Source organism: Heptranchias perlo, chromosome 18 (assembly GCF_035084215.1).
Source record: "Heptranchias perlo isolate sHepPer1 chromosome 18, sHepPer1.hap1, whole genome shotgun sequence".
NCBI lineage: Eukaryota > Metazoa > Chordata > Chondrichthyes > Hexanchiformes > Hexanchidae > Heptranchias > Heptranchias perlo.
The window spans coordinates 8,098,221-8,160,404 of record NC_090342.1 but is presented as its reverse complement, the minus strand read 5'-3'; the positions used below and the strand labels follow the sequence as shown (position 1 = coordinate 8,160,404).

Genomic DNA, 62,184 nt, shown 5'->3' with positions numbered 1-62,184 from the left:
ACTGGTTCACTAATATCTTTTAGGGAAGGAAACCTGCCCTCCTTACCCAGTCCGGCCTATATGTGACTCCTGCCCCACACCAATGTGGTTGATTCTTAACTGTCCTCTGAAGTGGCCCAGTAAGCCACGCAGTTGCATCAAATGGGCAACTAGGGATGGGCAAAAAATTCCAGCCTTGCCAGCGATGCCCACATCCCGAGATTAAGTAGTAATAACAAGATTTGAAAATGAAATTTTTGTTAATAGGCAAATGGACTGAGCTGAAGCCTAAAAAATGGGTAAGCTTTGGGGCCTGAGGAGAGGGAGAGGTCCCTACCACTGGGCCCTCTCCTCCAAAAGGGGCGTCAGCAAGGCTTTCCGCTGCTGGCCCAGGGACTACCATTGCCCATTTCCTGGCAGTCCCTGGTGTGGGCAGGATCAGCGCTGGAGGGAAATGGAGTGGCTTGCCAGGCCATAATCCCTCCTCCACTGCCATTTACGTGTGGCAGGGCAATGAATGGGTAGCCGAGGGCCTGCCGGAGCAGTGGGAACAATATCTCTTTTGGCACAGGAATGCAGTTGCAGGCCTCCCCTCCTGACTTTCCTTGGTTTTCCTCCACTATACTGCCCGATTTCAGGTGCTATGGTGGAGGAAATTTCAACCTCAGATGTCACGCTTTAAATGTCACGCTTTAGTGAATCCTCTGACTCATTGTGAGTAACATCATGGGAGGCCTGCTGCTGCCTATAAACGAAACTAAACCTGTCTATGAAAAAAATTTATATCAAAGTGCGCACCTCATCATCGGTCTTAGAGTTGCTAATAGTTCTTCCATTTGGAGACAGTTCCTGAGAAGGTCATTTTGAGAGAAACATTATCAAACAGGCTGTCCTTCTTTAGAGGTTGTCCATCTTTGAGGGTGGGTATGCATGGTGGCTTCTTGCCAGCAAGCTCGTCCATTTCTCTTCAAGAGAGCTAAGTTTAGGACTTGTATATATGATTGAAAGCGGCTAGTTACATTTAACTAGAGCCTACCTTCCTAGGTGGTTCTTCATGTCTCAGCCAGCTGTATGTCAATTTGTTAAGCTAAAGGAGCCGTTGTGCAAAATAAAACTAGAAACCACGCTGGCAAAGCTGTATATTTTTTAATTCACGGGCTAACAGTTCCTGTCTTCTCTCTATTCTCCCCCCTCCTTAGGCTGCCAACTGTGGTCAAGCGACTGGGTGGCAAATTGTCCTGGGCCTCCGCCCAATGCCACTTTATTCCAATCATGAAGAGGCATGCAAGTCGTCCAGTGATGCCTCTCCTATTGATATTTTTCTCCTTCCTTGTGGCCTCTGCTCAACACTTCCTCACAGAGGCATGAATCAACACTATGGGGGTGGGGGTGGGGGTGGAGAATTTTAACCCACCCCCACCTGGTGGGAATGGGGTGGACGTGCAGTTAAAATAGCTGTGCAAAGGCTTACCGCCCCCTTCCCATCCCGTTCGATTCCTGCTCGCCGGCATCTGAACTGGGCCCTTTTTATAGGCAGCTGAGGCGTTCGCCTGACTCGGGCGGGGGGCCTCGTTGATGGGTGCAAATCGGGGCCCTGTGACGACGTTAGGACTCCAATGACATTTTAACGGCCTACTGTGCACTCCACTCAGTGAGACCTGGTGGGAAGAAAGAGGAGACCCTCTGAGGTAAGTCAAAAAGTTTCCTTGGTGGGGCCAGGAGAAGCGGGAGGTGCTCTTCTGTGCCCCACAAGGAAAATCCAGGCCTCTGCAGCCCCGGGCTTCCCCCCCCCCACCCACCCACGAAATGGCTCCAATTCCCCTCCCGTTACTTACCTTGGTGCCGGCGGGCGGCCTCCCCGATTTTGACCCATCCGAAGCCGGCCAGCTGCCCCCTTTGTGCCCGTTTCAGGCCGGCGGGATGTACACGAGGCTCAGGAGTTAAAATAGCCTGGGCCTCAAACCAATGACCTAAGACGGGATTGATGCTCACCCTGTCCACCCAAAACCCGCTCCCAGTTTAAAAATCCCCGCCCCACACACCCCCACAATGCGTTGTGCTGTAGCTCATTGCAAAAGGATTTCACTTAGTGAATTTTCTTAGTTCATAAGCTTTGCATTTTGTTTTGGAATACCAAAAGTTTAGCAATGCTGCAATAAAGAGAGAACAGTTCCTTTTTTAATTGAGGAATGTAGATGAAGAATATTGCAGGACATCACCAAAGCTGACAAGTAGGTGAGTTAATTAGCAGATGCCAAAACTTGTGTTTTTTTTAAAAGCCTGTAGATTGTAGATGAAAGGAAAATTTTGAAGAAGGCAAGGAATTTGACACTTCTGTGAGACCGGACAAGATGGAGTTGGAGAAGGAGATTGCAATCAGTCTTCATCTCAGCAAGGCGCCTTTTAAAATTCTCATCCTTGTTTTCAAATCCCTCCATGGCCTCGCCACTCGCCCCTCACCAGCCCTAAAACCCTCCGCGCTCCTCCAATTCCGGCCTCTTGTGCATCCCTGATTTTAATCGCTCCACCATTGGCAGCCGTGCCTTCAGCCGTCAAGGCCCTAAGCTCTGGAATTCACTTCCTAAACCTCTCCACCTCTCTCCCCTTTTTTAAGATGCTCCTTAAAACCTACCTCACCCGTCCTAATATCTCCTTATGTGGCTCAGTGTCAAATTTTGTCTGATAACGCTCCAGTGAAGCGCCTTGGGACATTTTACTGTGTTAAAGGCGCTATATAAATGCGAGTTGTTGTTGTTGTTGTTGTTGCAGGATTGAGGAAAGTGTGACGGACACTATTTGCAGCTAAGGAGCAACTAGAGAGGAAAACTCAGGTGCACGGACTATACATCTAGTTACAGATAGATAAGAAAGCTTGAGTAAAGAGGTGGGAAGTGAAATCATAGGGGTCCATTTTCCAACTTTGTGTCCTCCATTATCTTAAACAGAAAATCATGCAGAATGCGCGCCCAAGTTTTCGATGTGCGTTCCCGGAGGGCGAGGCTCCTCATTTCGAGCATGAAGTCAGAAAATTACCTTTATGACGAAAGGACTGTGTAACATTAAAATCTCACTATTGTTCAGAATTGGTGTATTGCAAAAAGAAAAGCTCCTGGGGGCTGGATTTTCTTCTGCGATCCTGCACGGTGATAGTGGAAAGCGGGCCAGAATCGGGCAGCCATGCCTACTGCTGCCTCCCCGCCCTGGGGTCCATTTCATTCTCCCCCACCCCTGCCAGGATCGATGCTGGGCACACCTTCCTCGCCCGCTGCAAGTAAATGCTGGTGGAAGGGCGCTGCGCATGGCTTACCACTCAATTTTTACTACGTTAAAGGCACTATATAAATGCAAGTCGTTATTGCTGCACTGTCGGAGGTGCCGTCTTTCGGATGAGACATTAAACCAAGGCTCCGTCTGCCCTCTCCGGTGTCCTGGCCAATATTAATCTCTCAACCAACATCAGTGGGGGAAAAAAATACATCTGGGGCCGAATTTTGCCCTGAGAGTCGAACTTGCCTATAGACTTTTCATGGGCTTTTGCACGGCAAGTTCCTTCCCGGGCCCTCCATCCAGCGCGGCGCCCTCTCCCGGGCCCTCCATCCAGCGCGGCGCCCTCTCCCGGGCATCTGGGACCTGTGTGAACAGGGCAAGCTGCTGTGTATTCCCTAAACCAATCAGATTAAAGAATGTTAATAAGCTACGCAGGTACAGAAACAGGAATTGTAAGTTAGAATAGTAAATTCACTGGAAAATCAGTTACAGAAAGCGAAATAAAGCTTAAGAAATATTGAACTAAAAGGCAGAGATAGAAGAGACCAGAAAGAAAAGGCAAAAGAAGTAAAATTTTTAAATGTCCAACAACAATTAAAATCGGAATGAATGAGACTCCACACTTGTAAAAGTTAATTTTCAGTGGCAGAGAGGTTGTTTGGCAGTCATTAAGACTTACCACACCGTTAAAATTTTGGTTACACTTAAATAAAACTTGACGTCCCTTCTTTTGGTGAGATTACTCCATTTCCATCAGGGCAGAATCATAGAAAGGTTACAGCATGAAGGAGGCCATTTGGCCCATCGAGTCTGCGCCGGCTCTATGCAAGAGCAATCCAGCTAGTCCCATTTCCCCACCCTATCCCTGTAGCCCTGCAATTTTTTTCCTTTCAAGTACTTCTCCAGTTCCCTTTTGAAAGCCATGATTGAATCTGCCTCCACCACCCACTCTGGCAGTGCATTCCAGATCCTAACCACTCGTTAAGTTTAAAAAAAAGATTTTCCTCACATCACCTTTAGTTCGTTTGCCAATCACCTTAAATCTATGTCTTCTGGTTCTACACCCTTCTGCCAATGGGAACAGTTTCTCTCTATCTACTCTGTCTAGATCCTTCATGATTTTGAATACTTCTATCAAATCTCCTCTCAATCTTCTCTGTTCCAAGGAGAACAACCCCAGCTTCTCCAGTCAATCCACGGAACTAAAGTCCCTCATCCCTGGAATCATTCTAGTAAATCTCTTCTGCACTCTCTTTAAGGCCTTCACATCTTTCCTAAAGTGCAATGCCCAGAACTGGACACAATATTCTAGTTGTGGCCGCACCAGTGTTTTATGAAGATTCATCTCGACTTCCTTGTTTTTGTACTCTAGGATCCTGTATGCTTTTTTAACCACTTTCTCAACCTGCCCTGCCACCTTCAACGCTTTGTGTACGTATACCCGCAGATCTCTCTGTTCCTGTACCCCTTTTAGAATTGTGGCCTCTAGTTTATATTGCCTCTCCTCATTCTTCCTACCGAAATGTATCACCTCGCATTTTTCTGCATTAAATTTCATCTGCTATGTGTCTGCCAATGCCACCAGCCTGTCTATGTCCTCTTGAAGTACATCACTATCCTCCTCACTGTTCACTACACTTCCAAGTTTTGTCTCATCTGCAAATTTGGAAATTGTGCCCTGTACACCCAAGTCCAAGTCATTAATATATATCAAGAAAAGCAGTGATCCCAGCACCGACCCCTGGGGAACACCACTGTACACCTCCCTCCAGTCCGAAAAACAACCGTTCACCACTAGTCTCTGTTTCCTGTTACTTAGCCAATTCTGTATCCATGCTGCCACTGCCCCTTTTATTCCATGGACTTCAATCTTGATGACAAGCCTATTATGTAGCACTTTATCAAATGCCTTTTGAAAGTCCATATACACCACATCAACTGCATTGCCCTCATCTACCCTCTCTGTTACCTCATTAAAAGAAGAGGAACTTCACGCTGTTGCAGTCATTTCAATGGTGAGTCAGCGGGTGAGATCTCCTTCTCGCGAAGCTTCTGAAGGAGCAGGGCATCTGGTAGAGGAACATCTGGATTTCCGCAATTAACTGCCCATTTGCACTGAAGTAATGGTGAGCACAGTTAGGCTCGCTGTTATTTTTTTAGAGCAAAATCCGGCCCATCATCTGGTCATTATCACATTGCTGTTTGTGGGATCTTGCTGTGTGCAAATTGGCTGCTGCATTTCCTACATTACAACAGTGACTACACTTCAAAAGTACTTCATTGGCTGTAAAGCGCTTTGGGATGTTCTGAGGTCGTGAAAGGCGCTGTATAAATGCAAGATCTTTTCTTCTTTCTCTTGATGACAGTATTCCCACCAGGAGCCCACCCTAAATGGCAAATGACCCCTGACCAGGAATATAGTTGAGGGTGGAATCGGAGGGGCCAAGCAGAAGTCCCACCCCAATGCTACTCTGCCCCAAAGATGAGAATCCCACCCCTTGATTACAGGCAAAGAGGTTCAGCCGAATAATCAAAAATGAGTGCAAAATCTGAACCTTCTGCCATCTTTACATTAGCAACATTTTCAAAGTTGCAAATTTATCACAAGTTCTGACTTTTAAAATGTTTCAGAAATATTATACTAGTTGCAGCAGATTTGTAGTCCTTTTTGACTGTGTTCACATTACTATGGTAAATGGCTCAGGCTGGTCTACACTGCTACTGTAGTTATCTCTTTTGCCCCAAATTGTCAACAAATGGTACACAGGAACTTTAATTCCATCAAAATACTAACTAATAATCATGGAAAATGAATGAACATATAAATTGAAATATGATAAAATGTTACCTGTTGTAATAATTTCATACCTGATTTGTTCCATTAAGAATTGGAAACCAATAGTTACCGGTGGTGACTCTGCCATCCCATGCTCTGATAGGGAAGCTGTTCTCACAGACAATGCAGGTTTGGAGGTGGGGCTAAACCATTGTAGCTCCGATTCTCTTAACCCACGTTCCCTCTGTGTGTGCCAGTTAACCACTGGGCCATGTGATTGCAGAATCACCGCCCACTGCCCATTGTGAAGTTGGGTAATTCGGTAACTACAAATTTTACAATCTGTTGCAGTCGTTTAGATTAATGATAAGAGTGAATCATAATTCTATGTAATGTGCTGCTTTACCATTCTAAATTCGACACACATTTATTGCATTGAGAGAGTGTCATCTGAAGTTTCACTATGGGATACCAGTGTGCAACCTCGGGTAAAATTCCTCTCCCCACTGTCTAACCAGCAGCGTCAAGCCATCAGTTAAATTCTTTGACAAAACAGCACAGAGAAGAATTTCAGACAAATGCATAATTTCACATGCCAACCTGCCACTTAGTGGTCATAAACCCATCCACAGGTCTCCCTCCTTGCACAAGATGTAATAAGTTAGGCAGATTTCTCTTTTTTTGGCATATTATCATACTTGCAATAATATAAAATCACTCCAGTAGCATATTTATCTGAAATGGAAATAAATTAAACTTCTCCATAAATGTTTATTATATGATAATGTAGCAATGCTGTAATAACATGCATATTACATGGCACTATTCCATTATTATAAGCTTCTTAATTCTAAATTATTATATAATAAAGCACATTTTATGCATAAGGATCTGGTTAAACATAGATATGCCTTCTATCATGCTGTATAGGTTTTTCTATTGTACCTAGGAATATAAAATAATTGCATTTCAGAACACATTTTTTGTGGCGATTTATTAGATACGAGAATAATCAGATGAAAATATGTTGATGTGTCTCATCAGTTCCCTCGTGAGTGTCCAGTTAATTCAGCAAACACATCGGGGGTCATTTTTCAAGTTGGCATTCCTGGTAGGCAGTCTTGCCCACCATTCCCGTGTATCGGGAGTCGGTTGTGCGCATTGTGTGATTGAATTTATAACATGAGCTGCCGATGGGCGAGGCTCCCAGGCAGTGGTGTGAACTCTGAACTTTGCCCCCTATATATATATATAGTACAATCCGAGTGTACGCTAATGCCCTATTAATCCTTCACTGGGATAATTTGCATGGTACTACACGAACATTTACTTGCAAATCGAGAAACTGTTTCCAATGGCAGGAGGATCGATAACTAGAGGACATGCATTTAAGATAATTGACAAAGGAACCAGGGGGGGGGAGATGAGGAGGAAATTCTTTTACGCAGCGAGTTGTTACGATCTGGAAAGCACTGCCTGAAAGGGTGGTGGAAGCAGACGCAATAGTAACTTTCAAAGAGAATTGGATATATAATTGAAAAGGACAAATTTGCAAGGGCTATGGGGAAAGAGTAGGGTAGCGGGGCTAATTGGATAGCTCTTTCAAAGAATTGGCACACGCACAATGTGCCAACTGGCCTCCTCCTGTTCTCTACACAGATGCTGACTGACCTGCTGTGTGCTTCCAGCATTTTATTGTTTGGTTTTAAACATGTTTCAGAATTGAATTGTAATGATTCAATCTATAAACTTATTGGTCGACTGAAAATTTTAAAAATCAGCTTCTGACTTTTATTTCTTCTCGCTTTTGTTTTTCTATTCATTTTCTATCATCATTTATTTTAAAAATCACAATTTATATTATTATAGCATACCATTGAATCCTGAGCCACTCCTCAGCACATTGACTGGCTACCCAGTCATGGTGAAGCTGAAGTGGGGGATGTAATCCAAAGACTTACTTGGTGCAGCTGGTTAGTGCACGGGAATATACTGACAGAAAAATGCTGCATCTGGAGAGAGAAAAGGCAAGTTGACCATTTGGGCAAAACAAGTCCTTCCCAAAACATCAATCTCTCTTTTCTCTCTACAGAAAGGAACATTAGGAACAGGAGTGGGCCATTCAGCCCCTTGAGCCTACTCCGCCATTCAGTTAGATCATGGTTGATCTGCACCTCAACTCTATTTACCCATCTTTATTCCATATTCCTTACCTAACAAAAATCTATCTATCTCGGTCTTGAAAGCTCCAATTGTTTCCCAACATCCACAGCCTTTTGGGGAAGAGAGTTCCAGATTTCTGACTGACTTGCATTTCCAACATTTTCTGCTTGTGTTCCAGATTGCCAACATTTTCAGTTTTACTTTTTATTTGGGATATATGCTGACAGCGCTGTAGCAGATCATTTTAGTGAAGTCCTAATGAGGAGTAACAACCTTCTGTGCATCAGAGTTGAAGAGGAAGAAGAAGATAGAGTAACAAGCAAGTAACTTTGCCTTTTTTTTTAAAAGAAGTGTGCGCAATGCGGCTTAAAATTCCAAATTTGATTTTTACCATAACTAGGAAGATGACACAACCTCAACCTAAAAGGTGTCTGAAATGCAAGCTCTGTGAACCTTCTCTCAAACAATAAGTGGTTAATTCAACAGAAGTAGAATCAAAGTGAAATGTCATCGTCACATAGATTCTGCCACCTTGGAGTAATAGCAAATAACACTTCAGTCTGGTCAAGATATGTGAAATACTGAAGGTAACAAACTGGACTGAAGAGGGTCAATTTTCCGATCCACACTTGCAGAAGACCATGTACCTAACTGCAAGTGAGGCCTTGGGAAATCTACCCCAACAATTATACTGGGAGACTGCTGTCCTTTTACTCACCAGAGTTTTTATTTTCAAAGTAGTACCTATCAGTATTATTCAAAACTTGTGGGGGAGTCCAAAACTAGGGGCCATAAATATAAGATTGTGACTAATAAATCCAATAGGGAATTCAAGAGATACATCTTTACCCAGAGAGTGGTGAGAATGTGGAACTTGCTACCACATGGAGTAGTTGAGGCGAAATAGCATAGATGCCTTTAAGGGCAAGCTAGATAAGTACATGAGGGAGAAAGGAATAGAAGGTTATGCTGGTAGGGTGGGAAGAGGCTTGTGTGGAGCATAAACACTGGCATGGACCAGCTGGGCCGAATGGCCTGTTTCTGTGCTGTAAATTCTATGCGTGTAATTCGATGTATTAAAATTGCCCGCATTTTCTGCATTACTATATTATTTTTCGTCGCCTATTTTCCAGTTTAGAAGGTGTACAACTAGGAATCATCTCAAAATATAAGTTCTAGGCCTGCAAGACTTGCATTTTTTTTCTCCCTCTCTCTCTGAACTGATTTGGAGAGAAGGTTTTATTTCTTTAAATCACAAGTCCAGAAAGGAGCCTAAAACACATCATGAGCTCAACTGGAATGGGCGGTTTGATTCCATTGCCATCGAGGCGGAGATAACGGAGACGAGGCTGACGATCCGTTGAGGGCGTCTGGTCAATTGTGCTGATTGGTATGGGGCAGATTTGAGCTCCATTAATGTCTGTAGATAAAAACAAAATCACAACTGCGTATTAATTTGGTGTTCAGGATAAATCGAATTTACTTTCATTGTTGTCGTTTATTTTCTCCGACACTCAGAGGCTTAGAAATTCGAGCGTGCCAATAAATGGGGGGGGGCAACCCGCTCGCCTGAATGGATAGGCCCGAGACGCAGATGATATTGGGCCTCGGGCCTCATTATCATCGAGTCAGCGAGCTGCAGACACGTAATAGGCGCCCCCCACCCAGGCACCAATATGGTGGGTGAAGCACTTCCTGTGTTTCCTGCCTACCATGTTGGCGGCTTAGAAGGCTGTTTAATTCCCGAAAAACGGGCTGCGTGGTCGAATTTCTAGGTCTGATTCTCTGGGGATGAGGAAGCACATGGTGAGGTGGGACATTGGTGAGTGCTGTATGATGAAAGGCCAACAGTTATAGGGTGGAGGGCAGCATGTTGAGTGCCTCTAATGAGTTGTTTGTGGATACAAATCTGAGTGATTCTGCCTTCAAATGGCGGCACATTGAGGATCCACTGGCTTACATACAATTGATATTGGAGGGGGGGTCTAGACAGTTAGGAGGAGTTTAGCACTCAGATAAACATTGCTGTCTCCTTCAAGGAATGTTATAATGTTATGGATCACTGGTTACCTGCACTGCATTCCGTCTTTGAGCATGTGCAGTGGAGATTTCAGTCACACAGGCCTTTGGACCATTTCTCATGAATACTCCCTCCATTGGCGTAAAAGCTTTGGAGGTCAAAACCCTAAGAGACTGCGATGACTGGCTTCAACTCACTTGGAGGCAGCCATGACAGGTATTCTAAAAGCAGGTAAATGCTCATGCAAATCAATAGTCACTGCGAGGAGATGCCTTCCAACAGTGGCACACATTGAGGGCAATGATGTGGTCCCGGAACAGCAACACCAGGACCTCGGGCATACTTTTAAAACAATTTTTTTAATTCATTCTTGGAATATGGGCATCGCTAGCAAGGCCAGCAACCCCTGGTTGCCCTTGAGAAGGTGGTGGTGAGCCGCCGCCTTGAACCGTTGCAGTCCGTGTGGTGAAGGCGCTCCCACAGTACTGTTAGGTAGAGTGTTCCAGGATTTTGACCCAGCGATGATGAAGGAACGGCGGGTAATGTGTCTAAGTCAAGATGATGTGTGACTTGGAGGGGAACTTAGAGGTGATGCACCACACACCTGCTGCCCTTGACCTTCTAGGTGATGGTGGTCGCGGGTTTGGGAGGTGCTGTCGAGGAAATGCTGACCTCACACTGTAACACTTTTAAGCTCTCCCAGCACTTAGCGCTTGATGCGCAGAGTGCCTTGGTGGTCGGGGACCAGATTATCAAGCACCTGCAACTATTGAGAAGCTGCTGGCTGCCCTTAAAGCTGTGCCTGGCTTTTGGGGACAACAATGGCTTGGGGCATAACCACCCCATCGATGGATCGGCCTTCAAAGGCCACAGGGCAGGAAGGCCAGGGACAAAGGGTACCCTTATGTGGAGGAGAGGATCACACAGGAGGAAGAGGTACCTTTTATTTATTGCCTCCTTTGAACAGGGTTCCCAACTCTGGTTGGACATATTCCTGAAGGTTTCGTCTCCTACAGCCCACCTCCTACAGCCCCGCCCAGTTAGACACCCTTTCTCCCCCCATCTCCATTGCTTTTATAATTAATAAATGAAAGTGTTCAAAGAAATTTGAAAAAAAACCTCAATATTTTTTATTCCCCCTATGCATTTTCTCCCAGGTTGTTTGCAGCATTGTCCAGGAGATTAATTTTCAATTCCTGGAGCCTCTAGAGCAATCCTGGAGCGTTGGCAACCCTACCCTTGAAGCAGTGTGAATAGAATGCTTTTCAAGTGCTGCAGCTACATTACGGAGCTTTGCTGTAATTTGAAGAAATTTGGTAAACCTCGCTTGCAGTCGATGTGCAGGCTCAGCACACTGAACACTGTTGTGGCCCGCAATGTCCTGTGCTGCGCACGTCAGGGCCTAAGTAGGCTTCAGGGCCCGATAAGACCCTGGGCTGTCCGCCATAACTGGAGACCCCTGGCACTGATGCAAGTCTTTCAGGCATAGTGGCTCACAACGGCTGACAGCATTTCTGTATTCTTCACCAATGCTGTCTCTTTAATTAGGGGATGATTTAAGCCCCAATTTTAACCCTGCCTGACCGGCAGGTGCAAGATAGGCCTGGGGGGGATTAGCTCAGCTTTGGGAACTTCCCGCACCATTCACGCCGCACGTAATTTTAACTGCCGATTATCTGGCTTCAGGACAACCGTCCGCACCAGATTTGGGGGGGGGGCGGATGGGGGAAGACCTCTAATTATAGAGGCAAAGTCGCGATCTGATGGCGTCATTGCAATGGCACACAATTTTAACAAAGGTCGACTTAGGCCTACATAGGCTCGGACACTCCAGCGAAAGCCAACGGACCGTGGAAGTTTTTTTTTTAAAAAGGATCTTTGTGGGCTGCCTGCTTTGCCCCCCCCCCCCCGCTTCCCGTTTTAGGTTAAAATCAGGGCTGTGGTGACCGGGCACACACAAGGTGGCAAACATGGCAACAAAACGGACAAATTTTGCCTACCACCAGCACTGCACAACTGCACACATTAAACCCACTGTTATCACACCTTACAATCCGTCATTCTTTAATTGCGCAGAAAATAACTTGTTCAAAAGCTGAACAAACAAAACAGAAACAGCAACAGCAGAAAGCAAACCGGGATGGCAAACACCCGTTACGTGATATTTAAACACATCCGAAAGAAAATAACACTCCCCGCCGATGGAGAAGAACTGGGCAGTGAGACCCCCAGGCATCTGTCTCCCCTACCTGACTTGGCGGGTATGGTGCTGGTTCTTGCTGAAGTGTATGCAGCAGAGCGCAGGCAATATAACGCTTCAGTTACTTCCTAATGGAGTGACACGTGACTGACTCCTGATGTCCCGTTTACTCTCTGGGAGGTCCTGATAGCTTAAAAATTGGAAGTAGTGGTCACCTCCACCGCAGAGGGCGACCTATCCCCTCCAGGTCTTTATGGACCAGGTAGCCCACTTCTGCTACCTCACTGCTGCGATGGGCCTTTTGAAGTAAGTGTCTCTGTTGCGCTGGACCTATTCAGTGGGGTAGTACCTGCCACGGCTCCAGAGCGTCCCGCGCCCCCTCCTCCTCCACCACCCGGCAATAGTTGCTACGTGCGACATGCAGTACCATTTCTTACCCTCACCAGGCTTCTTGATAACCACAACTATAATATGCTTACATAATCCTCACTTGTGGCAGCTCCAAACCTCCGTAAAAATAATCACTTTTTACTCGTTAGTGATCTTTAACAAGTTCATTTGGCCTTTTGAACTGCTCTTGACAGGCATTTCTAACCAGGATGTTGGAGGGGCAGGAACAATAGGAGGGTGGATAATGTGTCTGTTGCTAGGTTCTCCAGTTAAACACGCTGCGCATGTTTATTTTTCTATAAAGCGTGATGAAATAGAAGAATGCTGGCCCATAGCAACTGGACAGATGAGTTAAATAATAATTACATTGAGAAATGTAAAGTAATGCATATAAATATAAATGCAAAATATAGGAGTACATTGCCCTCTCTGGGCACCCAGTATGTTCCTGATAGGTACAGTGGACCTGAAGGGTGCTGTGCCTGAGAGGATCCAACTGCACATGATTTTTCATCCCCAGGCCCCATGATCTGGGGGGAACTCCCCTTCCACCTCACTGCAATACCAATGCTGGGGCCGTGCCTACTGCAAACACAGGTCCAGTTGTCCCCCGTCCCCTGCCCCCTGGTCCGGTGAAGCAGCCTCAGGAAATCTCAGAAGCACACGATGGGGTGGAGACCTGATGTAACATGTTTGTGCTGAATGGAGTGACTCAGTTGAAGCATCCAATAGGCAATTGTATCATTTATTGATTCAGCATTTTTCTAACTCTGTGCTTTTGGTGGGTAGTAAACATTGGAAATTCGAGCACGCAATTTCTGTCCTTTATTGTAAATGGTTGGAAAACCATAAAAACAGCCAACGGAATTTCCCACATACGCTAATGGCAACAAAGTTTCCCGTCGGCAACACAAAGTTGGACAATTGTTCTTACACAGTATCAGCATCAAACACCACCAGGTCAGGTAGAGCAGAGTAAAGTTCCCTCTACTCTACCCCGACAAAATGCCTCAGTCCCAGCTGCGTCGGTGTGACATTTTTTTCCCTTTTGTTTTATTCGTTCATGGGATGTGGACGTCGCTGGCGAGGCCAGCGTTTATTGCCCATCCCTAATTGCGCTTGTGAAGGTGGTGGTGAGCCGCCTTCTTGAACTGGCCGTGTGGTGAAGGTTCTCCCACAGTGCTGTTAGGAAGGGAGTTCCAGGATTTTGTCCCAGCAATGATGAAGGAACGGCGCGATATTTCCAAGTCGGGATGGTGTGTGACTTGGAGGGGAACGTGCAGGTGGTGTTGTTCCCATGCGCCTGCTGCTCTTGTCCTTCTAGATGGTAGCGGTCGCGTGTTTGGGAGGTGCTGTCGAAGAAGCCTTGGCGAGTTGCTGCAGTGCATCCTGTGGATGGTACACACTGGAGCCACTGTGCGCCGGTGGTGAAGGGAGTGAATGGGGTGCCAATCAAGCGGGCTGCTTTGCTCTGGATGGTGTTGAGCTTCTTGAGTGTTGTTGGAGCTGCACTCATCCAGGCAAGTGGAGAGTATTCCATCACACTCCTGACTTGTGCCTTGTAGATAGTGGAAAGGCTTTGGGGAGTCAGGAGGTGAGTCACTCACCACAGAATACCCAGCCTCTGACCTGCTCTTGTAGCCACAGTATTTATTTGGCTGGTCCAGTTAAGTTTCTGGTCAATGGTGACCCTCAGGATGTTGATGGTGGGGGATTCGGTGATGGTAATGATGTTGAATGTCAAGGGGAGGTGGTTAGACTCTGTCTTGTTGGAGATGGTCATTACCTGGTACTTGTCTGGCGCGAATATTACTTGCCACTTATCAGCCCAAGTCTGAATGTTGTCCAGGTCTTGCTGCATGCGGGCACGGACTGCTTCATTATCTGAGGGGTTGCGAATGGAACTGAACGCTGTGCGAACATCCCCATTTCTGACCTTATGATGGAGGAAAGGTCGTTGATGAAGCAGCTGAAGATGGTTGGGCCAAGGACACTGCCCTGAGGAATTCCTGCAGCAATGTCCTGGGCGTGAGATGATTGGCCTCCAACAACCACTACCATCTTCCTTTGTGCTAGGTATGACTCCAGCCACTGGAGAGTTTTCCCCCTGATTCCCATTGACTTCAATTTTACTAGGGCTCCTTGGTGCCACACTCGGTCAAATGCTGACTTGATGTCAAGGGCAGTCACTCTCACCTCACCTCTGGAATTCAGCTCTTTTGTTTGTGTTTGGACAAAGGCTGTAATGAGGTCTGGAGCCGAGTGGTCCTGGCGGAACCCAAACTGAGCATCGGTGAGCAGGTTATTGGTGAGTAAGTGCCGCTTGATAGCACTGTCGACGACACCTTCCATCACTTTGCTGATGATTGAGAGTAGACTGATGGGGCGGTAATTGGCCAGATTGGATTTGTCCTGCTTTTTGTGGACAGGACATACCTGGACAATTGTCCACATTGTCGGGTAGATGCCAGTGTTGTAGCTGTACTGGAACTAGTTAGGAACAGTTTTGTTCTGGGGTCCGATGCCCACCAAGCATTAGACGGAGAAGGCCCAAAGCTCACTTCACACAGGACCCTTACAACCAACAGTAACCTTCATCCTGCCAGTTTGGGCTGGGTTTGAATCCATGGCCGGCAGATGAAAGGCCAATGTTTATCCCACCGTGCCATCCAGTTCCCAAGTTTATTTTTTGAATATGTATTTGTGGGGGATGAGTAATACTAAGGAGGATACCAGGCTTTCAAGAAATAGTACCTGCAAGTGAATATTGTAGGAAGGAAGGTGAAAAAAAGAGTGGAGAAATAGTAAAGCAGAGAAAGAAAAGCTAAGTATTTTTATACTAATGTTGGAGTAAACAGAATAGGTTTGCAGAATCGGAAACACAAGTATTGAAGGAACAGTGGGATGTAATAGGAATAACAGTCCTAGTCAAATCAGGACATCAACTGGGAGATTAAAATAACAGCACATAGAACCACAATAAATGAGGTGGAGGAGTGGTGCATTAAGCACTAGAGGGAAACGTTTACAAATGAATGCTGCCAGTGTGGAGCCTTGCCCCTGGGGAGCACACGTTGCCAAATCATGGGTGCACTCTGCGTGGCTTTCCGTGAAAGGGGCCTAAATTCAGCTCTGGCAAGAAGTCTGAATGGACACCTCCCGTGCTAAAAATGCTATACTTCTGTTTCTGAACTATGGGTAAGAGAGGACAATGTATCTATACAAAAAAAAACTTATGAATAATATAATGTGAATGCAGCTGAGAGAGTATGGATTGAAGTTAAGAAAAGAAAGCAGGCAATTTATTGCTTATCTTTTATAGACCTCCCTGGAAGAAAGACTGGAAAATGTCTTTACAGATAAGGGAGGCCTGCAAAAAGGCCAGAACATTAATCACAGGGAATTTGAATTGCCCAGATATTGATACTGGAAAACTGCATAAGACAATCCAAAGAGGAGGGCTTGTTTGTAGAAGCACAACTCTAAAAGGGGTACAGGAACAGAGAGATCTAGGGGTATATGTGCACAAATCGTTGAAGGTGGCAGGGCAGGTTGAGAAAGCAGACAAAAAAGCATACGGGATTCTGGGCTTTATAAACAGAGGCATAGGGCTCTATTTTAGCACCCGCTATCGGGTGTGTTCCTGGCGGGGGGGGGGGCTCCGAAAATCGGGGAATCCTGGAGCGGGTCGGGAGCCCGGCTCCAACCTGCCCACTTCCGGGTTCCCCACAGAAGCGCGGACGTGCGCGCGCAGCCCCAGCATGTGGGACTCCCGCAGGAAATTAAAGCCAGCGGGATGCCACTTGAGAGTATTTATTCAGGTATTTCAGGTCATTAACAGACCTGATTAAGGGAATATGTCAGGAGGGGTGGGATTTTAGAAACAACTGGGACTGTTTCCCGTACTGGGGGAAACAGTCCCAGTTGAAATGGACGTGTTGCAGCTGTCAGCCTGTGGCAGCTGCAAAGGTCCATTTGACAGGTGGTGGGGGGAGACCCTCACTCATTGCAGGAGGCCACTCTGTCACTTTGGACAAAGTTTGGCCTCCACCACCCTCCTCCTGACAATCAAATTCACCAACTTGCACACTTACCCCGGGGTCCAGAGACATGTACCGACCTTGCGGACCCCCTCAGATGTACATCTTCCGGATGGGGCTGCCGTAGCTGCAGTCAAGACCTCCTCGGAGGGCGAACAGCATCACCAGCCTCGCCGGCCACGCCGGCCACACCGTCCACCTCTGACACGTGGAGCTCCACAACACAGTGCTGTGACACATCCACCTGCACAGCAGGAGGGAGGGCAACCGCAGAGAGAGATGCGTCGCAGAGGGCACTACCCTCGCCACAGGGTCCACAGACCGAGGCTCAGCTTCCTGGACCTCTCTGAGCAGCAGTGCACACGGAGGCTCAGAGTCACTCGACATGTAGTCGTGGACATCTGCAGCCTCCTTCATGCTGAGCTGCTCCCGGCTGGCCCGAGCACCATCTTCTTACCCGTCGCTGTCAACGTCACCACTGCCCTCAACAACTTCTCCTCCGCATCCTTCCAGGGTGTCACCGGGGACATCGCCAACGTCTCTCAGTCGTCTGCACAAAAGAGCCCTGCAAATACACCTACACCCACTCTGCAGTGACACAATGGGTGGCATCAGGTGTGGGTCTTCATTGTGATCCTCAGGAACGGGCATTATTGCACAAACCAGACAAGATTTGCTAAGACGTGGCAGTAGTGGTGCCAATATAATATGTGATGTGAGTTGGTCAGAAATTAAATAGAAGTAAAAACCATGACAAACCCTCAAACACCCTTGTGCATCCCCTTCATGCTCACAACACGTTTGCCTTACGCTTCCTACTGCACATATGTGATGCATGCCCTGTGGCTGCAGCACAGGTAGTGGCAGGTTGAGTGAGGCTGACCGTGAAAGAGATGCACGAGAGGGTGAGTATGAGATAGAGCCATGAGATTGTATGAGGATTGGGTTGAGTGGTAGTGGCGGGATGAGTACTGGCGAGGTGAGTAAGTGCAGGTAAGATGAGGATGAGGTTTGAGTGGGTGTGAGGGGTGATGTGACAGAGTAGTGTTGGCAGTGCAGAAGGAGATGTGGGGTGGGGGCCGGTGATGTGGCAGACGGAGTGTAGGGGAATGAGTAAGTGTACTCACTTTGGCTGACCTACTTAGGTCATTGCAGCGCCTCCTGCACTGTGGGTGCAGGTGGGCGATATGTTGGTGGTGCAGGTGACCTCCTCTGCCACCTCGAGCCAGGCCTTCCTGGTGGCAGAGGCAGGCTGCTTCCTCCCGCCCGCTGGGGGGAAGATCTCTGTCCTCCCCCTCCTCCTCACCCCATCTAATGATACCTGGAATGAAGCATCATTAGACTGGGAGCAGCCTTCCCCCTGGGCTGCTCCATGCTGTAATTTTTTCTATTTGTTGCAGCATCTGTCAGTGGAGGACTGCCCCTTTAAATAGAGCTCCTCCAGCTGACAGACCTTACTGCGCATGCGCAGTCCGCCCGACGCGCAGCTCAGCAGCGGGGAACCCGGAAGACCAGGTGAGTGGATCCAATTAGGCTGTGATCGCGCACGGGGCAGACTGATTTCACCGGGCGCGTTACCCACGCGCCCAATCGCCCCCCCCGCCGCGAACCCGCCCCCTGGTAATATCGAGCCCATAGAGTACAAAAGCATGGAAGTCATAAAATACTGATTCGGCCACAACTGGAGTATTGTGTCCAGTTCTGTGCACCGCACTTTAGGAAAGATGTGAAGGCCTTGGAGAGGGTGCAGAAGAGATTTACTAGAATGATTCCAAGGATGAGGGTATTTAGTTACATGGTTAGACTGGAGAAGCTGGGGTTGTTCTCCTCTGAACAGAGATGGTTACAAGGAGATTTGGTAGAGGTATTCAAAATCATGAAGGGTCTAGACAGAGTGGATAGACAGAAACTGTTCCCTTTGGCGGAAGGGTGAAAAACCAGAGGGCATAGATTTAAGGTAATTGGCAAAAGAACCAAAGGTGACATGAGGAAAGACTTTTTTACACAGCGAGTGGTTAGGATCGGGAATGCACTGCCTGAGGGGGTGGTGGAGGCAGATTCAATCATGGCCTTCAAAAGGGAACTGGATAAGTAGTTGAAAGGAAAAATTTGCAGGGCGAGGAGGAGTGGGACTAGTTGGATTGCTCTTGCGTAGAGCTGGCGTGGACTAGATGGGCCGAATGGCCTCCTTTCGTGCTGTAACCTTTCTGTGATTCTAGGCGGGGCCCGATTGCTGCCTTAATTAACGACTGGATAATCAAGAGCTCCTCGAATCGAGTGCACCAACCTCTGTGCCCAACTCCCTGATGCGTGCTCTCTTCGAGCAGTGCTCCGCCCTGGGAGCTTTGCCTCGCTGAATTTATCACGTAGAAAGCAACATTAGAGATAAGAGGAAGGCTTTCAAAATGCACGAGGATGTCAGTAGGTTAGGAGGAGCAGGTGAATTCGAACAAACATTTGAAGAAAGTAACAAGATTGCAAGAGAAATGTTTATTGAACGTAAGGTGGCTGGGACCATCTCGAGCGACAGGAAATGGTTTTCCAAAGTACATCTGCAAGAAATAAAGGATGAAAGGAAGTTGCAATGCATGGACAAAGAATGTAACAGAGTTATTACTTTGTAGGGTCAATTTTCCAAGCGCGGGTGATCATCTGGGAATGTTGCCTGTGGCTCTGCACTTCAAAATATTGCAGGCACGTTGTCTGTGGTCTTCAATGCATTTAACAATGGATGCCAGATTGAGAGCAATTTCCCACTTTGTGCAACCGGAGGGCAAGGATCATACTCAGGAAATTGTCCCTTATATCTTTTTTTTAACCCAGCAAAGGAGGGAAATTTGCCTAAGTTCAGACATCAGATTTTCAGGAATGGCAGAGCAGCAGCTGGGTAGTATGTAAATAATGAAGGATATTGTTATAAAGAGGTTACATCTACATTGTGTTAAAAATCTTGTGCACTTGCTCACTTCCTGTCCCAAAAATACGACTTCCTGATGTTCCAATTTTCGATTAACACTTTTACGTCAACATTTCAAATCAACATTTGTAATGGGAACTCCCCATCTACCTCTGTCAACAATGGATGGTTATGATTCAAGCCTTCATCCAGTAGTGACATTGTGGCAGCTCCCTCCAGCTTAGATTGTAGTGGCAACACCTGTGAATACTTCCTGAAGCCTCTCCATTTGAAGTTCCTGCAACCTCCCAATTTTGGGAACCAATTTTGAACTTTTTGTGCCTTTTTTTAAAATTCTAACTGAACATTCTTTTGTCCTTCAGCTTTTTCCCCTTCATTTTTACCTGGAACTCAGTTCTTCACCCAGGCCCTGCTCTTCAAGGACCATGGGCATGGAGATTTATTTGTGCTGTTAAAACAGATAAGGCACCAGGCCCAGACAGTTCGACCAAGAAATCTTGGTGAAGATTTACCTGACATTATTATACATTGGCTGATTTCAGTGAAGAGTTTCCTGAGGATTGGAAAATGGATGCTATAATCTGATTATTTTAGAAATACCTGGAAACTTTGGCTCAGTAAAATTAGCGAATGTCTTTGAAACAATTTTGAGAGATCCAATGGATGATTATTCGATAAAGCTTAACTTGTTAAAGAACAGTCAGCATGGATGACAGAAAGGAAAGTCCTGCTTGACCAAGATACCAAAGTATTTCAAGGACATCATTGATATGGTGGACAAGGCAAATTAAATTAGATTATATGCTTGGAACTCTAGTCAGCTTCTGATGCAGTTTCATATCAGTGATTTAAGGTAAGAGGGCAAGGAATAATGTATGGCGCTGGATTGAAAATTGGCTAGAAAAAGGAATCCGAGAATAGTTAGAAACTGGAACTTAGGGGTAAGAAGGGAAGCTGGCGAAACTCACTTACCTAAAGGATAATAGACTTGTAGGATGAGCTACTAGCAAAGGTTATTGGAGTGGCTCGTTTTAGTGTCATTTTATGATTATAATGACTGGAAAATCCTACAGTGCCCACTAACCTCCATGCCTATATTCCTGATGTCCACTCCTGGTAGGCAAAGGTCTGCCCCAGGAGCGCAAAATGTGCTCCACAATCTCATTCAAAAGAGAGTAAACTGGTATGTGACCTATTCTTACATGTACCATAAAGCTACCGAGAATATAAGAAATAGGAGCAGGAGCAGGAGTAGGCCATTTGGCCCCTTGATCCTGCTCCGACATTCAATAAGATCATGGCTGATCTTCGACCTCAACCCCACTTTCCCGCCTGACCCCCCCCCCCCCCATATCCCTTGATTCCTTTAGAGTCCAAAAATCTTTCGATCTCAGTCTTGATTATACTCGATGACTGAGCATCCACAGCCCTCTGGGGCAGAGAATTCCAAAGATTCACAGCCCTCTGATTGAAGAAATTTTTCCTCATCTCGGTCCTAAATGGCTGACCCCTTATCTTGAGACTATGACCTCTAGTTCTAGACTCTCCAGCCAGGGAAAACAGCTTTTCAGCATCTACCCTTTGAAACCCTCTTAGAATCTTACATGTTTCAACGATATCACCTCTCATTTTTCTAAACTCCAGAGAGTATAAGCCCATTCTATTCAATCTCTCCTCATAGGACAACCCGCTCATCCCAGGAATCAATCTAGTGAATCTTCGTCGCCTCTAAGGCAAGTATATCCTTCCATAGGTAAGGAGATCAAAACTGTACACAGTACTCCAGGTGAGGTCTCACCAGAGCCCTGTACAATTGCAGCAAGACTTCATTACTCTTGTACTCCAACCCCTTTGCTATAAAAGCCAGCATACCATTTGCCTTCCTAATTGCTTGCTGTACCTGCAAGTTAACTTTCTGTGTTTCGTGCACAAGGACACCCAAATCCCTGAATACCAACATTTAATAGATTCTCACCATTTAAAAAATATTCTGTTTTTCTGTTCTTCCTACCAAAGTGAATAAGCTCACATTTTCCCACATTATACTCCGTCTGCCACCTTCTTGCCCAGTCTATATAGACTTAACCTGTCTATATCCCTCTGCAGACTCTGTGTCCCCCTCACAGCTTACTTTACCACATAGCTTTGTATCGTCAGCAAACTTGGATACATTACACTCGGTCCCTTCATCTAAGTCATTAATATAGATTGTAAATAGCTGAGGCCCAAGCACCGATCCTTACGGCACTCCACTAGTTATAGCCTGCCAGCTTGAGAATGACCCATTTACTCCTACTCTGTTTTCTGTCCGTTAACCAATCCTCTATCCATGCTAATACATTACCCCCAACCCCATGAGCCCTTATCTTGTGTAACAACCTTTTATGTGGCACCTTATCGAATGCCTTTGAAAATCCAAATATACTACATGCACTGGTTCCCCTTTATCTACCCTGCTAGTTACATCCTCAAAAAACTCTAATAAATTTGTCAAACACAATTTCCCTTTCCTAAAACCATGTTGACTCTGCCTAATCATGTTATGATTTCCTAAGTGCCCCATTACCACATCCTTAATAGATTCCAGCATTTTCCCGACTACTGTTGTCAGGCTAACTGGCCTGTAGTTCCCTGTTTTCTCTCTCCTTCCTTTCTTGAATAGCGGGGTTACATTTGCTACCTTCCAATCCACTGGGACTGTTCTAGCATCGAGGGAATTTTGGAAGATCACAACTAATGCATCCACTATCTCTGCAGCCTCTTTTAGAACCCTAGGATGTAGGCCATCAGGTGCAGGGGATTTGTCGACTTTTAGCTTCATTAATTTCTCCAGTACTTTTTCTTTACTAATATTAACTACTTTCATTAGACCATTGGTTTCCCACCATTTCTGGTATGTTTTGTGTCATCTACTGTGAAAACAGATACAAAATACCTGTGTAACGTCTCTGCCATTTCCTTATTCCCCATTATAATTTCTCCTGTCTCAGCCTCTAAGGGACCAATGTTTACTTTCGCGACTCTCTTCCTTTTTACACACTTGTAGAAGCTCTTACAATCTGTTTTTATATTTATTGCTAGTTTACTCTCATATTCTCTTTTCTCCCTCTTCATCAATTTTTTGGTCATCCTTTGCTGGTTTTTAAAACTCTCCCAATCCTCAGGCCTACTACTCTTCTTGCTAACACTTACCACTCTTCTTAGAGTACACTAAGTAACAGGGGCACCAGTGGTGAATAGCCTGCATGTGTCAGAATCTCATTTCTGTGGCTTGCCCAGCTTGTTAATTATGCTTCGAAAGTATGACTGTAGTTCTCAAACAATAAGGTTTCATAGTAACCTCTTACTTACTTTTGATTTGGTTGTGGTCAAGATACAAATGTTCAAGACTGAAGTGGATGGGTGGAACCGCAGTAAGATGATTATGCGACAACTGCAAGTCTATTATGGACGACACATTAAATACAGTCTCAGGAATTCCAGTATCTGAAATCTTATTATGATTTAGCCTGATGAAAGACAGCTTGGGCAGGCTGCTGAAGTAGTTGTGTGGTATCGCTTCAATGGAGTTACTGTCCAAGAAGAGTTGCAGAGTTGAAGCGGGGATCTGCGGGGGCATTTCCTTGAGGCCATTTTTGGCCAAGTTGAGCTGCAGTAGAGCCGTCAGCCCTTGAAAAGTGTTTGCCGGAATGACAAAGTCGCTCAGCTTGTTCCCCTGCAGGTCCAGCATAGTCAGCCTCCCTAGGTTTGTGAAAGCACCCTCGGGTATGCTGGAGATCTTGTTTCTACCCAGACGCAGCTGCACTAGGCTGCTTGGCAAGGGTGCGGGCACTTCCTCAAGATTGTTATCTTCAAAGTACAAGTAGAGCAGATTTTCCATCTTCTGAAAAAGACCTTTAGCAATGTTGCTGCTTGTGATCTTATTTTTATTTAAGTTCACCCACCTCAGTTGAGTTTCGTTTTTGAAGGACTTCTCTGAGAGAGCTTCAATGAGATTGTTCTGAAGATATGCGTACAAGACCCTTGATGGTACCGAGGGCATCTCTTTGAGGTTGAGGTTGTCACAGTACAGGGCATTAGAATAGTTAGGAGGACATCGGCACTCTTTAGGGCATTCATAAAAGTATTGGAGGCGCTGGAAATAGTCTGGTGTGTTCTGACACCAAATGCCACTGCTTAGGAATAAAGCAACTAGAGCAGGCTGGACCATAACCTTCATGGTTGCAGTTACCCTGGAAAAAAAATTAAGTGAAAAAAAATCAATTGCTTTTTGGCACTTTTGTTCAACATAAAATCAAATATATGTCAATTGAGGAATTTTACGAACATACAAAATTGATGGGCAGGAAAAGACCAGCTGGTCCATCAAGCCTGCCCCACACCTCATGGTGGCTGAAGCATTGTGACTAGACCCTTCCCACCCCCACCCCTGCAGCCATGTAATCTCCTGGGAGATGCAAAACACCAGGGAAAAAACCCAGGGCCAATAAGGGGAAATAGGTGTAGAGGGGGGAGGACAGTGAACAGAGAGGAAGAGCTCTGAGAGCAGCGAAGGCGGGAGCGGGGACCGGAGCGGCAGAGGCAAGTAAATAAAAGTGGTGGATCGAAGGCCTAAACTCACTTGGAGCAGCGGAGGCGGTAAATCTTCAGGATCAATTCGGTGGGATCGAAATAAAATTAAGGAGTGCTGTCACAGGACAGCAGGTAGGTGACTGGCTGGCAGAAGGCCCGAGAGTAGAGCGGGAGGCAATAAAGCGGCGGCAGCAGGCGGCTTACACAGTGAGTCAACTCACCAGGGGCAGAAGTTGGAAGAGTGACGTCACAGGACAGCAGTTAAGTGATGTATTGGTAAGTATTACTGTTTTCTTTTCTCTCTAATTTAGGGCAGGGGTTTAACTAAGGGCTTAAATTAATTAGTTAATTAATTGTTTTGCAAGATAAGGGCTCATGGGGTCGGGGGTAATATATTAGCATGGATAGAGGATTGGTTAACGGACAGAAAACAGAAAGTAGGAATAAACGGGTCATTTTTAGGTTGGCAGGCTGTAACTAGTTGGGTACCGCAAGGATCGGTGCTTGGGCCTCAGCTATTTACAATCTATATTAATGACGTAAATGAAAGGACTGAGTGTAATGTATTCAAGTTTCCTGACGATACAAAGCTAGGTAGGAAAGTAGGCTGTGAGGAGGACACAAAGAGCGTGGAAAGGGATATAGACAGGTTAAGTGAGTGGGCAAGAAGGTGGAAGATGGAGTATAATGTGGGGAAATGTGAGGTTATTCACTTTGGTAGGAAGAATAGAAAAACAGAATATTTTTTAAATGGTGAGAAACTATTAAATGTTGGTGTCGAAAGAGACTTGGATGTCCTGGTGTAAGAAACACAAAAAGTTAGCATGCAGGTACAGCAGACAATTTGGAAAGCAAATGGAATGTTGGCCTTTATTACAAGGGGGTTGGAGTACAAGAGTAAAGAAGTCTTACTACAATTGTACAGGGCTTTGGTGAGACCTCACCTGGAATACTCTGTACAGTTTTGATCTCCTTATCTAAGAGGTGGTGCAATGAAGGTTCACTAGATTAATTCCTGGGATGAGAGGGTTGTGCTATGAGGAGAGGTTGAGTAGAATGGGCCTATACTCTTTGGAGTTTAGAAGAATGAGAGGTGATCTCATTGAAACATGTAAGATTCTGAGGGGGCTTGACAGGGCAGATGCTGAGTGGTTGTTTCCCCTGGCTGGAGAGTCTAGAACTCGAGGGCGTAGTCGCAGGATAAGGGGTCGGCCATTTAAGACTGAGATGAGGAGGAATTTCTTCACTCAGAAGGTTGTGAGTCTTTGGAATTCTCTACCCCAGAGGGCTGTGGATGCTGAGTCGTTGAGTATATTCAAGGCTGAGATGGATAGATTTCTGGACTCTAGGGGAATCAAGGGATATGTGGATTGAGCAGGAAAGTGGATTTGAGGTCTAAGATCAGCCATGATCTTATTGAATAGAGGAGCAGGCTCGAGGGGCTGTATGGCCTACTCCTGCTCCTATTTCTTATGTTCTTATGTACTCTGGGAAATTCCTCTCCGACCCCCTCAGGCGTTCAGAACAGAGATCACATGGACCAAGTGTTATCCATGAAAGACACTTGCCTTCTATATGATGTGATTTCTGCCCCAGTCAAGAACCGGTCCAGCTCCCAGTTGAAAGCGGCAGAGAATCAACACCCACTGCACCAGCCGGGTGACTAATTGAGGCCAAATCTGTTTATAATTTCACTACAAACAGTACACCAAGGAGATTTTTTTCTCACATATATCTAGCTCCTTGTATTGGAATTAGGTTCCACATATCCACCTCTTTGAAGCATGCTCCCTAGGGCCAATTTTGTCCTGCCAGTGGGTGCCCACTGGTCCAGTATATCTGGCCTGGCCACGATTTCTCTATGCACATCTGGCAGCCCACGATTTTTCAATATGCATATCTGGGCAGCCATGATTTCTCTATGCACATCTGGGCAGCCCACGATTTCTCGATATGCACATCTGGTGGGTGACCCTCCCAGCCAACAGTGCTAATGCAAAAAATCATCCCTCTCATGTCTAGTTTTGCTTAAGGTTGTATACTTGTTCCTTTTAGTTTTGCTCTTACTATCCAAGTCTACAATTAGATAAAATGTGCCTCTTGGGATCATGTCGCCACTTAATTACCTTTTCTCCAGTGAACACTTTCAGTAAGTGGTCAGTAATCAGACCCAAATCTTTCTCTTTTTCATTTTACTAATATACATACACCTCTCCATCATGTACCCGTGTTTCACGTTTCTTTTCCTGATGTGTATTATTTGAATTAAAATTAATTTGCCAGGCCTTAGCCTTTTTGATTAATTGGTCTGGATCCTTTTGAACACATTGAATTGAATGGGTATGGTAGTGTAGTGGTTCTTGTCCTGGACTAACACGCCACAGGTCCTGAGTTCAAAACCGACTGTGGCAAACTGTAATTGAACTCAATACATCTGGTAATTTGTGGGCTGGCACCAGAAGAAAGGACCTCGAAAGCTACTGGATTGTTATACAAACCCAACTGATTCATTAATATTCTTCAGGGAAGATAACTTGCCATCATCTATCGGACCTACCCTTGACTCCAGTCATACACTACATGGTTCACCTCCGAAGTGACCTAGCAAACCATTCAGTTGTAACAGAATTACTTCAAGAAGACGGCCCACTATCTTCTCGAGGCAATTAGGAAATGAGCAATGAATGCAGGGTTGCTCACATCCCAAGAACAAATTTAAAAAAAACTACCCCCCTTTCATTTGTCACCAAGCTATACATTACTGTAGTACTCAATATTGCAGTAGTACCAAAAATAAAAGTGTTAACTTTGGCTCAGTGATAGCACTCTAGCCTTGGAACCAGAAGGTCATGGGTTCAAGCCACGCTCCAGGAGGGTTTAGCATATAATCTAGGCTGACACTTCAGTACAGTACTGAAGGAGCCCCATCTGCTTGCTTGAATGGACATAAAAGATCACATGGCACTATTTGAATTAGAGCAGGGGAGGTTGTCCCCGGTGTCCTAGCCTCTATTTCTCTCTCAACGGGAGATTTGGGGTGACCTTGGTCTAAGCCAGTAGCACAAAACGGGCTCCTAGTGAATCGGCAGCCCGTTTGACACTGAGACCGATACTCTTTTCCATTGAAGTCACTCTGGTGTGATGTAAAATGGGCTGTCGATTCGCTATGAGCCCTTTTCGTGCTACTCCTGTAGACCAATTCCAGCCCCATTAACTGGTCATCTATCACGTTGCTGTTTGTGGGACCTTGCTGTGTGCAAATCGGCTGATGCGTTTGCCTACATAACAAAAGCGCCTGCACTTCGAAAGTATTTCAATGTCGGCGAAGCACCTGGGAACGTCCTGAGGACATGAAAGGAACTAAAGGACTTCATTGGCTGTAAAACGCTTTGGGATGTCCTGTGGTCATGAAAGGCACTATATAAATTCAAGTCTTTATTCTTCTTCCTTTCTGTATTATTGTTTAATAGTGAGAAGAGCAGGAAAGCTAGATCGGCACACTGTGGGACTTTAGCAAACACTACCTCCCAGACACACCATTTGCCATTTGTCATCGCTGCCTGCTTTCTATTGCTAAGGCAGTTTTCAATCCAGTTAGCTAATTTGGCACTGATTCAATGAGCCTTGACCTTTAAAAGCCTCACATATAGAACGTGGGGAAATATCACAAACAGCTGAGAGCAACACTGCAGCCATTAATGAGAAACACCAGGAGCCCAGGCACAGTAGAAACTGAAAACAAAAAGAAACCATAGCAAATTACAAGAATATAGAACCAGTTATTATTAAAAAATAAAGGAAAATGTTGTGAGAGAAAAAGTGCCTCAAAAACAAATCACTACTACACAGGGAGACGCATCACAATTCCTTTAACAAAAAGCAAGCCATCAACAGAAATACCAACACCTGGTCTACCGTACACTGGATGGAAACATTCAGATGAGTCACAGGAACCAGTCACAAGCTGGGAAACATAAAAGTTCCCCTGCAACCCTGGTTGTTTGAAAATTGATACAGCTGGTGAGGATTTCAGTCAGTGGATCATAACATACTGAAGAAATTAATGTTCAACAACAACTTAATGAGCACAAGTGTCAGTTGTGGCTCAGTGGGTAGCACTGTCATCTCTGAGGCAGAAGATTGTGGGTTCAAGTCCCACTCCAGAGACTTAAGCACATAATCTAGGCTGATACTTCGGTGCAGTACTGAGGGAGTGCTGCACTGTCGGAGGTGCTATCTTACGACTGAGACCTTAAATTGAGGCCCTTCAGGTGGACGTAAAAAATCCCAGGACACTATTTCGAAGAAGAGCAGAAGCGTTCTCCCCAGTGTCCTAGCCAACATTTATCCATCAATCAACATCATTAAAACAGATTATCTGGTCATTATCTCATTGCTGTTTGTGGGACCTTGCCGTGCACCAATCGGCTGCCATGTTCCCTACATTACAACAGTGACTACACTTCAAAAGTACTTCATTCGCTGTAAAGTGCTTTGGGATGTCCTGAGCTCGTGTAAGGTGTTCTATAAATGCAAGTTCTTTCCCGGGGCAGGGAAGGCTGTAAGTTTCCTTGTGGGGCCCAAAGGAGCCTCCTGGCAGAAAGAGATGGGGTAAGTCCCCCCACTTCATTTTGACCGTGGAAAAGGAGGGGTATTTTAACTTTCCCTGCCCAGGCGTGGGGAAGTTAAAATTCCCCCTCCTTTTTGGCCAAAGCATAAGAACAGGAGCAGCTGTGGAATGAGAAAAGATAATCTGTCACATCAAGACCATTTACAGTCTGCAGTACAGGTCACAGTCTAACTGATCAAAGACTCTTCCCCACCACTTAATATCCTGAGGGAAATTTCTGCCCAAGTACTCCCTGATCCTAAAAGGTATTCAAGTGAAAATACAGACAGTCTAGACATTTGGTATCTCCACTGTTCAACCCTGGTCAGCTGTCTTCACTGATGATGTGAGAAGCCGTATAACGCAGAATATAGTGGAAAATATCAAATTGTCCACTCCCCTGTCTCAGAATATTTTTTAAAGTGTTGTGTCTTTGACGGTCTTTGTTAATATACTGAATGAAACATATTCATGTTTAACAAAATTGTGTTAATTGTGAAAAGTCAGAAGATTGAAATTCAGCATCCACTGTACTTTTTCACTGATAGCAGGATACATTAGGTTCAATATGTTGATGCACATGCTTATGTTTCTATACACTTAATCACCTTGAAAAATAAAGTCATCTGGATTACATTTTCTAGAGAGTAATATTCCCCCATTGCTAACCCAGCATCAAAGTGAAATATAATAGCTGGCTGCCAATATTAGATGGCTCAAAAAGGCACGGAGTCCTGGTGGGTAATTTTTCAATGATTATTGATCCAGCAACAGACAGCTGGTTTCTTGGGAGCTCAAATAACAATCCGACCTTACGACTAAATAAATGTAGGTTCAACGGAAATAACTTGTTGTTGAGAGCGCTGCTCTCCCTGTTTGTTTTAGCCTTTATTTTTACTGATCGACTATTAAATTGATTAAGAGGTAAAACATTTAAATTAATCATCATTCCAGTTCAATAGACAAGGGCTCCGTGCAGTTCACACAACATACGCTGTAACCATTGCTCTAATCAGTGGACTACATTAGAAAAAAAGTTTATAGAGCGAATAAATGACAGGAAGTAGTAATCTCACAAAAAACGAATGAGGTTGTCAGTTTTATGACACGCCATGAAGCCTACTAGCTAGCACTACTGTCTTGTTCTGTGATTTATACCGTATGTTTTTTGTGGTTACCCAACTAAAATCAAAAGGAGCAATGCATTAAATGTCTGTTCCCTTTGTTTTAAATGTGATGGTGCGAATACAGGTATAAATGTAAACTGGGACAGGGGGTGATGTGGGATAACGTGGCTGTGCAATGCAGCGCTCACCGTCAGACATCATGCTTTTTGACCTCACCGAGGTTTGATGCGGAGAGGGCAGGAGGGAGGAAACGGTGGTGGATATCGAGATACAGGGCAAGAGAGGGTAAACCGAGTGGAATCGGAGCAGGGTGGCACTTGGGGAGATTGCAGGGAGCCTGCAAGGTGATGACAGCTCACTGGCTGTCCTGCTGTGCGAGGCTTTCATTGAGACAGTGAGAGTAACGATGACAGAGACATATCCCATCACAAACGAGCCACTGCTTCTCAGACCACACGTGTTGCATTCAGTTGCAGAGCCACATATTACGAGCTTAGCGTTCCAACTACCCGAGCTGATTTGTAGATAAGCAGACTTTGTTTGACAAGGATAGATATATGTTAAACATTTCAACTCCTTTAAGAACTCATGCCAGCACCTAGAACATAATCCACCAAAAAAAAACACAACAGACAAATGTAAACACTTTTGTTTTGTCTTTAGGTATTTTTGATGAATTTAAACTTCCTCAATCAGAATCTGTGTTCATAATCAAAATTGAGCCAAAGTTTTCTAGAAAGCGAGTGGAGAATTCAGTCCAGAAATGTTTTAAGCTCCTAATTACAGTAGGTTTGTGGATTTAGGAGATGGTTTGAGTTTAGAGTGTAGGCTAAAAGACATTTTACATCATCTTGGTTATTAAATCTGTTTTCACCTGTATAAATCAGAGCCCAAGATTGTTCATTTTCTCATATTTTCCAGCGTAGAAAGAATCAAGTAAAAAAATTACATGATAATAAAGTATAGACATCAAACAAGAAAAAATTAAACAAAAGGGATATTTGAAAATCTATAATTATTTTGTTTGTTTTCATTGATACTATCTAAACCAAATTAATATATTTACAATTATTATTATTACATTATTATTATCTTAAACAGGCTTTTCAAGACCTATAGCTCTTTCACAGAGATAGTCAAATCCTTATCAAAGCACTAAATCTTACCTAATTTTTCAGACACTAAAGTGCATGGTACCAGGGTACATGCCCTTCACATTGAGAATCCCAGGCTAAGTCATAAATATCCTGAAACATCTGATTTATGCTTTCAAAAAGTGCAAAACAGTTTACCTTGGATTCTAGGAGTTCAGCTCTACCTCTTATGGATAGCTTTTGCTTTGTGAGAGATTGCCCTGCTATAGGGAACGCTGGATTGCTTCAGATAGCTTTCATCCAACCTTGTGTTCTTGAAACAAAGCAGCAGCTAAAAGCTCTCCAGGGTCTAACTTTAACCTCTTGCTCTTACATGTATAGCAGACCTTAATCTGTAAACATACTTTCCACTTTTCTGCAGTCTCTCTTATACCATTGTTAGCCTGTAACAGAATGGCTGAGCCTGCATGCTGAGTTTTATTAAGGCAGCCTAATATATGTCCACTGCTAAAAAGTTTTTTTTAACCCTAAAATAACAGACACCTTCACATTTGAAGCTCTGGGGTGGGGGGGGGGGCAAGAATTTGTAAAATACATCCAGAAACCTGAAACAGCTGCTTGCAATGCATTTAATCTTTCAATATGGGGTATAGAATAAATAATCTTACCTAATGTGACAGGACAAACAATGCAAAAATGTCACTACTTGAAAAGGATGGAAATTAAAATAGAACCACATGGTATGATGGTGGAAAAATCTTCAGATCAGCTAATTTTATTCAGTAATAATATTTCACATTGCAGAACAACAGGGAAAGCAATCCCAGCTGTTTTGCGAATGTTGTTTCTTGGACTCGGGATATAAACCAGATGCAAGAATATTTAAGTGATACATGTAGCATATCTGATTCATTCATGCATCCTGTCAAGTGACTGAAATCAGACTTGCTGTGGTAACTATATGCATTGAATATATACACTGTAGATCATTAAAATTAATTCAGATCACACACGTGCTTCAGCCACATGTGGTAGTTGGCCTCCGCCCGGAACTAGAGAATAACCAGCTGTCTCCGGAGGCCCTTCCTTGGAGGACCATTCATTGCAAGTTCCATCCACCCTCTGCTCACTGACTCACCCGTAGCCAGGGAAGGAGAACAAAGCCAACCAGTACTAGTAAGCAGGACCACTCTCCTCAGGTCCCATCCCCTACCCCAAAATGAACCCCAGAAACCAAGAACAAATTGCCTCAACCCTTCAACCTCTAACGCTGCTAGCACAAGCCAAGAAACCTTACTATGCCACTTATACTCCTCCTGTAATCACTGTTTCCTGGATGAGATCACTAGATGAAACGTTAAACTTGAGGTCCCGTCTGCCCTCTGAGGTGGACGTAAAAGATCCCACGGTCACTAGTTTGAAGAAGAGAAGGGTTCTCCCCAATGTCCTGGTCAATATTTATCCCTCAACCAACACCAATAAAAAACAGATGATCTGGTCATTATTAGGTTGCTCTTTGTGGGACCTTGCTGTGTGCAAATTGGCTGCTGCATTTCCCTATGTTTCCCTATATTACATTTCAAAAGTACTTCTTTGGGTGTAAAGTGCTGTGGGACATCCTGAGGTTGTGAAAGGCGCTTTATAAATTCAAGTCTTTTTCTTCTTTAATGAAAATGTATTGTAGCTTAATAAAATATTAAGCTACAATACATTTATATAATGCAAATGTAATGTAAATGTATTGTAGCTTAATATTTTATTAAGCTACAATACATTTTCATTACATTTGCATTATATACAATAATGTAAGGATACATTCACAGATGCCACGCTCCCAGCAGGGAGCAACACTCAAAGGGAGCACAAAACGGAAATGAGGTACAACACTGGAGTGTTTCTTGCTCCTTTTAAATGCAGCTCTCCACCGGGAGGCAGGGTCGATGAATTTACCCTGACCACTTTTGAGAATTTGATTAAAAATAGTAAAAAAAAAAGTAACCGACAAGACCAAATCCTGGTGAAAATGTGAAATTGCTTTCTGCATGTGAAAACAACACATGGCGGAGGTTAGTTCCTACTTACATCAGCATTTTGCTCCATGTTTGTGTAAGACCCATTTTTGTGGAGTAGGGGCTTCCAGCAAGATTGCTGAAAATACGTGAACTGCACATTAACGAAATAAGCCTTGGTTATCACGTTAAAAAGCGAAATACTGGAAATCTGAAAGAAGCACATAAAAAGCTGGAAGCGCACAGGAAAGTCAGTCAGCGTCTGTGGAGAGAGCAGACGGTTGATGTTTCAGGCACATACCTTTTGACCAAGGCTTCGAGCTTGAAACGCCAAACCTGTCTATTCGCTATTTGTTTTGGTTATTACTCTGTCAATGTTTAGGCTAATGGAGATGCCTGTGTGGAGTTGCCAACTCTATGGTTGGACGTATTCCTGGAGGTTTCATCACATGATCTCACGCCTCCAACTGCCCCGCCCGGTCAAACAGCCCTTCCCCCCCCCCCCCCCCGCCATCTCCAATATTTTTATAACTAATAAATGAAAATGTTCAAAGAAAACTAAAAAAAACCCATCGTTTTTGTTTAATGCCCCTATGATTTTCTCTTAGGTTGCACGCAGCAGTGTCCAGGAGATTTCTGGAGACTTAATTCCTGGAGACTCCAGAACAATCCTGGAGGGTTGGCAACCCCTATGTCTGTAGTGTAAGACTTGACTTCCTAAAAATTGATTGCATAAGTACAATCCCCCCTGCACTGTGACAAAGATTGTTGCATGTGAAATTGCTACTTCTCTCGATTTGCGTTGTGGGTTTTTTTTGTTGCAGCTGTGTGACTTTTCAACACATTTCTATCTCCCATGGCACAAAGGAGACACGGGCAAATATTTAAACATTTGCTCTTGAAACAGAGTTTCTTTTGTTTAAAGAAAAATAATCTTGCAACGTGCCAGTGGACCACCAGTGGAGCAGTAATTGGATAGTTCATTTGGTGCCCAACTGTTTCTTATTTTTGTGCATCATACTAATGCACGCTTTCAGAAAGCACGAGAAAATGACACAAAAATAAGTCTAATGCCCTGCAATTTATTCTGCCTCTGAGCTACTCAAAAAATAGCTGTTGGACTATAACCTGGTGTTGTAAGATTCCTTACATTTGTCCACCCCAGTCCATCACCGGCATCTTCACATCACTCAAAAATAGCGAAGCCCTATTATGAAACTGGAAATGGAATATTAAAATTTGGTGACATTATATGAACATTTTAAACCCCTTGATCCCTCTGGGCACCTATTACCATCCAATCCAATGTCAATACGATTTTGATTCAGAACAAATGGGTGTAATATCCTATAGCAGCCACTAGATGTCTGTAGTGCACTTTGAAAATGCTGTATGTTTCATAGATGCTGTCATTATATTTAGAGCTCTGGTTTGAATAAGTCACATTAAATAACACTGGCCAGATTGCAATGCTTTTAAACAGTGTTTTGCCCTAAATGTTAAAGTACCAGGCACTGTGCACATGTACACGCAGACGATCATAGTTTATCAACTAATATGAATAATCCTGATCAATGGAATATTAAATTCGAATAGAATCATAGAATCATACAGCACGGAAGGCCATTCAGCCCATCGAGTCCGTGCCGGTTCTATGCAAGAGCAATCCAGCTAGTCCCACTCCCCCGTCCTATCCCCGTAGCCCTGCACATTTTTTTCTTTCGAGTACTTATCCAGTTCCCTTTTGAAGGTCATGATTGAATCTGCCTCCACCACCCCCTCGGGCAGTGGGTTCCAGATCCTAACCACTTGCTGTGTAAAAAAGTTTTTCCTCATGTCACCTTTGGTTCTTTTGCCAATCACCTTAAATCTATGTCCTCTGGTTCTTGACGCTTCCACCAATGGGAACAGTTTCTCTCTATCTACTCTGTCTAGACCCTTCATAATTTTGAATATCAAATCTCCTCTCAACCTTCTCCGTTCCAAGGAGAACAACCCCAGCTTCTCCAGTCTATCCACGTAACTAAAGTCCCTCATCCCTGGAACCATTCTAGTAAATCTCTTCTGCACCCTCTACAAGGCCTTCACATCCTTCCTAAAGTGCGGTGCCCAGAACTGGACACAATACTCCAGTTGTGGCCGAACCAGTGTTTTATAAAGGTTCATCATGACTTCCATACTTTTGTACTCTATGCCTCTATTTATAAAGCCCAGGATCCCGTATGCTTTTTTATCCGCTTTCTCAACCTGTCCTGCCACTTTCAGTGATTTGTGCTAATATACCCCCAGATCCCTCTGTTCCTGTACCCCTTTTAGAGTTGTGCCCTCTAGTTTATATTTTACCTCCCCTCATTCTTCCTACCAAAATGCATCACCTTGCATTTTTCCACGTTAAACTTCCACCCATGCCACCAGCCTGTCTATATCCTCTTGAAGTCTATCACTATCCTCCTCACTGTTCACTACCCTTCCAAGTTTTGGGACATCTGCAAATTTTGAAATTGTGCCCTGTACACCCAAGTCCAAGTCATTAATATATATCAAGAAAAGCAGTGGTCCCAGCACCGACCCCTGGGGAACACCACTGTACACCTCCCTCCAGTCTGAAAAACAACCGTTCACCACTACTCTCTGTTTCCCGTCAATTAGCCAATTCTGTATCCATGTTACTACTGCCCTCTTTATTCCATGGGCCGCAATCTTAATAGCAAGCCTTCCATGTGGCACTTTATCAAACGCTTTTTGAAAATCCATATACACCACATCAACTGCATTGCCCTCATCGACCCTCTGTTACCTCATCAAAAAACTCTATCAAGTTGGTTAAACACGATTTGCCTTTGTGTAATTCCCCCTTAAACAGTTGTGTAACTCTCCCTTAAACAGTCATGTAATACCCCTTTAAACAGTCGTGTAATACCCCTTTAAACAGTCGTGTAATGCCCCTTTAAACAGTCGTGTAATACCCCTTGAATACATAACCTTCAGTTCTGCTTTGATTGTAGTCAATGTGTTGCAGTTTGCTGGTAGCAGATTTGGTCTTATTTTGGTCTTTCCCAAGGGTTTCCAAGATTTTTTTGTCTTCATTGACCACATAAGTGGAGTCTTGGGCCCACATATCAAGTTTCACTCCATTTTTGCATTAATTTGCTTACATCTCAAGTTGCTGATGCAGAAGAATCCAGTTCTAACTCGGATTTATCCAGCAATGAAGTTAGAGCACTAAGAACAGCCTCTTTCCAAACTTATAGCTCCACAAAATCCAAACAGAACAAGCCAGCAAATAAGAAATATAAGTACAACAACTTGCATTTATATAGCACCTTTTAATATAGTAAAACATCCCAAGGCACTTCACAGGAATGTAATCAGACAAAATTTAACACCAAGCCACATAAGGAGATATATTAGGACAGGTGGCCCTAAAAGCTTGGTCAAAGAGGTAGGTTTTAAAGAGCATCTTAAAGGAGGAAAGATAGAGGCGGCGAGGTTTGGGGAGGGAATTCCAGAGCTTAGGGCCCAGCTGAAGGCATGGCTGTCAATGGTGGAGCGATTAAAATAGGACTGTGCAAAGAGGATAGAGTTGCCTGAGCGCAAGGGATGGGTCACCAGGACTCAGTGGCTGCGACTAGTCCAAGGGCTACAGTGTAAACATTCCCGATCTATCTGATGGACAAGTGGACAAGTTTGGCCCGTACTTTTTTTTTTTAGCTGGCCTCCCATGAGGTGTTTGCAGGATATTTCAGAACCCTGCCTTGAGCATTTTGCACTGGATATCTCTACATGTGGTTCAAGTTTAGAAAGAATATGTATAAATTCATAACTATAATGCTCGCCGTAATTCCTGTCAGATGGCATAGCAGATGGCATAGCAATCAATGGTTTCATTGTACCGCATTCAGTGTTTTGTTGCCTCAGTCTCAACTAAATAAAAAAAAGAAAAGAAAAGTAGGGAATAAAACAGGGTGGAAGATGGTGAGATGAATGTGTCCTATTTTCAAGGGAGAGGCTTAATTCCCAGGTTGGTACAGATTCCTGCTGTTCCTAATCTTGCATTTATTTCTGGGGCAAAACCAAGCTATTATTTTGGCCATAGTTTATTTTTAGTAGAATTACTGTAATGTATCGGTCTAAATATATGTTTATACTCTATTACGCAGGCCAAAATGAGCCTCTTCAGCATTGAACACCCTGTTTGTCTTTGAGAAATAAGCTGTCCATCACTTTTTCTGAACTTTTTTTTTCAAAACTAAAGTATTATGGAAGACGTTAAACTGAAACATACATGAGATACTAAGTGGAATAAAAAAAGGTTAATGTTGAGCACTGTTTCACGTTAAATTAGAACTGCAGGACGGGGGGGAAGAGGAAAGAAAGAAAGATCTTGCATTTATATAGCACCCTTCATGACCTCAGGTCGTCCCAAAGTGCTTTACAGCCAATGAAGTACTTTTTGAAGTGAAGTTACTGTTGTAAAGTGGGAAATGTGGCAGCCAATTTGCGCACAGCAAGATCCCACAAATAGCAATGAGATAAATGACCAGTTAATCTCTTTTAGTGATGTTGGTTGAGGGATAAATATTGGCCAGGCTGCTAGGGAGAACTCCTCTGCTTTTCTTCAAATAATGATATGGGATCTTTTACATCCACCTGAGAGGGCAAATGGGGCCTCAGTTTAATGTCTCATCCGAAAGACGGCACCTCCGACAGTGCAGCACTTGCTCAGTACTGCACTGGGGGTGTCAGCCTAGATATAAGTACAAGCTGGCAAAAGTCAAGTTCAGGAAGCAACTTCTTCACACAAAGCTTAATATTTGTAATGGTCCCCTGGGAATGGGAGTGGGGGCAAAAACTGGATTCATTCAAAAGGCAGTTGGATGACGTGACAACAGCAATTAAATCAGCTATAGAAAATCCCGAGGAAGTTATCCTTCATATCTGAATGTGCATCAGATCTTTCAATCACCACACAATGACAAGGCATGGATTATTGTGTTGATTCAACATTTTGCACCTGGCACAGTTTATTCTGGGCTAATCCTCGAAAGGAAATTGAATGAAAAAGCAGCAAATTAACATAGGATATTGTCAGGAAAGATATATCAATAGCTTTATTTTTTTAATCTAAACTGAGGGCGTAGGGCAAGTGTGTCCAAGCTTTTTTTGCCTTTGTGGGTCAATTAGGTTTGATCCATACTGCCTCACAGGCCACATGAATCAATATTCCCATTACTTTGCACATATGTCACACTGTGGCTACTAACAGAACATTGTGTTCCAATCTAGGATTTATTCACCAATGAGGTAATCATAGAATCATAGAATCATAGAAGTTACAACATGGAAACAGGCCCTTCGGCCCAACATGTCCATGTCACCCAGTTTATACCACTAAGCTAGTCCCAATTGCCTGTACTTGGCCCATATCCCTCTATACCCATCTTACCCATGTAACTGTCCAAATGCTTTTTAAAAGACAAAATTGTACCCGCCTCTACTACTGCCTCTGGCAGCTCGTTCCAGACACTCACCACCCTTTGAGTGAAAAAATTGCCCCTCTGGACCCTTTTGTATCTCTCCCCTCTCACCTTAAATCTATGTCCCCTCGTTATAGACTCCCCTACCTTTGGGAAAAGATTTTGACTAACTACCTTATCTATGCCCCTCATTATTTTATAGACTTCTATAAGATCACCCCTAAACCTCCTACTCTCCAGGGAAAAAAGTCCCAGTCTATCTAACTTCTCCCTGTAAGTCAAACCATCAAGTCCCGGTAGCATCCTAGTAAATCTTTTCTGCACTCTTTCTAGTTTAATAATATCCTTTCTATAATAGGGTGACCAGAACTGTACACAGTATTCCAAGTGTGGCCTTACTAATGTCCTGTACAACTTCAACAAGACATCCCAACTCCTGTATTCAATGTTCTGACCAATGAAACCAAGCATGCCGAATGCCTTCTTCACCACCCTATCCACCTGTGACTCCACTTTCAAGGAGCTATGAACCTGTACTCCTAGATCTCTTTGTTCTATAACTCTCCCCAACACCCTACCATTAGCGGAGTAGGACCTGGCCCGATTCGATCCACCAAAATGCATCACCTCACATTTATCTAAATTAAACTCCATCTGCCATTCATCGGCCCACTGGCCCAATTTATCAAGGTCCCGTTGCAATCCTAGATAACCTTCTTCACTGTCCACAATGCCACCAATCTTGGTGTCATCTGCAAACTTACTAACCATGCCTCCTAAATTCTCATCCAAATCATTAATATAAATAACAAATAACAGCGGACCCAGCACCGATCCCTGAGGCACACCGCTGGACACAGGCCTCCAGTTTGAAAAACAACCCTCTACAACCACCCTCTGTCTTCTGTCGTCAATCCAATTTTGTATCCAATTGGCTACCTCACCTTGGATCCCATGAGAATTAACCTTATGTAACAACCTACCATGCGGTACCTTGTCAAAGGCTTTGCTGAAGTCCATGTAGACCATGTCTACTGCACAGCCCTCATCTATCTTCTTGGTTACCCCTTCAAAAAACTCAATCAAATTCGTGAGACATGATTTTCCTCTCACAAAACCATGCTGACTGTTCCTAATCAGTCCCTGCCTCTCCAAATGCCTGTAGATCCTGTCCCTCGGAATACCCTCTAACAACTTACACACTACAGATGTCAGGCTCACCGGTCTGTAGTTCCCAGGCTTTTCCCTGCCGCCCTTCTTAAACAAAGGCACAACATTTGCTACCCTTCAATCTTCAGGCACCTCACCTGTAGCTGTCGATGATTCAAATATCTCTGCTAGGGGACCCGCAATTTCCTCCCTAACCTCCCATAACGTCCTGGGATACATTTCATCAGGTCCCGGAGATTTATCTACCTTGATGCGCGTTAAGACTTCCAGCACCTCCCTCTCTGTAATGTGTACACTCCTCAAGACATCACTATTTATTTCCCCAAGTTCCCTAACATCCACGCCTTTCTCAACCGTAAATACCGATGTGAAATATTCATTCAGGATCTCACCCATCTCTTGTGGTTCCGCACATAGATGACCTTGTTGATCCTTAAGAGGCCCTACTCTCTTCCTAGTTACTCTTTTGCCCTTTATGTATTTGTAGAAGCTCTTTGGATTCTCCTTTGCCTTACCTGCCAAAGCAATCTCATGTCCCCTTTTTGCCCTCCTGATTTCTCTCTTAACTCTACTCCGGCAATCTCTATACTCTTCAAGGGATCCACTTGATCCCAGCTGCCTATGCATGTCATATGCCTCCTTCTTCTTTTTGACTCGGGGCTCAATCTCCCGAGTCATCCAAGGTTCCCTACTTCTACCAGCCTTGCCCTTCACTTTATAAGGAATGTACTTACCCTGAACCCTGGTTAACACACTTTTGAAAGCCTCCCACTTACCAGACGTCCCTTTGCCTGCCAACAGACTCTCCCAATCAACTTCTGAAAGTTCCTGTCTAATACCATCAAAATTGGCCTTTCCCCAATTTAGAATTTTAACTTTTGGGCCAGACTTATCATTCTCCATAGCTATCTTAAAACTAATGGAATTATGATCACTGGTCCCAAAGTGATCCCTCACTAACACTTCTGTCACCTGCCCTTCCTTATTTCCCAAGAGGAGGTCAAGTTTTGCCCCCTCTCTAGTCGGGCCATCCACATACTGAATGAGAAATTCCTCCTGAATACACTCAACAAATTTCTCTCCATCCAAGCCCCTAATGCTATGGCTGTCCCAGTCAATGTTGGGAAAGTTAAAGTCCCCTACTATTACCACCCTATTTTTCTTGCAGCTGTCTGTAATCTCCTTACATATTTGCTCCTCAATTTCCCGTTGACTATTTGGGGGTCTGTAGTACAATCCTATCAAAGTGATCTCTCCCTTCTTATTTTTCAGTTCTACCCATATAGACTCAGTGGGCGAACCCTCGGATATATCCCCTCTCACTACTGCCGTGATGTTCTCCCTAATCAAGAACGCAACTCCTCCTCCTCTCTTACCTCCTGCTCTATCTTTCCTATAGCATCTGTACCCTGGAACATTGAGCTGCCAGTCCTGCCCCTCCCTTAGCCATGTTTCAGTAATAGCTATAACATCCCAGTCCCATGTACCCATCCATGCCCTGAGTTCATCTGCCTTGCCCATCAGACTTCTTGCATTGAAATAAATGCAGTTTAATCTAGACTTTCCTTGGTCTTTGCCCTGCTTTCTCAGACCATCTGTCTCTTACTGCCTTACTGCCTTTTGTTTCTGTTACCACTTTACTTCCCACTGACTTCCTGCATCGGTTCCCATCCCCCTGCCACATTAGTTTAAACCCTCCCCAACAGCACTGGCAAACACTCCCCCTAGGACATTGGTTCCAGTCCTGCCCAGATGCAGACCGTCCAATTTGTACTGGTCCCACCTCCCCCAGAACTGGTTCCAATGGCCCAGGAATTTGAATCCCTCCCTCTTGCACCATTTCTCAAGCCACATATTCATCCTAGCTATCCTGTCATTCCTACTCTGACTAGCCCGTGGCACTGGTAGCAATCCTGAGATTACTACCTTTGAGGTCCTACTCTTTAGTTTAACTCCTAACTCCCTAAATTCAGCTTGTAGGACCTCCTCCTGTTTTTTACCTATATCGTTGGTGCCTATATGCACCACGACAACTGGCTGTTCACCCTCCCCGTCAATGGCACTAAGAACCGTCCTTTTCAAAACTCTAGGCCCAGAAAGTTCAAGCAAGACAAACCATCAAGTGAGAAATATAAACCCAAGTCAAACTGTTGCCTGGGCTTCAAGAGTCCGATGTGGTCGACAGGAAGTAGCTTAGACAACTGTGCTCTGGGCTGAACCACCTCGTATGGCCGTGGGAGGACGAAGGCGGGTAGGATGTGTCTGGTATGATGCTCCAGGCATCATGAGGTGTGGGGCGGGCTTGATGGACCTGCTGGTCTTTTTGTGCGAATCAATTTTGTATGTCCGTATGTGTCAATCTCCAATACGAACAATAATGTTAAGCATCGCCCAGCAAGTGGAATATCAGGGTTCCTAACGGACAGAGAACTGTGGATTGCATGAGCCCAAATCACCGATAAGCGCTCTCATTCGGTGAAGCTCCCTGTGAGGAGGGTGAGCTCATAAAACGACCTCTATTGGTCTAGGCTTAAATTTACACCACCTCCTGCTTTGCTTCATATTTTCCCTGCGGTTTCACCGTGTAATTTATACTCCCCAATTCGGTAAAACAAGAGCTGAGTTTGTCACGAAAGAGAACTCAAATGTTTCAATTGTTTTGCGGAAACAGGGAAGGAGATTGATTGGAAATTATTATTGAGATGCTTAGAGATGAAACGCTAAAAGAATGTCTTTTTTTAAAGTGTATTGGTCTTTGGGGGGAAATAATTGATTCTTCAACTGCATTTAGAACAGGCTAAATATTAGTCCCCTCAAGCTCAACTTGTTCCTACGGGCCAAAAGAACACGCTTGAAGAATTTAAAATCGTGAGGTCACCAATAAAAGGGATACAGAAATAAAAAGCAAAGGCTGGGTATCTGAAACAAAACCCGAAAATTCTGAAAACACACAGCAGGTCGGTCAGTCAGCACCTGTGGAGAGAACCGATCGGGCAATGTTCAGGCAAGAACTGAAAACTGAAGGATGGGCAAGCATTTTAATACAATCAGAAAAAAAGATGGGGGAGGGTGAGGGGAGGGGAAACCCCTAGTACAGAGGTGAAGTTAATAGCTTGAATGACCTGCAACATGCTTAAAAGAAAAGCAGATTGTTAAATGAAATGACAGATTATCTCAAACACTGTGATGAAGCATTAAAGAAACTGAAGAAATATAATGGATACAGACACCCTTATGTGAAATAAAAGGGAGATAATTCTAAATTGAAAAATCCTACAAGTAAGATGACACATTGCGAATGAAATTCCTCCTGTTGAGAATGTTACTGAAAAAGTCAGTAGGCGTATTAAAGGACAGGGAAATGGGTTTGGAGTAGACAGCTGTAGCTGACGAGCTAGCAGTATGACACCCGGGATAAATGGGTTAAATTATGAGGACAGGTTGCATAGACTAGGCTTATATTCCCTTGAGTGTAGAAGATTAAGGGGTGATCTACTTGAGGTGTTTAAGATGATTAAAGAATTTGATGGAGTCGATAGAGAGAAACTATTTCCTCAGGTTGGAGAGACCAGAACAAGGGGACATAATCTTAAAATTAGAGCTAGGCTATTCAGGGGTGATGTCAGGAAGTACTTCTTCACACAAAGGTTAGTGGACATCTGGAACTCTCTCCCCCAAAAAGCTGTTGAAACTGGGGGTCAATTGAAAATTTCAAAACTGAGATTGATCGATTTTTGTTAGGGATTAAGGGATATGGAACCAAGGCAGGTAGATGAAGTTAAGATACAGATCAGCCATGATCTAATTGAATGGTGGAACAGGCTCGAGAGGCTGAATGGCCTCCTCCTGTTGCAATGTTCCAGGGTTCAGACGTGATGGGCCAAATGGCTACCTCCTTCTGTGCTGTAATTTCTATGATTCTATAAAATGAGATTTCATGCTCTATACTCACACTGACTTTTGGGGGAAATTATTGACAGGAGGAATTTTATCCCCATTAAAACCTAACTTTATTCAATAAGGATTAGAAGGATATGAGCTCAATTATGAGGGGTATGGGGGGTGGTAATTAGATGAAGTGGTCTGCCCCACACTGTTACCTCTGAAGTCTCCCAAGGTTCTACTTATGGCCCCCTCCTCCTCCTCATATACATACTGCTCCTTGGCAACATCATCCACATACATGGGGTCAGCTTCAACATATACACTGACAACACCCAACTCTACCTCACCACCACCTTTATCGACCTCTCCACTGCCTCTCTGCTGTCAGACTGCTAGTCCGGCGTCTAATCTTGGATGAGTCACAATTTCCTCAAGTTAAACATTGGGAAAACCGAAGCCAGCATCTTTAGCCCTCGCCACAAATTCCGTACCCTTGTCACTATTTGCCGTCCCCCTCCCCGGCCACTGCCTCAGATTGAATCAGACTGTTCACAACCTTGGAATCCTAGTCAACCCTGAGCTGAGCTTCCGTTCCCATATCTTTTCCATCACAAAGGTCGCCAACGTTCATCTCCGTTACATAGGAACCTAGGAATAGGAGTAGGCCATTCAGCCCCTCGAGCCTGTTCCACAATCAATTAGATCACCCGCCTCTGCCCCGGCCTCTGCCCATCTGTTGCTGAACTCTCTTTTGTCACCTCCAGTCTCGACGATTCCAATGCTCTCCTGACCAGCCTCCCCTCTCCTGGCTCTCCTAACCCCCTACCACTACCCCTGTTTCCAGTAGATAGAAGAGACCTCCATCTCATTACTCTTGGCTGGATTTAGACCGGTGTCACAAAGGTGCAGGGCCAGTGTGATAACCTACTGCACCTCCCAGTCCCCACAATGGTGCTTCTGGTCGACTGGCATAAACCTGCGTTAGGCTATGCGAACTGGTAATTTGCCTTAATGCATAGATGGTTATTTTTTCAAATACGGGTGAGTTGGCATAAAAATTCCTACCAACACAAATACAGCCTCCATATGTTATACCCCTTCATATACAATCTGTAGATACAGTACATTCCTAATTCTCCCATCTGTGATAGAAAAACCATGTACAAAACATCTATTCTACACTGCATCCTTCACCACATCAAAGGACAATCTTATAGAATAATGTCTGGTGTATTTCCAAAACAAATAGCAGTAAAACAGCATCGTTGTTCCAATTAATCTTGCTAAGCATTGCATCTCCTTCTAGAGAATTAGAATAAAACCTTAAGCAGACACCACTGTTTAGCATCTTTTCATTTTGCAAATATCTGTTTCCTGTTACCCAAGGTACCCCACATTCTTCATTCATTTGGGAGCCAGAGAAATACAATGTATGGATATCTCCACGGACATCATCAGTGGAGATTGATCCACTAGGAAGCATCCTTAATGTATGCAGAAAGGGATCACTTTTGATCCCAGATGACCTGACCGAGATTGATAAATTTAGTTTGTAGCGTAACAACAAGCATGAATGCCTTTCTAAATTAGCTGCGAGTCCAACATTGTAGCTATGGGACTTTCTTGATCATATGAAAGAAAGGCTTGCATTTATAAAGTGCCTTTCACGACCTCAGGGCATCACAAAGCGCTTTACAACCAATGAAGTACTTTTGAAGTGTAGTCACTGTTGTAATGTTGGAAAAGCAGCAGCCAATTTGCTCACAGCAAGGTCCCACAAACAGCAATGTGATAATGACTGGACAATCTGTTTTTAGTGATGTTGGTTGAGGGATAAATATTAGCCTGGATGTCAGGAAGAACTCCCCTGCTCTTCTTCGAAGCAGCTCCATGAGATCTTTTATGTCCACCTGAGAGGGCAGACGGGGCCTCGGTTTAACCTCTCATCCGAAGGCCGTCACGTCTGACAGTGCACCGGTCATGGAGTCAGAACTTTGCAGTCTGGTGGTTTACCAACTGTTACAAGCTGTGTCCTTTTATTGGATACTAGTTTTATGTTTAAACATAAGAGCAGTGGAGATTGAGACAATGAAAATTGCTTCCTGACTTTAAGCCTGCCAAAGCATTGCTCCTCTGTAAGGTCCAAGTTGTGGGTGATAAAGTCGGTTGGCAGGCACCTTGTGGGTCAGAAGCTTCCTCCTCCAATGTTGCCTGACTTCCCTGGCATCCAACATATCTTCCTCATTCAGGAACCACAAATGTAATGGTACCCCTAAGGGAGCACCCCTTGTTTGTATGAGAAAGGTTGTGCTCGGCGATGAATGGAGCCTCAAGGCACTGATCTAAACCCCACACCCTGAAAGCGAAAACTTAAAGCCAAAAGCTTTCTGATTTTCTGCCACTTTAGAAAAACATCGCAGTTTCGCAGTACACACAGTAGCTGGCTGCACTTCTGTTTTCAGGTGCTGACAGGTTACCTTTAATGTTCTCTTTATACAGGCTTTCTTAAGACATTACACTGCCATTTCCGTGTCATTGACATCCAATTTTACCAGCGTTCCCAGATATAAAGGGGTTAAATTTCTGTGGTGGTTTTTGCGATCACCTGCCAAAACCTCCGACGGAATATCCGCCACAATCCTGGAGAAACGGCGACAACTGGTTTTCATAGAATCATTGGCCCCGATATTAATGGGGAGCCGGGTGGGTGCATGAAATTGGCTGAAGAATCCGGCAAGTCAGGGGACATGGAGGCCCTGCCGATCTTAACGGTGGGGCCTCATTAGATTGTTGATGGGCCGCTTCTCGCTCATCAGCCGACCAAATGGACAGCCTGGTCGGTGGGCAGGAGGGGTGACTGTCAGCGGGAGGCCACAGCAAGGGAGCGCCGGGGACGGTCCCTGGAACTCGGAAGGGAGCATCCGCTCCAGGCTCGCAATCAGTTGGAGGGGGAGGGAGGCTGGAGATCGGGGCCACGCAGGCTGGGAGGAATGGAGAGGGTCCAGGCAGTGATCGGGGCTGCAGGATGCCAAAGGCTACCTTGTGAGGCCTGGAGGGAGCGTTCTTGCTCCTCCTGGCCCACAAGGAGTGCTAAAGAGCGGATCTTTAGCTAATATTTCTTACTGACAAACTCATTTTCTTTCAGCTATTACCTGCAACAACAACAACTTGCATTTATATAGCGCCTTTAACGTAATAAAACGTCCCAAGTCACTTCACAGGAGTGTTATCAGACAAAAATTGTCACTGAGCCAAAGAAGGAGATATTAGGACAGGTGACCAAACGCTTGGTCAAAGAGGTCAGTTTGAAGGAGGGTCTTAAAGGAGGAGAGAGAGGTGGAGAGGTTTAGGGAGGGAATTCCAGAGTTTAGGGCCTAGATAGCTGAAGGCATGGCCGCCATTGGTGGGATGAAGGAAATCGGGGATGCAAAAGAGGCCAGAATTGGAGGATCGAAGAGTTCCCGGAGGGCTGTTGGGCTGGAGGAGGTTACAAGGTAGAGAGGGGTGAGGATTGAACACAAAGATGAGAATTTTATTGTCGCGGCGTTGCCGGACTGACAGCCAGTGTAGGTCAGTGAGCACAGGGTTGATGGATGAGTGGGACTTTGTGCAAGTTTGAATAAATTCAAGTTTATGGACGATGGAAGATGGGAGGCCAGCCAAGAGAGCATTGGAATAGTCTTAACTTAATAAACAGAAAGCAATCGGAGCTTGAAGTCAGTTCTAAGTCAGCGTATCAAACCCACAAAAAGAAGGTCGAACATAGCATCAAAACAAATTCAGTGCAGGGAAAAGAAAAAATGAACTCATCTGGTGTCCAAGTGTACAGAAGACAAGAACTGCCATTGATGTGGTTTTGCAAGTGGAACATAGTTTAAATGTACTTGTTAAAATGATGTATTTGGATTCTTGTTGGAGATTCCTGTTAGCCATAATTTGTCAGCCACAAAGTGACAATAAGCACGAACTAAGACCATCTATACTATAGGCTGTTTGCTAGAGGTACATTTTACATTAAGATCGATATAACGTAGGACTGTCAGTTTTTGTAGTGAATTCTGTTACAGTTCCACAGAGATTGGAACAAATTGCACATCCATGCTGCATTTATACTGCTCGCGGTTACAACTAGGCAGTACCCGTACTTCACGGTTACACGCATGTGCAGAGCCTCTCCGCCTAGTGTTGCCAACCCTCCAGGATTGCTCAGGAGTCTCCAGGAATTAAAGACTAATCTCCAGGACACTGCTGCGAACAACACCCAGGAGATAAATCATAGAGGGCGATAAAAAATGGTTTTTTTTTATTATCTGCCTTAGAGAGGATGCAGAAGAGATTTACTAGAATGGTACCAGGGATGAGGGATTTCAGTTATGTGGAGAGACTAGAGAAGCTGGGATTGTTCTCCTTAGAGCAGAGAAGGTTAAGGGGAGATTTGATAGAGGTGTTCAAAATCATGAACGGTTTTGATGCAGTAGATAAGGAGAAACTGTTTCCAGTGGTAGAAAGATCAGTAACTAGAGGACACAGAAGTAAAGTGATTGGCAAAAGAACCAGAGGGGGAGATGAGGAAAAGCATTTTTCACAGCGAGTTGTTGTGATCTGGAATGCACTGCCTGAAAGGGTGGTGGAAGCAGATTCAATAGTAACTTTCGAAAGGGAATTGGATAAATACATGAAGGAGAGAAAATTTGCAAGGCTATGGCGAAAGAGCAGGGGAGGGAGACTAATCGGATAGCTCTTTCAAAGATGGCCTCCTTCTGTGTTGTATCATTCTATGGGGATTCTTTGAACACTTTTGTTCATTAGTTATAAAAATATTAGACATGGGGAAAAAAGGGTGTTTGACAGTCAAGAATCATCCAATCGGGTAATGAAGAGTCTATTCACTTCCAATTGGTGTGGGAAGGCGGGACACCGCGAGGATGGACATGTTGGGCGACCAATGGCAGGAGCACGGGGGCGGGGCTGTTTGCGGCAGGAGGTCATGTGATATGGCCAACCAGGGATATGGCCAACCAGAGTTGACAACCCTATCTCCACATCAGTTAAAATGTTAATCTTTAGAGAATGTGAGCAGCAGTGTCTACTCTCTTTAAAATATTTAAATCAACTGGAGGTAAGCTAAAGAAAAATGCCTACAGGGTCCAAGAGATCCCTAGGCACTTTTCAAACCTGTTTTTTGTCATTGTACTGGATTTACATGCCATGAACGTCAAACTGAAGTGGTGTGAGCCTATTCCTTCCCACGCCCAGGGATCTCACCGCCCTTCCCTCTGGATTTATATACTGTACCTGTAGTGGCGCTGTGAAGTGACATTGCTTTGTAGCAATACTCAGTGTAAACATACCGCCAGAGAGAGTTGGAAACACTTTCCTCAGACAGATGACAGGAAAATTTAGGATGAAAAGTGACAACGGGTAATAATAATTAACAAGGAAGTTATGCTAAACCTTTACAAATCACTGGTTAGGCCTCAGTTGGAGTATTGGGTACAATTCTGGGCACCACACTTTAGGAGGGATGTCAAAGCCTTGGAGAGGGTGCAGAGGAGATTTATTAGAATGATACCAGGGATGAGGGAGTTCAGTCATGTGGAGAGACTGGAGAAACTGGAATTGTTCTCCTTAGAGCAGAGAAGGCTAAGGGGAGATTTAATAGTGGTGTTCAAAATTATGAAGGGTTTTGATAGAGTAAATAGGGAGAAATTGTTTTCACTGGTGGGTGGGTGGGTTGGTAACCAGAGGAAACAGATTTAAAATAATTGACAAAAGAGGCAGAGGGGAGATGAGGAGAATTTTTTTTACGCAGTGAGTTATGATCTAGAATGCACTGCCTGAAGGAAGCATATTTAATAGTAAAGGAAAAATTTGCAGGGCTATTGGGAAAGAGTGAGGGAGTGAGACTAATTGGATAGCTCTTTCAAAGAGCTGGCACAGGCTCGATGGGCCGAATGGCCTCTTTCTGTGCTGTAAGATTCTATGATTCTATTATTATTGGATTGACAAATTAAGCTGAACCTATTGAAAATTTGAATTTTATGGTAGAGTTATAATAGGAGAAGCAGTAAAGACTTCTATTTATACAGGGAGGCTTATTACATCATTCAGCAACAAGTTGGTAGCACTCTCACCTGTGAGTCAGAATGTTCTGGGAGCAAGCCCAGGATTTCAGCACATATTCATGTTGGGGTTGCTGTGTCTCAGATGAGATGTCTCAGGTAAACTTAAGCGATCCCATGCGTTGACCCTTTATAGACTGAGTCTTATGGTTTTGGACACCAGGTCACAACAACAATTTAGTTTAATAACTTTATTAGCAGCACTGCAAATTACAGAAAGAGTCGTTACCTCCATTCAGGAACAGAAGGACAGTGCTTCTCGGGTCCGTTCTGCAGCTCGCTACCCACATCTATACCCCGCCAGCCTTGCTCGGACCAGAGACACAAAGCCACCTGATTATCACGCAGAGATATTGGGGGGTCATTTTAACCCATGAGTCAAGATGTTCATTGAAGTTAAAGGAAAGTAAAATCGGGCGGTGAGTAAAACGGGCGGCTGTCCCAATCCTGTCAGTTTCCCGTTGGGTGGGTTAGGTTTAAATTACCCCCATTGTTTGCTTGTCCTACCTCCCGCACAAAGACTATAGGTTACGGGGAGGCGGGGAGGGTACGGAGGAGGTGTAGTAGGGCCGAAGAACCCGGCAAGGCCGGGGAGAAGGAAGCTCTGACAAGCTTAACGGCAGAACCTCATTAACATATTTTAGTTCCGTTTCCCGCGCTGCTGGAGGCTGGGAGGGTGTACCAGGAACCCTTGAGGACAGTCCCCCCCAAATAGGGACGGGGAAGAGAGGTGGGCAGTTGGGAAGGGGAGAGGGAGGTGGGCAATCGGGAGTGGGAAGAGAGGTCGGCACTCGAGAAGGGGGAGAGAGAGGTCGGCAATCGGGAAAGGAGAGCGAGGTGGGCAGTGTGATCGGGAGGGAGTTCGGCAGTCGGGAGTGGGAAGAGAGGTCGGCAGTCGGGAGTGGGAAGCGAGGTCGGGGATGGGAAGAGAGGTCGGCAGTCGGGAGTGGGAAGAGAGGTCGGCATTCGGGAGTGGAAAGAGAGGTCGGCAGTCAGAAGTGGGGAAGAGAGGCGGGCAATGGGGGGGGAGAGAGGCGGGCAATCGGGAGGGGGGGGAGAGAGGCGGGCAATGGGGGGGGGGGAGAGAGAGGCGGACAATCGGGAGGGGGCGAGAGAGGCGGGCAATCGGGAGGGGGGAGAGAGGCGGGCAATCGGGAGGGGGGAGAGAGGCGGGCAATCGGGAGTGGGGGGAGAGAGGCGGGCAATCGGGAGGGGGGAGAGAGAGGCGGGCAATCGGGAGGGAGGAGAGAGAGAGGCGGGCAATCGGGGGGGGAAAGAGAGAGAGGTGGGCAATCGGAGGGGGGGAGAGAGAGAGAGAGAGAGAGGTGGACAATCAGGAGGGCTGGTGGGAAGGGGGTGGTGGCGGCAAGGTTGGCGATTGGGACTGGGGAGGCCGAAGGCTTCCTTGAGGGACCTTGGGGGAACGCTCCTGTTCCTCCTGGCCCACCAGGAATGCTATAAAAATCACTTATCTCCTGGAGCCGGCAGCTCCCGCCTCCCTTTCACTGCTGGATTTCCCGAGCACCGGGAAACCTGTGCTGCAACAGTCAATTTTAAATGGGGCTCCCAATTGCACTGTGGGAGCCCGAGTTAAATATGTCAATGAAGTGCCCTATTCTCCTCGGCGGGACTCTCGGAAGCCCTGATATCGAGCGCTGTACGAAAGGCGGCGGGCCCGTGTGCGACATGTTGGGGGCGCGTTCTCCGTATTTAACTCTTTAACCTCATCCACACCCCAACCCGACCCTCTCCCACCCATCGTTGGAGTTTGGGGTCGGAGGTTAATATCGAGGCCTATCTATTTATACATCCCTTATTTGCTCATAGCCATTGGTTTTGGTCGCCACTGCGTTTTGTGAGCCACCTTTTTATGCCTCATGCAGCCTTTGTAAAGGAATCTTTAAATATGTAGACCGGGGGTCATCGGGACCCTATTACTATTTTAACTGAGTGGGGAAGCCACTGTGACTTTCCTGCCAGGAAGCAAAGTTTTAGTGTAGAGCCAAAGGATCAGAAAACAAACTCCAGGAATTGATAGTAGGCTTGTACACTGCGCTAGTTTGGCTCCACTTAAACATAGAAAATAGGAGCAGGAGTAGGCCATTCGGCCCTTTGATCCTGGTCCGCCATTCAATATGATCATGGCTGATCCTGTAACTCAATACCATATTTCCGCTCGCTCCCCATACCTCTTGATACCATTTGAAGTACTGCATACAATCCCGACTGCCGTATTGCAGTGGGGACATCTAGCTTCAGAGACTTTACTGAACTGATAACTTGAGTACCTAATCACTGGTATCAGTACGTGCTAAGAAAGCCAGGAATATTTAGAAAAGAAAGTTCTGGGAGACCTAATTGAAGCTTTCAAGGTTCTAAGCAGTGCAGATAAACTCAACTCCACCACAAACTCTGCAAATGAGGGCACAGACACAAGGTCAGATAAGGGAAGAACAGTTTACAACAGTTTGCATTTATATAGCGCCTTTAACATAGTAAAACGTCCCTGGGCGCTTCACAGGAGCGTTATCAGAAAAAGTTTGACAACGAGCCAAATAAGGAAATGTTAGGACAGGTGTCCAAAAGCTTGGTTAAAGAGGTAGGTTTTAAGGAGCGTCTTAGAGGAGGAGAGAGACATAGGGTGATGGATGGGTTTAGGGAGGGAATTCCGGAGCTTAGGGCCAAGGCAACAGAAGGCACGGCCGCCAATGGTGGAGTGATTAAAATCGGGGATGCGCAAGAGGCTAGAATTGGAGGAATTTCTTTACACAGAGGGTAGTGAACATGTACCAATTGGACAGCGAGCCAGGTAGTGCCAGCGGCTGGATAGTTTTCTGGCAAAATAAATAATTGAGGGATTTAAGAAGTATAGTATGGTAATTTTCCAACTTTGGGACTGGCCAGATGGATCACAGTTGTTTTTTCTCTCCCTGTACATGTCCTTGTGACTTTTCTGGGGCCTGGGTCGAAACCAAGCCCAAACTAATGAGACGAAACTCTATTCTGCCTTTGGCTAGAATGGACCCATGTGAAATGAGTACAAATAGTAGCTACATGGGCGAAGGGGCAGGGGGGAGAAATTGAACTCGGGCCAGTTTCTGGCACGGAAATGGGACAACGCACGCCCGAAGACAGCCAACCCATCGAAACTGGGCCTCAGGCTTAATTTACATCGAACTAGCGAGCTGCAGAGACCAATCGGGCGTCCCGATGCAGCTCGCCGGTCAGCGCCTGACCAATTCTGGCCGGCTCTGACACTGAATGGACCGGAATTAGTCAGGCCTCGACAAGGTGAAGCACGGGGGGGGACGCTCCCAGGTGGGCGCAGCACTCCTGGTCCGCCTGGCTCCAGAGAAATGAAAGGAATAAACATTTTTCTTACCTTTTTGGAGCAGCCTCCAACCTCATTTAAGGACTCATAACTGGCTTTAGGCTGTTTCAGACGGGCCCCCCCCACGCATACCTAGAATTTGACGGCTTCCAATTTGGCAGCGGGCACGCTTCTGGGGGAGATCGGGCATGGGAGTTATTAACAATTCAAAATTATGAGGGGTTTTGATAGAGTAGAGAGGGAGAAACTGTTTCCAGTGGCAGGAGGGTCGGTAACCAGAGGACACCGACTTAAGGTAATTGGCAAAAGAACCAGAGGAGGGGATGAGGAGAAATTTTTTAATCAGTGGGTGGTTATGATTTGGAATGCGCTGCCTGAAAGGGCAGTGGAAACAGATTCAATCATAACTTTCAAAAGGGAATTGGAGGGGAGAAAATTGCAGGGCGACGGGGAAAGAGCAGGGGGAGTGGCAGTTCTTTCAGAGAGCCAGCACGAGCACGACAGGTCGAATGGCCTCCTTTTGTGCTGCATGATTGAACGTCATTACACCCACTAAATGGGTGAAATGACGTTCAATTTCTCCCCCATGATTCTTTGTGTGTGGGGTAACAGCACAAAACTGTCCATCATTTGACATAAAATTGTGCTGAATTGAAAGTTTCAGTTAGAAATGGTGCAGTTTCGGTGAAAAGTGTCAATTGTCGTAGCAGAGGGTACTTTTCTAACACTGGATTTAGGGGAGGCTGGTTTTTTTTTATTCGTTCATGGGATGTGGGCGTCGCTGGCGAGGCCAGCATTTATTGCCCATCCCTAATTGCCCTTGAGAAGGTGGTAGTGAGCCGCCTTCTTGAACCGTTGCAGTCCGTGTGGTGAAGGTTCTCCCACAGTGTTGTTAGGAAGGGAGTTCCAGGATTTTGTTGGGGCAGAGCAGAGGGGGCATCACTCTACATATAGCCCATGCTGTACCTGACCTGGGGGGTTCTTGATGCTGATGATTGGAGACAGAAACAGAAGGTTCTATGCCCCATCCCACTTACCTTCAAAGTCACCTCCCAAAAAAAAATGTAGAGTATATTCATAAAAAGAAACATTGGAACCAAGAGTGAGAAGGAACACAGGACTCAGCTGCACAGGAGGGGAGGCAAAAGAATAGGAGAGCAATAGTGATAGGGGATTCCATCATAAGGGGAACAGATAGGTGTTTCTGCGGCTGCCAGATGTGACTCCAGGATGGTATGTTGCCTCCCTGGTGCTAGGGTCAAGGATGTCATAGAGCGGCTGCAGGACATTCTGAAGGGGGAGCGTGAAAAGCCAGAGGTCGTGGTCCATATCGGTACCAACGACGTTGGTAAAAAAAGGGATGAGGTCCTGCAAGCAGAATATAGGAGTTAGGAAATAAATTAAAAAGCAGGACCTCTAAGGTAGTAATCTCAGGATTACTCCCCGTGCCACGTGCCAGCGAGAGCAGAAATAGGAGAATAGACCAGATGAATGCGTGGCTTGAAGAAGGTGTAGGAGGGAGGGATTTAAATTCCTGAGGCATTGGGACTGATTCTGGGAAAGGCGGGACCTGTACGAGCTGGATGGGTTGCACCCAAGCAGAACCGGGACCAATATCCTCGCGGGGGCATTTGCTGGTTCTGTTGGGGAGAGTATTACAAACGAAGCAGATGAGCTAAGGGCACAGATAGACACATGGCAGCACGATATCATTGCTATAACGGAAACCTGGCTTAAAGAGGGGGATAATTGACAGCTCACTATCCCTGGATATTGTTTTCAGGCAGGATAGAGTGGGTGATAAAAATGGAGGGGGGTAGCATTATTGATTAAAGAATAAATTACAGTTGTGCCCGCATGCAGCAAGACCTGGTCAAGTTGCAAGTAACATTCGCGCCAGACAAGTGCTAGGCAATGACCACCTCCAACAAGAGAGAGTTTAACCACCTCCCCTTGACATTCAACAGCATTACCATAACCGAATCCCCCACCATCAACATCCTGGGGGTCACCATTGACCAGAAACTTAACTGGACCAGCCATATAAATACTGTGGCTACAAGAGCAGGTCAGAGGCTGGGTATTCTGCGGCGAGTGACTCACCTCCTGACTCCCCAAAGCCTTTCCACCTTCTACAAGGCACAAGTCAGGAGTGTGATGGAATACTCCCCACTTGCCTGGATGAGTGCAGCTCCAACAACACTCAAGAAGCTCGACACCATCCAGGACAAAGCAGCCCGCTTGATTGGCACCCCATCCACCACCCTAAACATTCACTCCCTTCACCAATGATGCATAGTGGCTGCAGTGTGTACCATCCACAGGATGCACTGCAGCAACTCACCAAGGCTTCTTCGACAGCACCACCCAAACCCGCGACCTCTACCACCTAAAAGGACAAGGGCAGCAGGCACATGGGATCAACACCACCTGCACGTTCCTCTCCAAGTCACACACCATCCCGACTTGGAAATATATCGCCGTTCCTTCATCATCGCTGGGTCAAAATTCTGGAACTCCCTTCCTAACAGCACTGTGGGAGAACCGTCACCACACGGACTGCAGCGGTTCAAGAAGGCGGCTCACCACCACCTTCTCGAGGGCAATTAGGGATGGGCAATAAATGCTGGTCTTGCCAGGGACACCTACATCCCATGAACGAATTTAAAAAAAGGGATGATATGCTAAATGGATCATCAATCGAGGCCATATGGGTTGAGCTAAGAAATAAAAAAGGGGCAATCACACTAGGAGTCATAATGTGGAGATGCTGCGCCATCTGCGCCATGTTCTCCGCAGCCTTCAACATGTCATCGATAACGACGAACACCTCGCTAAGGCCATCCCCACGCCTCCACTACTCGCCTTCAAACAGCCACCCAACCTCAAACAGACCATCGTTCGCAGCAAATTACCCAGCTTTCAGGAGAACAGCGTCCACGACACCACACAACCCTGCCACGGCGACCTCTGCAAGACATGCCAGATCATCGACACAGATACCACCATCACACGAGAGGACACCACCCACCAGGTAAATGGTTCATACTCCTGTGACTCGACCAACGTTGTCTACCTCATACGTTGCAGGAAAGGATGCCCCGGAGCATGGTACATTGGCGAGACCATGCAGACACCGCGACAACGGATGAACGGACACCGCGCAACAATCGCCAGACAGGAGGGTTCCCTCCCAGTCGGGGAACACTTCAGCAGTCAAGGACATTCATCCACCGATCTTCGGGTAAGTGTTCTCCAAGGCGGCCTTCGAGACACAAGACAACGCAAAATCGTCGAGCAGAAATTGATAGCCAAGTTCCGCACCCATGAGGACGGCCTCAACCGGGATCTTGGGTTCATGTCACGCTACACGTAACCCCACCAGGGGAAAAAAAAGTTATCTGTTTTTAATACAACTGGTCATTCTCTCTCTTTCTCTTCCTTTCGGATGTTTCTCTCTCTCTCTCCCTCTCTTTCTTTGGTTCTGGCCGTTTGTATATTCAGTTGTCTGGGGTATCTAAGTTTCTCTGTCTGAACACTATTCAATTAATTTGATGGCCTTGATAACGGGCAGTTGGAAAGATTATCTGTAATCACCAGGCATTGTTCTATGACTATATATGCGGTAATTTTCAATGAATCTCGACACTCACCTGACGAAGGAGAAAGCCTCCGAAAGCTTGTGATTTTCAAATAAAACTTTTGGACTATAACCTGGTGTTGTAAGATTCCTTACATTACTACTCGGAGTGTACTATCGACCCCCAAATAGTGAAAGGGAGATAGAAGAACAAATATGTAGGCAAATTTCTAAGGGCAATAATAGTAGGGGACTTCAACTACCGTAACATCAACTAGGATTCAAACAGTGTGATGGGGCACAGAGGGCGCAAAATTCTTAATCGGTGTCCAGGAGATCTTTTTTAGCCAGTACGTGACAAGCCCCACAAGTGGGGATGCAATTCTAGATTTAGTCCTGGGAAATGAAGATGGGCAAGTGGGTGAAGTGACTGTGGGTGACCATATTAGGGATAGTGACCACAATTCAGTTAGTTTTAGCATTATTATGGAAAAGGACAGGGTTAAATCAGGAGTAAACGTTTTAAATTGGGGAAGGCAAATTTTACAGAACTAGGAGGTGATTTGGCAGAACTGGACAGGACACAGCTACTTGAGGAGAAATCAGTGGCAAGCCAGTGGGAGGCACTAAAAAGTGAAATTCTACAGGTACAATGCAGACACGTCACCTCAAAGGAAAATGGTGGCACTGCCAAATTTAGACCCCCCCTGGTTGTCTAGAAGTGTACGGGGCAAGATAAAGCAGAAAAAGAAAGCTTATGACTGTCACGGAAAACTAAATACTGCAGAAAGCCTAGGGGAGTATAGAAAGTACAGGGATGACATAAAAAAGGAAATAAGGAAAGCAAAGAGAAGGCATGAAAAAATATTAGCTAGTAAGATTAAAGAAAACCCAAAGATGTTTATCAGTACATTAAGAACAAGAGGATAGCTAAGGAAAAGGTGGGACCTATCAGGGATGATAAGGGTAACTTGTGTGTAGAAGCAGAGGATGTGGGTAGGGTTTTAAAATAATATTTTGACTTCGTATTCACAAAGGAAAGGGATGATCCGGACGTAGTAGTTAAAGAGGAGAGGTGTGAAATATTGGATATGGTAATCATTATGAGAGAGGAAGTACTAGAGGGACTGGAATCCTTGAAAGTTGATAAGTCACCAGGGCTGGATGGATTGTTTCCTAGGCTACTGAAGGAAGCCAGGGAGGAAATAGCGGATGCTCTGAGGATCATTTTCCAATCCTCACTAGATACAGGGGAGGTACCGGAGGACTGGAAGACTGCAAACGTAGTACCATTGTTTAAAAAGGGTACGAGGGAAAGGACGATAATTATAGGCCGGTCAGTCTTACCTCGGTGGTGGGCAAACTATTAGAATCAATACTGAGAGATAAGATAAACTGTCACTTGGAAAGGCATGGTTTAATCAGGGATAGTCAGCATGGATTTGTTCAGGGAAGGTCATGCCTTACAAATCTGATTAATTTCTTTGAGGAAGTGACAAGGAGGATGGAGAGGTTAGTGTAGTGGGATGTTGTCTACATAGATTTTAGTAAGGCATTTGACAAGGTCCCACATGGCAGACTGGTCAGAAAGGTAAAAGCCCATGGGATACAGGGAAATGTGACGAATTGGATCCAAAATTGGCTCAGTAACAGGAAACAAAGGGTAAAAGTCGATGGATGTCTTTGCGAATGGAAATCCGTTTCCAGTGGTGTGCCACAGGACTCAGTGTTGGGTCCCTTGCTGTTTGTGGTATATATTAATGATTTGGACTTGAATGTAGGGGGTATGATTGGCAAATTTGCAGACGACACAAAAATTAGCCGTGTCGTTGATAGTGAAGAGGATAGCTGTAGACTCCAAGAAGATATCAATGGGTTGGTGGAGTGGACGGAAAAGTGGCAAATGGAGTTCAACCCGGAGAAGTGTGAGGTAATGCACTTAGGGAGGGCAAACAGTAAAAGGGAATACGCAGTAAACAGGAATATATTGAGAGGGGTAGAGGAAGTGAGAGACCTTGGAGTGCATGTGCACAGGTCTCTGAAGATGGCAGTACAGGTAGATAAGGTTGTGAAGAAGGCATACGGAATGGACTCCGTTGTTAGCCGAGGTATAGAATACAAAAGCAGGGATGTAATGATGGAACTGTATAAAACGCTGGTAAGGCCACTGCTGGAGTATTGTGCGCATTTCTGGTCACCACATTACAGGAAGGACGTAATTGCTCTGGAGAGAGTGCAGAGAAGATTGACAAGAATGTTGCCAGGGCTTGAAAATTGCAGCTACGAGGAGAGATTGGATAGGCTGGGGTTGTTTTCCTTGGAGCAGAGGAGGCTGAGGGGAGACTTGATTGAGGTGTACAAAATGATGAGGGGCCCAGATAGAGTAGACAGGAAGTACCTGTTTCCCCTAGCAGAGAGTTCAAGAACTAGAGGACATAGATTTAAGCTGATTGGCGGAAGGATTAGAGGGGACATGAGGAAAAACTTTTTTACCCAGAGGATGGTGGGTGTATGCAATTCGCTGCCCGAATTGGTGGTAGAGGCAAGGACCCTCAACTCTTTTAAAAAGCACCTGGACCTGCACCTGAAGTGCTGTAAGCTGCAGGGCTACAGATTGGGTGCTGGAAGGTGGGATTAGAATGGGTACTTGGTTGTTCTTCGAGCCGGCGCGGACACAATGGGCCAAATGGCCCCATTCTGTGCTGCATCTTTTCTATGGTTCTATGGAAAGGAATGAAGAAAATACAAAGCCACTACTAGAGTTAGATTAATTATGATATTACTAAGATAGGAACTGGAGTCGGCCATTCAGCCCCTCGAGCCTGTTCCGCCATCCAGTCAGCTCATGGCTCATCTTTACCTCAACTCCATTTACCCGCCTTTGCTCCATGTCCCTAATGCTCCTTAACATCAGTGAAAAACCTATATATGATTATCAAGTGATTTATCTTAATTAAAGAGCATAGGCAAGAACTGCTAGATTATTTTAACCAAAGCCGGGTGCATGCGAGCTTTGTGTTGTAATCTGAGGTTGCATACCAACAGACTTGGCTGCATATAGAAAGCAAGTTGAATTAACTTAATAATAATTTAAGCCAGGTGGCACAAAAACCCTGATTTTGTTGTTGCTAAAATGCCATTGGACAAGGGCAGAACTTGTGAGACACAGCTGGCAGTGTGGAACTTTGTGAGACAGAAGTGTGGAGCCAGGGCTCAGAATTGGGTCCACATATCTCCTACCTACACTCACATCTAGCAAGGCACAGCATGGCAAGGAGCTTTATAATTTTTGCCCCGCGGCTACCCTGAAAATACATCCGATGTTGACCGTCAAAGAACACAGCCTTTTTGAACTTGGCAGATCAATGAAACCTTTGGTTCCACAGAATGCATCGGAGATTGCTGCAATGTTGTACAATCGTGATAAATATCGTACATGTGTACCAGGCATTGTGCACGTGCAAGGAGGGATTTCACCAATAGGTATGGGAGGAGAAATGTTATAGAAGCCTGGACTCAGCATCAAGTTTGTAAACCATTGGTGCATCATGGCTGCAGTGTGCACTATCCACAGGATGCACTGCAGCAACTTGCCAAGGCTTCTTCAACAGCACCTCCCAAACCCTCGACCCCCCCACCACCTAGAAGGATAAGGGGGACACCATTACCTCCAAGTTGCCTTCCAGTCACGCACCATTCCGACTCGGACGTATATCGCCGTTCCTTCATCGTCGCTGGGTCCAGTTCCTGGAACTCCCTACCTAATGGCACTGTGGGTGCATCTTCGCCACACGGACTGCAGCGGTTCAAGAAGAAGGCCCACCACCACCTTCTCAAGGGGCAACTAGGGGATGGGCAATAAATGCCGGTCTCTCCAGCAACGCCCATGTCCCAAGAATGAATTTTAAGAAAGCAATTACAGGTTTTGAAATTTCCATTAAATTAAGGGAGGTGCCACCCTAAATCATACAAAACAGTGACTGTAAAATGTTGGAAGGAGGAGCTGTGTCTGTCAAAGTGTGAAGTCCTGTACCACCCTAGACTTTTTGTATATTCTTGTATCTACCCCTGAGTCATGTCTGATTTCCTAACATTGTGAAACACTAATGTAAATGGAACCAGTCGCAGTTCAATTATAGTATTTGGCTCTTGGTTCTAAGGAAAACTTTTAAACAAACTTTTTCCATCCTGGGGCTCTGGGCTGACTAGACTGTTAAAAACAGAAGCGTTAGAAAATTTCCTGTTTTTTTTTACAAATTTATACACATAATTTTAATGTTCTTCGAAGTAAAAGGGAAAAATGATTTCATGCAGCAATAATCCTGCTTCTCTAGTTCCACAAATTTGTCGAAAACAAGTCTAAGTGGGACGCTATAAATAATGTGTGTGCATCATTTATTCCCCCCAGAAAGCTGTTTGACCAATCACACTTCAGTGAATCTCAGAATCCTTGGTTTATGCTTATTTTAAAATGAACATAGCAACTGCACGTTAGTAAAACCATTGCACAGATCCTTAATACCTGGCTTTATAACAAGTACCACCATTTATTTTTCTGTCTGCAGGTACAATAGTGTAGAGGTTATGGTACTGGAGTAAAAACCAACGGCTTAATTTTTAAATTAAAAAAACAGGTTGGGGGTTGGGGGGGGGGGGGCATTGAACATTGCCACCATTTCAGACCCGCCGTCAACCCGCCCATTTCCGGTTTTCACGGGGCCGGGCGACCAACCGGCTCCCAGGAGGCGGGTTGGGCCTAAAACCTTTCAAGGAGGCTTCAGGCCTCCACTTTTCAGCAATTCCCGATTTCAACCCTGAGGGGCCGGGATTCCCGGGCCTTCTGTTTTACGCCTCATGAAAGGAGGCGAGAAGACCCGAGACTAACAGGTAGGTACCTAGAAAGGCACAGCTTGTGGGCCCGGAGGAGCAGGAGTGCTTCCCCTAAGCCCACCTGCACCGACCCCCAACAATCGTGGACCCCCCCTGATCACGGACCCCCGACCCCTGATCGCGGACCCTCCGACCTCAACCCCCGACCCAGATCCTACCCCCCCGACCCTGATCCCCCGACCCTGATACTCCCCCTCCGACCTCCGACCCCGATTTTCATGAGATGTTAAATGGAGACCCCGTAGCCCCCTCGGGTGGCCATAAAAGATCCCATGGCACTATTTCGAAGAAGACCCTGGGAGATCTCCCCTGGTACCTGGCCAATATTTATCCCTCAAACAACATCTCAAAAACAAATAATTTGGTCATTTATCTCATTATTGTTTGTGGGACCTTGCTGTGCGCAAATTGGCTGTCGCATTTCCTACATTACAATAGTGACTACACTTCAAAAGTACTTCATTGGTTGTAAAGGGCTTTGGGATGTCCTGAGGACACGAAAGGCACTATATAAATGCAAGACTTTCTTTCTTTAATTTCAAACTCTTAAGAGACATTTTAATCAG

General features: G+C 45.2%; 1 protein-coding gene across 1 annotated transcript; it reads right to left on the bottom strand.

Moving 5' to 3' along the window:
* Nucleotides 1-6,790: 6,790 nt before the first annotated feature.
* Nucleotides 6,791-31,540, bottom strand: kera (keratocan). Its single transcript, XM_068000029.1, has 3 exons — nucleotides 31,353-31,540; nucleotides 23,104-23,984; nucleotides 6,791-9,605 (listed from the first exon to the last, which is right to left on the bottom strand). Exons 2-3 carry the CDS (start codon nucleotides 23,969-23,971, stop codon nucleotides 9,433-9,435), a joined length of 1,041 nt encoding a protein of 346 aa, XP_067856130.1. The 5' UTR covers nucleotides 23,972-23,984; nucleotides 31,353-31,540; the 3' UTR covers nucleotides 6,791-9,432.
* Nucleotides 31,541-62,184: the final 30,644 nt, after the last annotated feature.

Coding starts and splice junctions, on each gene's coding strand:
- kera (XM_068000029.1), bottom strand. CDS start 23,971: ATGAAGGTTATGGTCCAGCCTGCTCTAGTTGCTTTATTCCTAAGCAGT. Junction 9,606..23,103: donor TGACCACAACCAAATCAAAA/GTAAGTAAGAGG, acceptor TTTTATCTACAG/ACATTAATGGAGCTCAAATC.